We start from the raw sequence: 72,089 nt of genomic DNA, 5'->3' as shown, positions 1-72,089 counted from the left end.
ATGATAAATTCTCCTCCTCAAGTGTTCGATCTTGAGTTGGATTCTAATTTTTTAATTGTTCCTTGAGGTCTTGATTTTCCTCAAGAAGTGATTTATTTTTATTTTCCAATTTAACTAATTTTTTATTTAAACAGGAGATAATACTAAAGAATTTACGATTTAAGTTTAGGTATACCTCTTCGGAACCTTCGGAAACGAGTACGGACTCGTGGCTCGATTCGGGTTCGGACCCGTCTTCCGATTCCTCTGATTCGTCTTCCGTTTCAGCTTCGCGAGCCATCAGCGCGAGGTGACTTCGGTGCTTTTGCTCTTCTCCCTCCGATTCGTCCGAGGAGGAGTCGTCCCACGTTGCTTTGAGGGCTTTCTTCTTTGTTGACTTTGGTTTGTCAAGTTTCAATCTTGGGCATTCGTTCTTGTAGTGCCCCTTTTTGTTACATCCGAAACATGTAACATTTCTTGAATCGGCTGGCGAACTGATCTTCTGAAGATCCTTTTTGCTGAAGCTTTTCTTTCTCCTGGTGAACATTTTCCTTACCAGGTTCACCAGGTGTTCTTCGTCTTCAGAGTCTTGATCGGAATCTTCTTCGGATTCGGGCTTGTTCTTCTTTTCTTTAGAGGAGCCTGCAAATAAAGCTACACCTTTCTCGACCCCGGCGTTAGTTTGCTCATGAAGTTCTAATTCACAAAAGAGTTCATCCAATTTCAATTTAGATAAATTTTTTGAAATTTTGTAGGCATCTACGATTGATGCCCACAAGTTGTTTCGCGGAAAAGCATTTAACGCGTACCTGATTAAGTCTCGGTTCTCCATTTGGTGGCCTATTGCATGAAGCCCGTTGAGGATGTCCTTGATCCTCGCGTGTAGTTGATTCGCTGTTTCTCCTTCCTGCATTTTTATATTAAAAATTTTATTTAGAAGCAGGTCTCGTTTTGTTACCTTAGCGTCGCTCGTTCCCTCGTGCAGTTCGATCAGCTTGTCCCATAGCTCTTTAGCGTTTTTGTGTGGACCGACTCTGTTCAGTTCCTCTCTTGTCAATCCACATTGCAGAGTGTTGATCGCTTTATTTTCTGTTGATGCTTTTTTCTTGAGATCTGCTGTCCAGTCTTCAGGATCCACTAGATTCCCGGCGTTGTCTACTGGAATTTTGTAAGGTTTCGTAATACTCATCCACTGGTCGAAGTCTGTTTTGAGGTAGACCTCCATGCGCTTCTTCCAGTAAGGGAAGTCGTCCCCGTTGAAGAGTGGAGGTCGCACTGTACTGAATCCTTCTTGTTGGGACATTCTGTGCACAGGTAAATAACCAAACAATATCCCAAGACTTGGTCTTGGATTAGTAGTGCGGAAGAAAAAGATAGAAAATAGATTCGTGTTGCACTAATTTAAATTGATTAGTGAAATATTAAGTTAACGAAACACCAGTTTAAAATTAATTATTTAAAAAAAATTCACCCCCTGTCTGATTGGTGGTTGCACCAAATCAGAGCGGTACCTACTCTGATACCACTTGTAGGACCGTTAGATTCGATAGAGGGGGGGGGGGTGAATATCGATTCGAAAAAGACGAGTATAAACGAGCGGAAAAAGATAAAGTAGACACAAATATTTTTACTTCGTTCGGAGCCTGTGACGACTCCTACTCGAAGGCCCGTGGTCCTTGACCACTTTCGTTGGGCAATCACTAGCAAGTCGAAATATGATTACAGAAAAAGTACAGGAGATGCTAGTAATAATAAAGCAATACCGACAAAGAGAAAATTAAACAAAAAACCGGAAGAGCACTTTTGTCGGAGCGTTGTTGACGTCGCACTTGAACGTCGAGCAGCAAGATCAGCAGAAGAGTTCTCAGTCAAAGTTCTGTTCTGAAGCACCTGTCTGGGGCTTTTTTTATATGCTGTTCCGGGCGCCTGGATCCCTTCCGGGCGCCTGGAGTGTGACGTAACTGCTCAAATCAAGATGCTCCACGTAGCGATGAGTTGTCTGGATAAAATTCGCCTTCCGGGCGCCCGGACCTCCGGGCGCCCGGATCCCCTCCGGGCGCCCGGACCACCTTGTTCTAGAAAGACTCCTTTTTCCTGCAAAACAAGGTTAGTCCGAGGCAAATATACATCCTGTAAAACAAATGGTTAGTACAGTTAAAGTTCAACAGATAGATAAAGAGAGTATGACTTAGATTCCGTCTTTCCGAGACCGGAATCTAGTCACGATCTCGACTTAGACATCCGAAATGGATCTAAGCCGGATCGACGCCTAATGTCCCCTTCCCGGGAGCGCGTCCTCACAGTCACTCCTCTCCAGTGACTTACCTCACTTACCTGCCAGACGTCCGGTCAGCCCGTCGACCCGTCTGGACTTCTCGCCAAGCGTCCGGTCAGCCCGTCGACCCGCTTGGACTTCTCGCCAGCTATCCGGTCAGCCCGTCGACCTAGCTGGACTTCTTGCCAAGCGTCCGGTCAGCCCGTCGACCCGCTTGGGCTTCTCGCCAGCTATCCGGTCAGCCCGTCGACCTAGCTGGACTTTTCCTGCACACTTGATAAAAGTGTCAGACAACAACACAACTAACTTAACCTATTTGTCATTCATCAAAACCTGGGTTAGACCGTTAGTGCTACCCGCACCAACACTTTATAACGCTGAACCACTGATCGTAATCCGTCTTTAGGTATATTTGCATTCTTTTCTTCCAGTACGAGAAGTCATCCCAGTTGAATAGGGGAGGACGTACTGTGCTAAAGCCTTCTAGTTGAGACATTCTGCACACAAGTAAACAACGAAAAAGAATATCCCAAGACTTGGTCTTGGATTAGCAGTGCGGGAAAAATAATAAGAATATCTAAATCAGTGTTACACCAATATGGATTTAATTGCAACGGAGGAAAAAAAAACTTCCCAGATTAGTAATAATAATATCAGATTAGAATTAAGCGTAAAAAAAATTTTCACCCCCTGTCTGATTGGTGGTTGCACCAAATCAGAGCGGTACCTACTCTGATACCACTTGTTGGATCGTGAAACGTCAATAGAGGGGGGGGGGGTGAATATCGATTCGAAAAATAACGAGTATAAACGCAGCGGAATAAACCTTGGACACAATGAATTTTACTTCGTTCGGAGCCTGTGACGACTCCTACTCGAAGGCCCGTACTCCGTGAGTACTTTCGTTGGGCAATTACTAGCAGTTCGAAAATGATTACAATTTAAGGTATAGTAATGCTAGCAAAAAAAAAGAAAATACCGACAAAAATTAAAGAACAGGAAAGGAGTATATCGTCGGATCTTCGTTAGCGTCGCAGGAGCGCAGAGTAGTAGAGCAAGCAGTCTGAGAGTTCTGAGTTGATTGTTGTTTTCAGCTCTGCCTCCGCCCCATCTTTTATATGAAGCTCGGGGCGCCCTGGATCCCTTCCGGGCGCCCTGGTGAGACGTGGCAATTCCAACCAGCGAGCTCCAAGTGGCGACGCGCGATCAGGATAGTTTTTGCCGAACCTCCGGGCGCCCGGATCCCCTCCGGGCGCCCGGATCCCCTCCGGGCACTCGGACCACCTTTTTCCAGCGAACAGCTTTCCTGCAAAATAAGGTTAGTCCGAGACAAATAGATCCTGCAAAATAAAGTGTTAGCACAGTTTATGAGTTCAGTATAAGAAGTATGATTTAGATTCAGTCTTTCCGAGACCGAAATCTAGTCACGATCTCGACTTAGCTATCCGAAATGGATCTAAGCCGGATCGACGCCTAATGTTCCCTTCCCGGGAACGCGTCCTCGCAGTCACTCCCCTCCAGTGACTTACCTCACTTACCTGCCAGACGTCCGGTCAGCCCGTCGACCCATCTGGACTTCGTGCCAGCTATCTGGTCAGCCCGTCGACCTAGCTGGACTTCGTGCCTAAGCGTCCGTTAGCCCGTCGACCCACTTGGACTTCGTGCCAGCTATCCGGTCAGCCCTTCGACCTAACTGGGCTTCGTGCCAGACATCCGGTCAGCCCGTCGACCTGTCTGGACTTCTCCTGCACACTCGATCAGAGTGTTAGATAACAACAAGCTAACTTAACCTGATTTGTCATTCATCAAAACCTGGGTTAAATCGTTAGTGCAAACCGCACCAACAGTCTTGAGGCTGTAGGACCACCAATGAAATTTGAGTCAAATGGGCTAGGACATTGAATATCAAAATGTCTAATTCCGAGACAAATTTTACATTTTATCCGAGACCAATCAAGTCTTTTAGGGCATATATTTCCCGTATGACCAACGATGTGACAAATCTGACATTGGTCTAAACTTTGATTTTTGGCCTCTTTGATGTCGTTGAGTATTTGACATCTAAAGTAAAAATAACTTGTCCGGCGATAGCTGTTGGACGACGTCACAAGAAAGAGATTCTACCTTATGATTGACAACCGTGGAGAAAAACCATAGAGATAGAATCGTTAAGGAAACCTTTTTTTATGGAAGAGAAACACAAAGATTATGGAAGAGGAAAGAGAAATAAAGGGGTTGGCGGCAGAAGAAAACAGAGAAGAACAAGAAAATTAAAATACGTAGGAAAGAAGAAGAGGCTTGAGGGGAAAAAAAAATTAAAAATGGTTCATCGTTTATTGGATCTCCATCTCAAGAAGTTGAGGGAAGATAAAAAGAGATGACTCTGATACTATGTAAAAAAGAAGAATAGGGAGAGAGCAAGAAATAATATGAGAGCAATAAAATCTATTATTGATTGATATTTGCCCTAAGGACAATACAATATATAATGATCAAAAAGTACTTAGTCAATTGATCAATTAATAAATAACAGAATTATTCTAAGAATAATTCTGAGAATTATTCTAATAATTATAACAGAATTATTAGAATAATCCAAATACTAATTTGATTTGGTGATTTGATCCGGTCAATTTTGGTAATTCTCTTTTATCTCTTTTAGTTTTCCCATTCCATCTTCTCTCATTGTGGATATCCCATTCCCATAGTAGAATCAATCGGTTTTAAGTCCCATTTTAATTCCTAAAACCTAATCCACAAGGTCGTGCGAAGTTCATACCTCTCAGATTCATGTTGTCCATAGCGGAGCTTAGTCCTCATTCCAGTCTTTGACAGCGGAGCTTAGTCCTCTCAGATTCCAGTCTTCTACAGCAGAGCTCAGTTCTCTCATATTCTAATCTTGCGGAGCTCAGTCCTCTCAGATTCCAGTCTTCAATAGCGGAGCTCATTCCAGTTCTCCGATCTAGTCTCAGGTAAGATATTTGCCAGATTTGGGTAGCTGCGAAGTTTTCCGTGGTCGCAACGCCCTTTTGCTGGAGGGCCGCCCTCGCCCGATCGGAGGTCGGTTGAGGCCGCCTCACCCAGATATTTGCTAGATCTGGGTGGCCACGAAGTTTCCTCGGCCTAGCCCAACTGCGAGGAGACCGTGGTCGCCTGCGGCCGCGTGCCTCGCGCTATCGCAAGGTAGCCCGCGGTCGCGCGCATCGCGCGCGTCGCGTCACAAGAAACTGCAACACGTATCACAAATGATACACAAATACAGACAGTGCCTTGTCGTAGTGGGAGAGTTGTTAGGCAACCTGAAAAATTCATGTTGTGGGAGAGTCTTTGGACTTGACCCCTGGTGAACATGAACCTTATCCCCAGACATATGACGAAGCGCTCCAAGATAAAGATGCAGCATCTTGACAAAGAGCAATGAATACAGAAATAGAATCTATGTATTCTAATAAATTCTGGGAGCTTATAGAACCACCAAATGGTGTAAAAGCCATTAGGTGAAAATAGGTCTACAATAGGAAAAGAGGGACAGACGGGAAGGTGGAAACTTTCAAAGCAAGACTTGTTGAAAAAGAGAAACCTTTTACCAGTAGACATGCTTAAGTCTATCCGGATTCTTTTATCGATTGTTGCTCATATGGACTATGAGATTTGGCAAGTGGATGTCAAGACAGCTTTCCTTAATGGAAGTCTTGAAGAAAGCATCCATATAAAGCAACCAGAGGGGTTCATTGCAAAGGACAAAGAACATCTAGTATATAAGCTCAATCAGTCTATTTATGGACTGAAGCAAAGCTTCAAGGTCTTGAAACATCCGGTTTAATGAAGTAATCCGAACCTATGGATTTATTTAGTGTCCGGATGAGTCTTGTGTATACAAGAAGTGTAACAGAAACGTGGTGGTATTTCTTGTACTATATGTAGATGGCATTTTGCTAATTGACAATAATGTCAAAGTATTATTGGATATAAGGGTATGGTTGTTCAAATAATTTGATATGAAGGACTTAGGAGAATGTGTACACATTCTTGGGATCAAAGTCATAAGGGATCGCAAGAAAAGGATGTTGTGCCTATCTCAAGTTTTATATATAGATACAATCTTTGCTTGTTTTAGTATGTAAAACTCAAAGAAAGGTTTTTTACCTTTTCGGCATGGAGTAGCTTTATATAAAGAGATGTACCTAAGACATCAAATGAGATAGAGAACATGAAGGCAGTTCCTTATACTTTGGCTGTGGGAAGCTTAATGTATGCAATGCTTTGTATGAGACTGGATATCTGTTTTACCGTGGGCATGGTTAGCAGATATCAAAGTAACCCTAGACAAGGACATTGGACTGCTATAAAGTATATATTGAAGTACCTAAGAAGGACTAGAGATTATATGCTAGTTTACCAAGCAGATGATATGCTCCCTGTGGGTTACACGGATTCTGACTTCCAATCAGATAGGGACAATAGTAAGTCTACATCAGGCTATGTGTTTACTTTAGGAGGTGGAGTCATTGTATGGAGGAGTGTTAAGCAAAAATACGTTTCAGACTCAACCTTGGAAGCTGAGTATGTGGTAGCCTCTGAGGCAGCCAAAGAAGTTGTATGGCTCAGGAATTTCCTAATGGACTTAGATGTGATTCCTGGTTTGCCCAAAATCATCATAATTTATTGTGATAATAGCGGTGCAATTGCAAACTCGAAGGAGCCACGAGCCCATAAGGCGAATAAGAATATAGAGCGCAAGTACCACCTGATACGAGACATCGTCAAGCAAGGAGAAGTTGTTGTCGCCAAGATTACATCAGCAGATAACCTGACAGATCCTTTCACTAAGGTCCTTCCAGCGAAAGCTTTTGATCAGCATGCGGAGGGGATGAGAATCAGATGTATGGCAACAGATATGACAGCTTAGTCTTTTAGTATAAGTGGGAGATTGTTAGAGTATATACTAAAAGCCTAGCTTTTTGTAAACATCTATTTTGAAATAAAAGAATTGTATTGGTCAAATGTCTACATTTATTTGCTAAGTGTAATTGTTCAATTAATTTATATTGTAGATAACATGGTGTGTGGTGTCACACACAGAAGATCATGTTATCGGTTCTTTATAAATTATAAACAGTTACTCACGACTAAAATGGAAAGGAACAAACCGTTGGAATAGTCGTAGTGTAATTAGGTATTAGTTTATCTTGACTAATAAATTACACTAGTATACTCTAAGTGTATTGAGTAGGACCATTTAAGGTAAGTTCTTTTTATACTGACTTAATAAAAGAACAATGCCTTAGTTATTATGGAAGTATGTGCTCTTAATCCTAATATAATAACAAGCACATATATTTAGTATTTATTTCTTTGACTTATCAAAGAGTGATATTTAGCTTGATAAATCAATAGGCCCGATAAGTTGGGAAATGATATTACTTATAATGTGTGTTGTTGATTATAGAAGGAAATTGTGTCCTAGTAATCTAGGCTGATAATGTCCCCAAGAGGAGCTCATAAGGATTGTCATGTTAAACCCTGCAGGTGGACTTAGTCCGACATAATGATAAGGTTGAGTGGTACTACTCTTGGACTAAGATATTAATTAAAGAAAGTCGTCAGTAACTCATTTAATTAGTGGACATTCGACATCTTAAACACAGGGAGAATAACACACTCATAATAAGAAGGAGCCCAAAATGTAATTTGGGATTGGTGCAGTAGTTTAATAATAATTCTTTAGTGGTATGAATTATTATTGATGAAATTAAGTTGGGTGTTCGGGGTGAACACGGGAAGCTTAATTTCATCGGGAATCAAAATCAATTCCTCCTCTCGGTCCCTATCGTAGTCTCTTATTTATAAAGTATTATACCCACCTATACCCACCTTTATACCCATCCTAAGGTGGTCGGCCAAGCAAGCTTGGAACCCAAGCTTGGGCTGGCCAAAGCAATTAGGATGAGCAAGTTGTGTGGCCGGCCTTAGCTTGGAGCCTAAGCTTGGTGTGGCCGGCCACATCAAATTAAAAGGATTTTAATTTTTAAAATTTTACTTTTGTGGATTCCATGATTTTAAAAGAGAGTTTAAAATTTAAATCTTTCCTTTTATAGCTTTCTACAAAAGATTAAGAAAAGATTTGATATCTTTCCTTATTTGTAGATTGAAAGGAAGATTTTAATTTTGAAAAAACTTCCCTTTTTTATTACCATGTTCATGATTTAAAAGAGAGTTTTAAAATTATAAATTTTTCCTTTTATAAGTTTCTACAAAGGATTAAGAAAAGATTTGATATCTTTCCTTATTTGTAGATTGAAAGGAAGATTTTAATTTTGAAGAAAATTTTCCTTTTTGGAAATCATCCACATGTTTAAAAGAAATATTTTAATTTATAAAATTTCCTTTTATAATCAACCATGAAGGAAAAAATTAATAGAGAAATTTTTATTAAAAATTTTTGGAAACAAATTAGGAAGTTTTAATTCTTGTGTTATTAAAACTTTCCTTGTTTGGAGTTATGAGGTGGCCGACCATGATATTTAAGAAAAGGAAATTGGTTTTAATCAATTAAAATTTTCCTTTTCATGGCAAAGAAAATAAGGAAGTTTTTGTTTAAATTTTTCTTATTTGTCAAGACCAAGGAATATAAAAGAGAGGGTAGGGGTGCCTTCATAAGACACAACTCTATTCTATTTTCCTCTCCTCTTTCCCTTGGTGGTGGTCGACCCTTCTCCTTTGCTTCTCCTCTTCTCTTCTTCTTTGGTGGCCGGTGGCATCATCCCTTGGAGCTTTGTGGTGGTGGCCGGATCTTGCTTGGAGAAGAAGGAGAGAAAGGAGTCTTTGTTTCTAGCATCTCTTGGAGCTTGGTGGTGGTGGCCGAAACTCTTCATCTCAAGGAGGAGTGCTTGGCCGAAACTTGCAAGGAGGAAGAAGAAGGGTTTGGGTGGTTCTCATCTCGGTAGATCGTTGCCCACACAACGTCCGAGATAAGAAGAGGAATACGGTAGATGATCAAGAGGTCATTGCATACAAAGAAAGGTATAACTAGTAATTATTTTTCGCATCATACTAGTTTTTCTTTGTATGAATTCCAAACACAAGAGGCATATAATTCTATGTTTCAAATTTGTGATTCGAGTTTGTTTTTTTTTTTTTTTTCAAATTTGTGATTCGATTGTTCTTTTTGGTTAAACCTAGAGTTATATAAGGAAATTAAATATTAGATTTCATTGAAAGGCTTTGTCTAGGAAGTGGTGGTTGCTCCCATATCCAAGAAGACCTAGTGTCCCGCCATGTTTAACCTGGAAGTCGATTTCTGAAATTAATATTTAATTAAATTTAAAACATAGGTGGATTTGGATCAATAATGTTAAGCATCATTTGTGATCCAAGTCTAAACCATTAAGAACAGATAAGTTAAATTTGGAATCAATAATGTTAAGTTCCGTTTGCGATTCCGAATTTAATTCCTAAAGAACACAATAGGTTGTTAGGAAAGGTTCGACACTTGTACAAAATTTTTGTACAGTGGAACCGGTACGATTTTCCTAGGACCAACAAATACCCCCCACTGTGAGTAGATCACTGGCACTGCTCCTCAATAGTTTCCTCACATGTACAAGGTGTTATTCCGCCATGCGGGCGAACGACATTGCCCATGCATGCCCAGCGATCGGCGACGTTTCGCTAACCCCACAAATAACCGACGACGGCATGTCATATTCCCGCTCCACTCCACGCAACTACGATAGGACATCCACCCCGAATCGGTTGATGGTCGGCACCACCTGCCCTCACCAAGAGATGATGCCAGAGCCACGTTTCTAGTCTTCTTCGACGCCATCGCCGCTCTGAGTGTCATCACGGGTCCATGTGGTCCCGTGAGGAATAGCAACCCCAGTTGCTTGTGCCTCGTTGGCCCGAGCCACCGTCAAGCTCCAACAACCGCCCCTGCTTGCTTGCCTAATCACTATTTGTGCTCGCTGCTCCGAGTGCTACTGCCGATCCATAGTGTTGTCGACGCCACCAGCGCCGCCTTCACCACCGCCGACATTCTGTTGTAGAGAGACCACTCTCTAGTAAATTTTGAGTTAAGCAAATAAGTTAATGTTTCAGTTAAGTCGATTAATGTGGATTAATTAATTGGTTGGTTAGATTAGTTCTTATTAATCAATTAATTAAGTTAATAAATGGAATAATCAGGTTACCTTGATTAATATGTTAAATTGATAGATTTAAGTTGGTTATGATTTATTATTTAAGGTTAATTAATTACTCAGATTAATTAATAGATTTTTAATTAATGTCATTTGATTAAGTGGATAAGTTAGATAATTGGTTGTCGTATGATGGCTAATTAAATTAATGGAGTGATTAATTGATAAATTGATGAGCTGATTAATTAATAAATAGATTAATTAATTAAGAAAGATGTTAACCTATAATGGGTCAATTAATGAATTGGATGATTCAGTTAGGATTAATGGAATCATTAATTGATTGAATATGTTTGGTAATTTGATTGACATATGGATAGACCTTAGATTCTTTCATATCCTTTACTCATAGGATTTGAGTTCGAAGCGGGCCCTTTGACTTGAAGATGATCTATAATGAGGTGGGTAGATCTTGCTTATCTTCTTGATAGCTTTGATTGTAGTACATGATTGGTAACTGCCATGTTTTGATGAGGTTGCAATTACTTGTTTACCTTAAGTTTGTCCTATATCTCTCCTGAATTTGATACCTTATTGTTTGTCCTTATATGTTGACCTATATTTAATGAAGATCACTCCCTATTAGAGGGGTAGCATATTCCACTAGGCTTCCCCTTTTGAATCAGCCCCTATGATTACTCGATCTTGGTCCCGTGATTTAATATATCTGAGATGATTCCACAGAATTAGTAGAAATATTAATGCTGGGTGAATAGTAACTTGGGAACGTGATTGTATATTTTCTGCCTATATATTAGTAGAATTATATCATAATATAGGGTACCGAGTATCCTAGTAGACCCTTACTGGTTATATAGGCCCATGCCTATACATTAGTAGAATTATACAATAGTATAGGATTTTGAGTATCCCACTAGACCCTTGGTTGTAATATCATGTCGACCATTGCCTCCCATTCGTGGTTGAGAGAGTCGTCAGCAATCGTTAGATTATCCTGTCGACCATTGTCTCCCATTCGTGGTTGAGAGAGTCGTCAGTGACCGTTAGTGTATCTTGTCTCATATTCGTGGTTGAGAGAGAGAGAGAGAGTCGTTAGTGACCATTGGTATATACCTTGTCTACCCCCGGGACCATTCGTGATAGAGCATTCTCCAGTAGACAGTAACTAGTTATTTACCCTGTCTCCCATGGGGCCAATTATGGTAGAGCATTCTCCGGCGGATAGTGACTAGTCATTTGCCCTGACTACCTACTGGACCATCCGTGGTAGAACGTTCTCCTACAGTCAGTGTTTGTTATATACTTGCCATATGTCAGTCATATATTTATTCGTGCAGATTTGGATGTATTGTATGTACTCCCGATTTATTGGTTATATTCGGTTGAGTAGGTTAGTGAAGTGCTATGTTATTGATTATACTTTTAGTTAGTTGGTGATTATTTTGGGACACCTACGTTGGTTAATAAGTATTTTACCTGACACTGCATCATTTGATCTCCATTCAGTATATTATCCGTGCACTATTTTTTCTATCCGCTGAGTATTTTTTTTATACTCACTACTACTTGTTGCTTTTCTTTGATCCTTTAGGTTAGCAGATAAAAGATGTGTATCTCTCAGAGGTCCTGGCTACCAGTCCCACTCAAGTTTGAATTTTTGAGTTTGGATTTCTATATGAGTTGTTATTTTACTTTCCGCTGCTTATAGTTTGGGTTTCCTCTTGTATCGAATGTTTATGTCGTTGGTTATGTTTTGGTTAATTTAGTATGTTCACATGTGCATGCATACATACACACACTATCATTATTGCTATTTGTGACTCGGTGTTATTCTATTTCATTGGTGTTTTATGTTGGCTTGAATTGGTTCGATATCATATTTCCTATATTGTCACTAGTGGGTACCGTCCGATTTGATGGACAAGTATACCTTCGGGGTGTGACAAGATGTATTGTACGTACTCCCGATTTATTGGTTATACTTGGTTGAGCAGGTTAGTGAAGTGCTAAGTTATGATTTTACTTTTGGTTAGTTGGTGATTATGTTGGGACACCTACGTTGGTAAGTAAATATTTTATCTGAGACTGTATCCTTTGATCTCCTGTCAGTATACTATCTATGCACTATTTTTTTCTATCCACTAAGTATATTTTTTTATACTCACTACCTGTTGTTTTTCTTAGATCCTCCAGGTTAGCAGATAGAGGATGTGTGTCGCTCAGAGGTCCTGGCTGCTAGTCCCGCTCGAGTTCAGATTTTTGGATTTCTATATGAGTTGCTACTTTTCTTTCCACTGCTTATAGTTTGGGTTTCCTCTTTGTATCAAATGTTTTTGTCGTTGGTTATGCTTTTGGTTAATTTAATATGTTCACATGTGCATGCATACATACACTCATTATCATTATTGCTATTTGTGACTTGGTGTTATTATATTTCATTAGTGTTTTATGTTGGCTTGAATTGGTTTGATATCATATTTTCTATATTGACACTAGGGGGTACCATACAGTTTGGTGGACAAGTATACCCTCAGGGCGTGACAAGACGTGCACCATCCATTTTATCTCGTTGAAGAAGTCCAGTGATATATTTGCTTTGATAGAGAAGGCATCCTTCAACATGTGGAAGAAACTCAATGCCAAGGAAAAATGAGTCTTGCTGAGGTCCCGAATCGAGAACTCTTGATTAAGAAGATGGAGGAAAGAAGAAATGTCTTCTTGATCACTGTCAGTTATTAATATATCATCCACGTAAATTAGAAAAAGTATGGTAAATTTTTCATCACATTTATAGAATAGTGAATAGTTAGTTTTTGATCCAGAAAAATCCTGAATGTGAAGCCAATTAGATAGACGATGAACCACGCACGAGGTGCTTGTCGAATACCGTATAAAGATTTCTGAAGTTTACAAACATGTGTTGAAAGTTGTTAGTGGATGAAACCTAGTGGTTGCTCCATAAAAATAGTTTCTTCAAGTTGTCCATGAAGGAAAGTATTGGAAATATCTAATTATTTTATCGACTTATTGGAGCTAATAGTTATAGACAGTAACAATTTGACAGTTGTAATTTTGACAATCAAACTGAAAGTATCATTGAAGTCAATACTTAGTTGTTGACTAAAGTCTTTTACAACAAGGTGAGTTTTGTAGCGTTCAATGGATCCATATGCTTGATACTTAATTCGGTAAACTCATTTAGAGCTCAATATATTCATAGACGGAGTATGAGGAACTAAGGTCCATATTTCATTACGGAGAAGAGCATCAAACTCTATAGCCATCGTAGCAGGTCAATTTAGGTCTTTGACTGTCTGTGTAAAGCTAGTCGGTCCAACAAAACTTGAAGAAGTAATTAGAGCATGTTACAAAGGATAATGGGTGGGAACTAGTAGACATCGAGCATAAATCTCGCTTAAAGGAAGCATACGTCGAGGAGTATCATCATCAGAACTATTTGAACATGAGTGGTTAGATTGATGGGAATCAGGACTAGAGAGCGAAACATTACTAGATGTTGAATCTGTAAGATTTGGTGGGGATGGAGCAGAGCCCAAAATTTCATCTTCTCTTGTACTTTGAGTATGTCTTGTTAGAGCAACCTGTGATAGTTCTGGTATACTATTAGGGGTAATTAGAAAAGTGTCTTGATTATCAGAGAGAATGTTTGAGGGAACAACTGCAAATGGAAAGAGAGACTCATCAAAAGTAACATGTCGAGGAATATATATTTGCCCAGTTGATATATGTAGGCAATGATACCCATGATACAAATTACTATAACCAAGGAAAACACATTGTTGAGACTGATGGTCTAACTTATGTTTAGAGTAAGGTCGCAATCAAGGATAACATGCGCAACCAAAGATATGGAAGAATGAATAATCCAGAGAGCAATTATAAAGTCTTTCTAAGGGGCTTTTGTTTTGAAGTAGTGGAGTGGGCAAATGATTGATAAGGTATACTGAGGTTTGGACAACGTCATTGCAAAATTTAAGCATAATTGAGGCATGATTAAGAAGAGCTAAGCTAGTTTCAATTATATAACAATGTTTCCTCTCAATGGATCCATTTTGTTCAGAAGTGTGGGGACAAGAGACTCGATGAAGGATGCTTGAGGAGGTAAGATGATAATGAAGGGCTTAATACTCTCCTCCCCAATCATAATGAAGAGAGAGTATTTTACGATCAAAATAACGCTCAACATGCTTTTAAAAATGAGAAAAAAATATCGAAGAGATCAAATTTTCTTTTTATAAAAAAAATTCAAGCAAACTTGTTAAAATTGTAAATAAAAATAACATAATAAAGAAAACATTTATTAGAGAGAATAGGAGCAGGACTCCACATATCAGAGTGAATAATTTCTAAAGGAAAACTAGAGGTGCGAGTAGAAGAAACAAAAGGTAATTTATGAGATTTTGTTTTCATGCAAACTTCACATAAGTGGGATGAGGATGCTAAAAAATTGGTAAACCATACTAATTGATGATATTCTAAAGTAGATGTAGAGATGGATGACCAAGACATGTGTGCTAAGAGAATTTGTCTGTGCGTTCTCTAACAAAAACATTAGTATAGGTGTGTTAAAGATGATAGAGATTGTCTATAATGTTTCCTTGAAGTAGAGTAATTCCTGTTGTGAGATCCTTCACAAGGCAATGATGAGAATGAAATTCAAAGAATAGATTATTATTAAGAGCAAATTGACGCACAGAAAGTAATTTTTGATGATAGAAGGAACATGAAGAGTGTTGTGCATACAAAAAGTTTGACCACATGTGTGAAAAGATGTGTTTCCAAGGAGAGTAATTTGCAAACCTGAGTTATTACCAATTTGTACCATGTCGGGTTCATGATAAGGCGAAACCTCTGTGAGAATATCATATTCTGGTATAACATCATGAAATTATATTAGGAGAGATAGAAAGTGAGAATGCTTCAATGAGATAACTAAGTTGTAAATTGCCAAGAAGGTGGTGATCGGTTTGAAAATGTCGATTCTCCTTATGAAATAGTTATTTGTCCTAATGTTGCAGGACCACCAGTAAAATTTGAGTCAAATCTTTTAGAACATTGAATACTAATATGCAACTCTGAAAAAAATTTGACATTGTTTTTAATTATAAGACTAATCAAATCTTCTAAAATAATAAAGACCAGTGTGAACTACGAAGTGATAAATTTGATATTGGTCTGAACTTTACTTGCGGCTACCTTGATGTCATTGAATATCTGATATCGAAAATAAATAACTCGTCCCTGGATAGTAATAGATCTTGTTGGAAGAATTTTCGACGGCTGGCGTTAGTAACTCCTATGTTGCTCTTGGTCGGTAGCAACACAAGATCCGGTAGTGACGAGGCGGAAAAGATGGCAGCGGTAGGGGCACCGGTGGCAGAGACTATGGCAGGAGATGCCGGCGCCAGCAATTGCACAGGCGGCACAGAAAAGGAGAAGCTAAAAAAAATAATTCACTATTCCTCTTCGTGAAGACGGCGGAAGAGAGAAGAATAAAAGGGGCGAGAAAAGAAAAAATGTTTTATAAGAGAATGGGGAAAGAAACGTGGCAGACGGTTATAGAAACTAGAAAGAGAATGTTAAAAAAAATTCACAGCGAGATCAAAGCTAGCATGATAGAAATAATAAAAATAGAAAATAATTATTTTTAAATAATCTTATTGATAAAGTTAAATTAATTATTTATACAAGTTGTTTAATTAATAATGAAAATATTAAATAATAATAATAATAATAATAATAATAATAATAATAATAATAATAATAATAGTCGTAGTAGTGAATATAATTAATCTGGAAATATTATCTTTTACTGTTAATCTTTAATTATGATGACAAATATAATAAATATCTATTGATTGAAAATAATTCAAGATTATTTTCCATAATTATCATTATTGATCAAGCTCGAGTTGGTTGTTATACTTAGTTGAAAAGTGATCGTGATGTCGAGGCCTACATTTGGCATAGAGTCAGTGTCGGACCTGAGATTTTGATGGCATGAGTCGAGTTTAAAAAAAATGGTCCCCTCTTATAATATCTTATTACTATTTTAATTTAAAAATTCATCCACACTTTAAAATATGAAAGCCAAAAGTCTCGCCTCATTTCACTACCAAAATCAATAAACCTATAATCCAAATCTCTAAAAGGATAAATAATATCAATGTCATATGCTACAAATTATGTAACAATATGAAGTAAAGACTATAAATTACTATGTGCATCTTTTGCCTCGAACTGTAGACATTTTGAAGTAAGTTCCACTAGCTTTGTAGCATCCTCATTAGCATATTGCCCATCCAGGGATGAATCCATTATCATCAACATGCTCTTTCCTCTTATCAAATCTAGTGTCTGACAAAAGACAACAAAAATTAGTTTGATCATAATCAAATAGTATTAGACTAGTAAAAATAAATTATCAGACAATTAAATATATCAAGAAAACAACTTGAGATTTATTTATAAACATAAGTATTAAGAAATACAAATAAAATTGAACTAATTGCAATGTGCACAAAGAGCTACTGAGCTACAAAAATAAAATAGACCACTGTCAGTAAAAAAAATAGGTAAGACAATAGTAAACATATAAATATAAATATCAGAATGTAAAATGAAATGCACCAATGAAGATTCAATGGTAAGATAGATTTAAGCTTAAAAGAATAATGCAAAATAATATTTACAATGATCTATTAGAAACGTATCTAATTAGAAGTAAAGAATTTCAAATGCAACAAGCTAACAAATTTAATGGCGTAAACTAATCGAATTGGATGGAGTTAATAGGAATTAAGCATGAGTAGAAGCATAGCAGAAGAGAACAAGAATAATTGGCCTTGCTTAATTGCTCTTGTCTCCCTCTCACTGTCTCACCTTTTCCCTTTGATTTTGTAACTGCACAAAACATTAAACACACAACGCTTCAAAAGCAAGAGAACTAATGCCGCAAGCAAGAGCAACGAGCCAGCAAAGTTGATCAGAAAAAAAACTGGACAAATCGAACAGAATTACATAAACTTACCAAAATAGAAGATGAATCGAAGAGGCTGCTATCATTGGTCGTGTAGGAGACGAGCACCCTTGAAGAGTAGGAGCTTAGTACTAATGACGAGGGAGGACCGAAAGTGGAAAATGATCCCTACTGCCCCACGCACGAGGTGACAGCGCGGAAGAAGTGGAAGGGGAGAAGGAGGTTGGCGGAGGAGAAGACTAAAGGGGGGAAGGGAAGGGTGGGCTCGAGGATGACGAAAAAGTTGAAGCCGATGAAGGGCACGATAGAGCCCTCGAGGACAGTGTCCGATTCGACAAAAAGTATCTCGGCGAGTCGACGTTGGGTTACTCACGACAAAATTAGGGTGGAACCATAATTTTGAGCCCCTCTTAAAAATGGGCCTGAGGCGAGCGCCTCCTGGGCCTTACCTCAAGTCCGAGCCTGCACAGTGTATACAAATTCGTCCCACTTTAGACGGTACTTAGAGGTTGTCGTGCAGGGCCGACTAAGGCATAAAAACATATGAGTTTGGATATTAAATATTTAAAATTATGGCTAAAATAAATTTTAGTCTAGATTTATTTTCACCACTAATTTTAATTTTTTACTAGCTAAACTAGACTTGGCCAAAAATTTTAAATTTTTTATAGATTAAATCTAGATTTTTTTTTTTTTTTACTTGAATTAGATTTAACTGATACTTTTAATTTTTTACTATTAAAATTAGATTTGTTTGGTAATTTTTTTTATTAAAATTTAATTAGTAATTTTAAATTTTTTACTATAAAAATTTAATTTATTAATCAAAATTAAATTTTGTTAATAAATTAAAAATATTTATTGGTTATACTTAATTAATATATTTTTTTATAAAAATACTTTTAAAAGTCAAAAGCATATTTAATATTGTAGTATTATTTCTTTCTTAAATTTTATTTTTCTTTCACTAATTTTTTAATAATTCACCATAAATTTTATTAATAATTTATCAAAGTTAAAATTGATAAAAAAGATAGTTTAGTTCACGAAGCTCTCCTCAATACGAGATTCTGAGGAAAGGTTTATTATACGTAATGATTATATCCAGTACACAAACCTATTTCCTCTAGGTCACACAATAATTTTACTATTGTGTCTAGACTTTCCTTTCTCGAAGTTAAAAATGATTGATAATTTTTTTAAAAAAATTATAATTAAAATGTATATTAAAAAAATTACAATAATTTTTTTTCTTGATTCTAAATTAGTTAATATAAAACATTTTTTTAAAAAATTTTGCTAATAACAAAAAAGTGAGGTTTGACATAAGATAAAGTTATTGCTATATAAATAATCATTGGTAATATATGAAACTGCTCCTTTAAATTTTACTAATAAAATTAAATGTCGCCCCTGGGATATGGTTGAGTTGGCTAATACGGGGTAGATATTGTTACAATGGACAAAGTGTCGAATCTCGGCAAAACCAAGAAAAATGCTCTCCACGCAATAACCAACTACAACTTGGTCGTAGGGTCGGTCGTGTTGACTGCTAGGATGACAAATTCCATCTTTTATTATAAGTAACAATTTAACTATTTCTAATAATATTTATTTAAAAAATATTAAATTCTTATTTTACCCTAGGGTCTCAAGATTTATTTAAAAAATATTAAATTCTTTTTTTCGCCTAGGGCTTCCAGAATGGTTGAGACGACCCTGTAGTCGTGGGTCATTTGTTTCCTAAGATCCAATAGCAAATCGTGTCACCACCAAACACTGGTGGTCACGATGAACTAAATTCATACCCGATTGCTATCATGAGTGGATCTGTTAAACATATGCATGACAAAGAGGAAAAATCAATCGAGAACGAAGGTGAACAGAGATCACTTTTCTTGCACACACATTGCTCGACCATGGCCTCATCTTTTTTAGGAGCTCTGACCTTTGGCAAGGTTAAATGACCAGTACTGTCATTACTCGTCAAAACATTAGTCATAGTTGATAGTTTCACCCGGAAGGTTGTGGATATGTTATTAACATAAATTAATGGATCCGTTATACACTTAAGTAAGTCGTACCTACATATAAATTAACTTGGTTCAGTACAATTAAGCGTTGAATTTACACCTATGTGAATCCACATGTGTGAAAGTCTCTCTCCTTATAGTTCACAATTACAATACGTGTGATACAATATAACCAACTAACTTGTCTTAAAATTTTTAACATAAAATTAAAATCATATTCACAATGAAATCTAGCTTCTTCTTCTTATTCCTCTAGTTTCTATTGACATTATCTAACATGTGGCATATTTTTGACTGAGTCAACATGGGCTAATTGTTACCTAAGATCGGAGTTAAACTCCAATCAGGTCGGATTGGGTCAAGATGACATCGGAGTTAATACTTCCATATTCGTTCTGTTTTTTCATCGTTATTTTGTCCACTAACTACTTTCTATTAATTAATGCAGACATAAATATTGATATCCGGATGGGAGTGATCGACCAATCAGCATTTATGCCCTATTTATAATTTTAGAATTGAGAAAAAAAATCACACAGAAAGTTTTAACTATTTATTTAGTAAGGAACAATTGTTTTTATTTGTTATCAAATTAAATAACGAATGGAACTATTTATAAATTAATCTATGGAGTTTTTTTTATCCATTCAAATTAAAACCCTTTCTCTTTCTCTTCATCTCTACATATTAGCCAAGAGTGACCCATGCACAATGCCACTACACGGCTGACCCATGCAACCATCATGGTTCGTGAGTGGCATTACACAGGTAATGACGAATCCAGACAAAAAAAAAAAAAAGCTCAAAAAAGGTGCTGAAACTTGTCTTCTTTCTCGCTGTCCCTTAGATTATAACATACTGATGGAATTTTCTGAGAGCAAGAGGATGCTCAAGCATACCCCCGCTCCCCCTAGATCCGCCATTGTACACAGCCACACCTCACGCAAGGTGGCATTGCATAGCTGTGCCTCACACAGGATGGCACCACACAACCATGCCTTACGCAATGTAGAACAAAGTAGTTGCGCCTCGAGCAAGCTAGGCTGCACTGTGCAATCGTGTAGGGTGGCACCACCGACTCGCGACTTCAATACTAAATATAATTTTAATTCATTTAGAATTCTATTTATAAATTCAATTCATTATAATACATTTATCTCGGAGATTATTCTTCTAAAAAGTAGTTTTAAAATAATTAATTTCTCAATAAAAAAACTAACATACAATTAACACTAATATAGATAAATATTCGCATTATTCAAAAAGTAGTTTTAAAATAATTAATTTCTCAATAAAAAAACTAACATACAATTAACACTAATATAGATAAATATTCGCATTATTCAAATAAAGTTAAGCATTAATCAAATCATAATTTATCAAAAAAAAAAAATCATATAAATGATATAATCTTTACACCATTTATCTAGGAGATCATTCTTTCAAAAATACTTTTACTTCAAAAAAAAAAAAACAAAAGTCATCACACGAGCAAAAATATGAATTGTCCCTACTTAGTAAAAACAAATATACAACAAGTCTGACATTCCCACCTCATTTCGAGCTGATCCAGTGCCACCATGGTTCAGAGGATCGCCGATGGAGTGCTGCTCCTCGATCTAGCTTCGCTTCCCGTGCTCTCTGCGGCAGCTCGCGCCTTCTTCATGTCCGGCAACTCCCTCATCGACAACGGCAACAACAACTTCCTCGCCACCACCGCATGCGCCGACCAGCCACCCTACGACATCCACACTGTAGATAGTTCAGTTTTGGTTTGAAATTAATTTCTATTGATATGTTGAATTGAGTTGGGTTCTGATCTAAAGAACAATTGCATAGAACTGTACTATGTTGATAGATTTTTACATATTAATTGTCACATTGATTCGAATATCAAATTAACCAATATTTATTTGTTGTGCACTGTATAAATTTTTTCCTAGTGGATGATGGCCTCCCCGAGTACTTCTCAATTTAATGACCGATGGAAAATTTCCGTAGAATCGACCCAGACACCTCCAAAATTAAGTTGTTGGTCGATAAAAAAATTTCCATAGGGTCGGCTGACCACCTCTAAGTGAATAAAGGGCAGATGGTCCATCCGTGTTTTCCGCATTTATTCATTTGTCGGTGGAAAACTTTCATAGAGTCGGTTGGCAACCTCTAGGTGAATGAAGGATAGAAATATTTAGACACCTGAGCTAAAAAAAAAAATGAAGGAACAAAAGAGAGAAATGGAATGGGACATTGATGTGAAAATCTGTAATTGCACAATTGCCATCAAATAATAAAATATTGATTTCCTAAGAATTTAGGATCTATAAACTGAGTACTAGTCAAAGCAAGAAGAAGATTATCTAGACAAATAAAAATCACGAGAATAGTGAGAAAAAAATGAATTAAGAAAGCAAAGAGAAGCTTAGGTGAACATCAATTTTGAAAAATAATTCTAGGATTTTAATTTTTCCATGACAATTGTTATCATCCTAAATGTGATTATTCACTCTCTTACCTCATATTGATACGAATAAAGATGCTCTATATTGAGATAATCGACATAGAATTTTGGAATTATACAAGTGTGTTTACTCAAACACGATATCTACTTTCAAGGTAGACTTACTAAAGTGATCGCTTTCTGAAGGAGGCTCCTGCCACAATGCCCTACAGTCCTCTAGGTACCATCCCCTACTTGGTGGCATTAAATTGAGATAAACCCATTAAGCTCTGTAATAGTCAATGGTACATAATGACAATAATGGAAATAATTTCTAATTGATTTCAATCAATTGAGATTTATTATATTTGGCACACAACAAGATCGACATGAATCAAATAGTAAAAATAATATTTCTAAGTTTATTATATTACTATGTTATAATTATTATGATTATATGCCTTATTTAATTTTTCCATTATTATTTTGAATAATTTGAATAAATAAGCCTATTGACTTTAGTAATAAGATTGTCAAAAAACTTTATATTATTTCTTTTCTCTACCTATTGATTTCTACATGATATCAGAACCATGATCTTTCCTTTTCCTTATCTTCCCTCAAAATTTAGCTTCTTCCTTCTTTAATTCCTTTTCAGTACCTCAATTTCAGCACCAGATTTCTACAACATTAGTCAGCAATAACATGAACATCTTGGAGCACAACAGCAACTTGGAGCTGTAGGACCGTTGCGGCCGGCTAGGAGGGGGGTTGTTGGATATCCTGCAAAATCAAAAACAAAAACCCTTCCTCGAACTCTTTAAGCTAACACTTGTAAAATAAACAAAGCAGATAAATAAAACATTAAAAAGATGAGGCACAAGATTTACTTGGTTACAACCGATGTGGCTGTTAATCCAAGGAAGGTTAAGCGCACTAGAATACTCCTTCAGGCGGAGAAGCCTCTTACAACGTTGAAGCACATAAACAGAAGCTTAACTCTAAAGCACACAAGCATAGGAATTACAAGTAATGAGTTCGTTGTCAAGCTTCTGGACCAAGGCTATATTTATAGCCTTGGTCGGGGTGCCCTGAGGGTTCCAAGCGCCCTGGGGGGATAAAATTTATCCCCCAACGTTCAGATCGAGATAACTCTCGATCTGGTCAAAATCAATGGTTCGAGCGCCCGGAAGGGTTCCGGGCGCCCCGGGATGGTCTGGGCGCCCCGAACTGCTCCGGGCTGGTCTAAGCGCCCCGGACCCTAAGTCAACTCCGGTTGACTTTTTTCGCTCGGTTCGGGTCTTCAACTCCGGTTCCACTCGCTTGGGTGATCTCTGCCATCCGGAAAAGGGTTCACCCGAACCCAGGTTCCGGTCTTCTCGAGCAGGCTTCCCTCCGGCTTCTCGTCCTTCGGAATCGCCGTGTGTTTCCTTCTCGTCCACCAGCGTACTCATCTGCAGTCTTCGTCCCTCGGTCGCACCCCGTGCCGACCTTCTCGCTAGCTGCGTCTCTTGCTCCTCGAGCAATCTTCCGCTCAGGCTTCTCGTCCCACGAAACCACCACGCGCTTTCTTCTCGTCCGTCGATTACTCTTCCGCAGCGTCTCGCCCCTCGGATGCACCGCGTGCCGTCCTTCTCGCTGGCTGCGTCTTCCGCTCGACTACCTGTGCTCCTAAGCTCCTGCACACTTAGACACAAAGTTAAAACACACAGGATCTAACTTAACTTGTTGATCACACCAAAACAACCTTGGGATTCCAACAATCTCTCCCTTTTTGATGTGATCAACCCAAGTTAAGCTAGGGTCAAAATAGATATGAAAATAAAACAGTTTATATTGCAATAACGTGCAACAAGATAGAAGAAACTAAATTTTTAAAAAATTTCAATTTTCAATTTTCTACCTCCCCCTTTGATCACATAAAAAATTGGGGCTGCAAGAAAAATCTAAGGGTTGACACTTAGAAAATTTATAATAGTCTATTTCAATGATTTTCAGGGAAAAAAAAAATCCAAGTCAAGGAAAAATTTCTAAGTCAAAAACTTTAAGTGAGAGAATAAAAATAAATCCTGACTTAGGCAGCTTTTCAAAAAAAATTCTATGTAAAAATTTAAGCAGAAATTAAAAAAAAAACTTTCTAACTTTGGAAATAATAATTTTATTTTATTTTTTGTTAAAAAAAATTATTCTCAAGTTATTGCCCGTTCTCTAATATCAATATGAAATTTAAATTTCTATTTTAATATATCATAACTTCTTAAATCACACTTTTTCAGATTTAAGGCAACGAATATTAAACATGCAAGAAATTGTATTGACAACATAATTGGTAACAATTCGTTTGACAATTTTTCTAATTTGCAAGATTCATTCGGCAAAATATTTTGTAACTTGCAAGAATCTTTTGACAATATTTCTGATTTGCAAAATTCTTTTGACAAAATAATTTGTAATTCGCAAGAATCTTTCGTCAAAACATTTTGTAATTCAAAAAATTCTTTCGATAATATTCTTAATTTGCAAGAAGTGGTCGGCAGTTGATTTTCTAATCCGAAAAATTCTTTCGATGATTCAATTTTTAATTCACAAAAATCTTCAGGTAATTTTTCGATTAATTGAACCAGTTGTTCAGAGGGTAGAGGTCATACCTTACTTACCTCGTTGGCTATTGGTTCTCCCCCTGTTGAATTACTTTCTTCCGAAGACTCTCCCCCTTCATCGATGCTTGTCTCGGTGAGCTTTTTCCATCTTTAGGTGGGTCTTCTGCTATGATTGTTGTTTCGGCAATTTCTTTAGTCTCGGATTCGGCTTCTTCTGATTCTTCATGAATCTTCAAGAACTGTTCCCAAAGTTCTTTTGCGCTTTTGTATTCGCCAACTCTACCGAGATCTTCATTTGGTATTGTGCTTAGGAGGTTAAATTTAGCTCGCCCGTTTTCTATAAACTCCTCACGTTGCTTGTGGGTCCAGAGACGTTTATCGATTTCTTCTCCGTACGCGTTCTTCGGTTCTTCATAACCAAATTTCATTATTGAAAAAAAATACCAGAATCAGAGTTTAGATATACCTCTATTTGTTGCTTCCATAAAGGAAACTCCCCCTCGAATGCTGGTGGGTTGTCGCTAGCTCCGACCATCGTTTTGTTGGTTCAGACGGCGGTTAGTCCTTCTGAGGCGTACTCGACTCTGATACCACTTGTAGGACCGTTGCGACTGGCTAGGAGGGGGGTTGTTGGATATCCTGCAAAATCAAAAACAAAAACCCTTTCTCGAACTCTTTAAGCTAACACTTGTAAAATAAACAAAGCAGATAAATAAAACATTAAAAAGACGAGGCACAAGATTTACTTGGTTACAACCGATGTGGTTGTTAATCCAAGGAAGGTTAAGCGCGCTAGAATACTCTTTCAGGCGGAGAAACCTCTTACAACATTGAAGCACAGAAACAGAAGCTTAACTCTAAAGCACACAGGCGTAAGAATTACAAGTAATGAGTTCGTTGTCAAGCTTCTGGACCAAAGCTATATTTATAGCCTTGGTCGGAGCGCCCTGAGGGTTCTAGGCGCCCTGGGGGGGATAAAATTTATCCCTCAACGTTCAGATCGAGATAACTCTCGATCTAGTCAAAATCAATGGTTCGAGCTCCTGGAAGGGTTCCGGGCGCTCCGGGCTGGTCCAGGCGCCCCAAACTGCTCCGAGCGCCCCAAACCCTAAGTCAACTCCGGTTGACTTTTTTCACCTCGGTCCGGGTCTTCAACTCTGGTTCCGCTCGCTTGGGTGATCTCTGCTATCCGAAAAAGGGCTCACCTGAACCCAGGTTATGGTCTTCTCAAGCAGGCTTCCCTCCGGCTTCTCGTCCCTCGGAATCGTCGCGTGTTTCCTTCTCGTCCACCAGCGTACTCATCCGCAGTCTTCGTCCCTCGGTCGCACCCCGTGCCGACCTTCTCGCTAGCTGCATCTCTTACTCCTCGAGCAATCTTACGCTTCGGTTTCTCGTCCCTCAGAACCACCGCACGCTTCCTTCTCGTCCGCCGGTGTACTCTTCTGCAGCGCCTCGTCCCTCGGACGCACCGCGTGCAGTTCTTCTCGCTGGCTGCGTCTTCCGCTCAACTACCTGTGCTCCTAAGCTCCTGCACACTTAGACACAAGGTTAAAACACACAGGACCTAACTTAACTTGTTGATCACACCAAAACAACCTTGGGGTTCCAACAGGAGCAAACCAAAGATCAGCATGCTCCATCAACATCTTGCAGTCTCATCGCCAACGCCCTTTCTTGCCAGTTTTGTGCGGCAACCTCGAGAACTTCGACAACTACAGTAACAATTTTTTTTCTTCTATTAGTTCGGTTTTCGATTCTCAGCATTGAAAAAAATGGATTTTGGTTGGCGTATCTGTTCGCTTTCATATTTTACTTTTAAGATTTCTATTCGGTTGAATTAAAAAAAACCGAGAGAGAAAAAAAACTGTGAAAAAAAGTGTGAAAAAAAACCGAGAAGGAAAAAAAAGTGAGAGAAAACAAAAAAAAAACTGAGAAAAAAAAGTGTGAAAAAAAATCGAGAAAAAAATGAGAAAAAAATAGAGAGAGAAAAAAATGTCTTCTCTCGAGTCTATTGAAATCTCTTCACCATCACAAAATACCACTTTTTCAGTTCCTATGGTTCCTTCTTTCTCCGTTAAACTTGATCATGATAATTATAATTATGGAAATTATAATTTCTTCCTTTACTTTGTGTTCATGATTTACTTGGTCATGTTGATAGTAGTTTATCTCCACCTCAAAAAGATTATTCATCCTATACTATTTGGTTTAAAAGGAATCAATTAGTCTTGACTTGGTTAATTTCATCAATTACTGAGTCTATACTTCCTATGCTCGTTGGGCTCAACACTTCGCGCTAGGTTTGGGAAGCTCTTGATCATTCTTTTGCATCTTACTCTCAAGCACGAGTTCTCCAACTTCGTCTACAATTCAGTCTGTACAATGAGGAGATGCCTCCATCAATGACTATATGCAATCAGTTAAGACCATTGCCAATAACCTAGCTGCAATTGGACATCCAGTCTCTGATCCAGAACTATTAATGCATGTTCTTGCAAGTTTAGGTCCTCAATATGATAGCTTTGTTCTCAGTGTGACGACTCGCATGGATTAAGTGTCACTTGAAACGCTTCATGGTATGCTATCCTCTCATGAAATGCGTCTTCAAATACAATCTCAAATGATGTTAGATTCTCTATCTTTATCGGCACACATGATTAGCAAGGCTCCACAACCTGATCAACATAATCAGTCTCCTCCCCAATATGGTCACCAAAATCAGTTTGAAGGTTTCAGAGGTCGGGGTCGAGGTCGAGGTAGAGGACGCTATCAGATTTGCTTCAATTATGGTCATTATGCTTAAAATTGTTATAAAATATATGATTCAAATTTTTGAGGAGGACCTGTATCATCAAGTCGACACTCTCCCTCATCTTGGCAATCTAGTACTCAATCATCTAATTCTGGAGCATTTTCATTCTCCATCCCTCCTAATGTAACGTCATCAATTCCTGAAACCCCAGAATGACATCCGGATTATGGAGCAACTCATCATGTTATATCGAAGTATAATATTCTCACAGAAGCTTCACCTTATCATAGACCTAACATGATACAAATAGGCAATGACTCAGGTTTGCAAATTGCTCACATTGGAAATACATCCTTTCATTCATATGGTCATACTTTTCGCATGCGCAATACTCTTCATGTTTCTTCTATTACTAAAATTTTACTTTCTGTCTGTCAGTTTGCTCTTCATAATAATGTATTCTTTGAATTTCATCCTCATCATTGTCTTGTGAAGGATCCCATAACAGGAAATATTCTACTCCGAGGAAATATTAAAGACGATCTTTATCATTTTCAGCCCACCTATACTAATGCGTTTATTGGAGAACGCATTGATAAATTCTCTTGGCACACACGTCTTGGTCATCCGTCTCTACGTATTGTTCAAAATATCATTAACCAGTATGGTTTACCAATTTCTTTAGCCTCATCTTCTCATTTATGTGAAACTTGCATGAAAGCAAAATCTCATAAATTGCCTTTTGTGTCTTCTTCTCGCACTTCTAGTTTTCTTTTAGAAATTATTCACTCTGATGTGTGGGGTCCTGCTCCTATTCTATCTAATCAAGGTTTTATTTATTATGTTAACAATTTCAACAAGTTTACTTGGATTTTTCCTATGAAAAGAAAGTCTAATCTCTTTGATATTTTTTGTGGCTTTCAAAAATAAGTGAGTGCTATTTTGATCGTAAAATCCTCTCCCTTCATTCTGATTGGGGTGGAGAGTATCAAGCGCTTCATTGTCATTTACTTCCTCTGACATCATCCATCGAGTCTCTTGTCCCCACACTCCTTACAAAATGGATCCACCAAGAGAAAACCTCATCATGTGGTTAATCTCTAATTAATTTCAATCAATTGAGATTTATTATATTTGGCACACAATCAAGATCAACATGAATAAACTAGTAAAAATAATATTTCCAAGTCTATTATATTACTATGTTTATAATTATTATGATTGTATGCCTTATTTAATATTTTCATTATTGTTTTGGGCAATTTGTATAAATAAGTCTATTGGCTTTAGTAATAAGATTATTAAAAAGCTTTATATTATTTCATTCCTTTATCTATTGATTTCCACAATGCACTGCACTCGTGAGGTTTTGAATTATTTTTGTGAATAATCCCTCAAATTAGGGTCTTTATGGATATGAGGCCTGGGTTCACCTTTCGGTTCTTTCCCATGTCCCATGGGATATGAAGATGAACGCTCATGTCATAATCATGGATGGACAATAAGGTCGGAACATGGATCAACACATCATTTGATAAAAAAAAAAGATGAATAAATATAAAACGACTGTCAACTAGTCAATCGAGCTACTCCCTCATCCTATAATTTAGAGTACTACTCCATAGTATGAAGTTACAACGCAAAGATAAGGAGGAAGACATTCTACAACTCAAAATCAAGAAGAAAATGAACAATGAATGCTTAGTCGCGTGTCGATCGTCATGTTCAGATGAACTCCAAGCTTGATGGTGGATAGAATATTCGATGGCTCCTTGGAAACGACTCTCTTAGGGTTCATTGTCATGAAGAAGCCACTCTTGGTCCCTCAATATGAGACTCATAGGTCATTTTATAGACTCCGAAGTATTTCAAATTCATTGTGGCTTTCCAAATTGTTGGGGCGTGGTGGGAGAACATGGTTGTGCTAGTTCACACAACAAAGGCGTGTCAACAGCCGACCAAAAGAGTTTTCGGAAGGAGAGGGCACAACCAACCCGTGTTAGAGGTTGTGGTCTTCGCAGCTGCTCCATTTCACGTCTAACTTCAGCTAAAGAATACACTCATGTTATGGGACACAGCCAGAACATGTTCCTTGTTGTGGACTCTCGTTTCAATGTTTTTTTTTAAAAAAAAGCTCCAATTAAGCTCCAAATTCACATCTTGTCAATCAAAACACATAAAGAGCATATCTTCAAACAGAAAGAAAGAAAACAATGCAAAAGTAATAAATGCATGTAGAATATGTTCATGCTAAATAAAATGCATGTAAAATAATATAAAAAATTATGCATAAAACACACATATCATATATCGGGAAGGAAAAATCACTCGTTCATCTTATATTCTACTGGTTAAGAGCAAATCCCCCACCAAATCCACCACAAACTAACAAAGAAGCATAGGACATGATCAAACAAAAGTGAGAGAAACTGAATAGGGTAAGGGGAGAGAACGTCTTTCCATAATTTTTTTTAGTTGCCATCAGATATTCAACTTATACCGATTAATCATGACCCTTTCATAATATTTATTATATTCAATTAGGAAAATCAATGCACTCATCTATGTCGGTCAATCATCTTATCTTGTATTAGTTAAGTTAGAGGCTAAATCCCTCGTACAAACTAATGAAGAAATCATAGATTATGAATAACAACAGAGGTTCAGCTAACTTTGATCTAATTAAAAAAATAGAAAATAAACAAATTGGGACAAATTATAAAATGATAGCCCATTAATTCTACTTAATTGGACCTGTAGTTCAGCAGAAGGCCCATTTAATTCACATTCAAAAATTTCAAACGCTTCAAGTAATTTTGATTCGTTCAGTGGAGACAGGGCGAGTTTGGCTAGGGTTCGAGGGAACTCATCGGCGGTGGCGCCTAGACAGAATCCTCTGGTCCTGTCTGTCCTGGAAAAAGACTCCATTTGCATAGTATATACTTCCGATCCTTACAATTGGATGTAAGTGAGAAAACTGGATTCGGTCCCGTAGATTAGGAATACATTTGATATCATATTACTAAATTCTTCAATCTCATGAATTGCCTCCTGCAAACCCCAAATATCGAACTAATTCGTTAATCTTGAAAGGAAAAAAAATTTTATGATCTGGCTGAGAAAATTATCCTAATCAATGGCGATAGAAGCAAAAAAAAAAAGTTAAAATTTAAATTTAGTTTTTGACAATGCAGAAAATAGAGGAAACGTATCGAGCAAGGACGTTGCAGAGATCCATGAAGTCGTGGTCGAATTCTTGGTCTCCGAGCCCAACTCCGGCTGATGCTCCGCCTTGAATTCCCTCTCCACAGAGATAGATCCGTTACCTTAGCGGCCCCCCTAGTACCGTGAATTCCCTCTCCACAGCTTCCCTCTTCCGGCGCCCCCACAATGACGCCGTCGGCGGTCCCCTCCCCGTGGCCCACCTCGTCCTCTCGTCCACCTCCAGCTCCGTCCCCAGGACCTTGTCTGCCCCCAAGCACTCCGGGGCGAACTCCGCCACCATCGCCCGCGGGTTTGTCATCACCACTACCCGCCTCCACCCGTAAGCTCGGAACGTGCGCCAGCTGTCAGCGCGCAAATCGTAGAACCGCGGCAGCATCGCGTGCACTGCCGCGCGCACGCACGCCGGCCACCGCCACGTAGATGAGCATCTGGATGTGCCTCGGAGAAGAGCTTGTAGACTAGGAGGATGGCCGAGGAGAGGAGGAGTAAGGTGGCGCTGTGGAGGAAGCCGCCGACCTTGACAGCGAGGAGGAAGAATTGTAACGGAAGGAGCTTCGGGAGACGAGGAGCTTTGGGACAGAGAAATGGGAAATGCGTGACAAAATTTAAAAAATTGAGGGTTATAATTATATGAAGCTTGTTAGAGGTTTAGGGACGGATTGACGGAGACACTAGGGGCGAGCTAATCTATCTTTTTACCATATTGTGAGAGGTTGGATTTAGGTAAGCATAAATCTAATTATATAATTAAGAAGTAATATTTTTTAATTATGTCTAGAGTAAATTTTTAAAAGTAGATTTAGTAGATGTTGATTAGGGTGGATTTCTTAGAGTTGATGTAACTATCTGTTTATATTTTAAAAAAAAATATTGGGATTTTGTTCAAAATTTAATAAAATTTTCTCCAACAATATGAAACGCTAGTAAAAGAAAGCTAAAATAAATTTATTAATAAACTTAGGACAATTTATTCCAAACAAGATATCACTTTTTGAAACCTCCCACTCCTCCATAAGCAAAAACATATACATTCTCATCATATGTATAATGCTTATCAGATACGCAATAATAATCACTAATATCACACGTAGTAAAAGTAAATACAGGATTCAATCTGATCAAGTTATTCGAGCGAGTCACTAACTGAACTTGAATGAAATAAGCAGCTTTATTCCATCCTTCATTACTAGAATGACCACTGCCCATCGGAGGGCTCGGCACACTCAAGGGAGAGTTAACATGTCCACCCATTTGAATAACGGATGCGTGATCCTGCATCTTAGGAAGCAATTCCTTAGGGAAATACCCAAGAGGTAGTTGATTATTATAAGTAACCCACCAATTCCCTGTTTGAGAATCCTATAAATGAAAATACATAAAATTTATTAATAAGTATTAAACTTCAATACAAATAAGATAACACATTTAGAAAAAAAAAGGAAATTACCCTAGCAATTAGTATGGATAGATATTTTTGTTCGCCACCGTAAATGGAAAATTCAGGAATAAAACTTCCAGGCCCATAAATATTAGTGGTGCTGATAAAACCAGGGCAGTCCAAATTTGGACATCCCGTTTTCTCATGCCCATCACTCTGAAAATACATAATTAAATATGTTATTTGAGAATATATACGAAACTAAAGGAATAAAATATAAAAGATTTATACTTACGGTCCAAAAAGTAAAAAAACGAGGATAACTGGAATCATACAAGGCCGTTGAAACCTATGAAATTAGATATAAATTAGTGACTATATAAAACAATATTAGTTAATGATTTATATTAATTTACCTGCCAACCAGCCTCGATCACATTGATTTCATTGTTTGGAACATGTGGATTACCAAGAAGATATATAGTGCTGGATGATGTTTGATTAGCTTTTAGATCTGGAAGCTTATAAGTCGCCATTTTTGCATACGCTCCATAAAATGGGCCATGTGCATTTTCAATTATTGCGAACTATGTAGAATGCAAATATTATTTATGTTTGAACTCCATAAATAATGAATTAGAATTGCAATAGCTATAGTAATAGTGCATAGTCAAACAGTGATAAAAAAAATAACGTACATGATTTTGATCCGCAGTTGGCTCGTTAGCTATTATGGCTTGTGCTCTAAATTGATTTCTCAAAAGTTGAGACTTAGTTAAATCTTGTTTCCGAGCACGGTGGACAAGAACAGTGCCAGAAGGGCAAGTATCATTGAATCCATAAAAAGAAGCTGATTTAGATTTTCCAAGCTTCATTCCTTTTGGAAAACTACTTGGTTTTAACTACAAAGATTATCAAATCAATTAAAGAGCAAAAGGAACTATACCATGCAATAAAAAAATATCATATCAATTTGACTTATTTATTTTTGAATACTAAATACCTGAAGAGTATGATTTTTCAACAAAGGGTGGTCAAATGCTGGTTGCTTATACATATCAACACAGTCAAATAGATCTCCTGTTATTGTCTAACAAAAAAAAATAATAATTTCAATAAAAATACTATTTCTAATTTTTCAAAAGAAATATTAATAACGACCTGAATGGTTTTAAGTGAGTATTTAGCTTTCTCGTTCCATGATCTTGCTTGTGCTCCACCAATCAAAATAAACAATAAAATGTGAAGAAACATGATGTAAAAATTCAAATGATATGAAAGTTTAGTATTGAGATATGTTGTAAATCTTAGTCCATTCTCCCGTTTATAAATACACACACAAAAAAATTATAATTAGTAAGATATAAGAATCATAAAAAAAAAGGTAAATGATTTTCATTTTTTTAAATATGTAATTTTCTATTAATGTTATCTTAAAATTGATATAAAATTAATGTTAAAATAATAAAATTTAAAATTTACAACAAATCTAAGCTTATCTCTTTATTAATGTAATCTTCAATTTTATACAAAATTAATAAGAGCTTTCTCTATTATGTTAAAATAATAAATCTTAAAATTTATATAAAATTAATATAAGTTTATTTCGATTAATGTCAAAATAATAAATTTTAAATTTGTACAAAAGGTAAGCAATTATCTCTCTCTATTGCTATCTTAAAATTTATATAAAATTAATGTAAACTTATCTCTATTAATGTTAAAATAATAAATTTTGAATTTTATATAAAATGTAAGCAATCAAATCTCTATTAATATGATCCTAGAATTTATACAAAATTAAGGTAAGTGTATCTATATTAATGTTGAAATAATAAATTCCATTCCATTTATTTTTTATTTAAACCTAAACAAAAAATATATATAAATTTTCACATTTAAAATATGCAAATAATATTATTTTATTTAATGATTCTTATATTGCTCACTATAAATTGTTTTTGCCTTTATAAATTAAAGAAAGAGTTGAGATTTACAACATATTAAAAAAAAATAAACTTTAATATCAAATCATATTACTTAAAATTTTATTTCTTGTGTTTATTTAGATTAGTGATTAGTGGGAATAAGAAAGTTAAACATTTCCGTAAAATACTAGGATGCATTTGGTTTAAATTATTAATATCAAAGTCATGGAGAATAAAACATAATTTAATATTATTTGGTTCAATATAGGTAATGTAAAAAAAAATATTTATTTTAAGATTTTAATATATAATATAATTTAATATTTTATTGTATTACTCACCGTTACAAAACTAATAATATATATTTATTTTCTTTTGTTAACTTTGTATATATATATTTTTAAGGTTTATTTTTTTTAACTTTCCACTCTCTCTATATATATATTTATTATTACATATTTTTATTTTTTATTTAGTTTTTATAAATTAAAATAGAAATTTTGTTATGAAAAATTTAAGGATATTTTTGTCCCAAAGTGTAAATATCATAAGATATTTTTGACTAAAAAAATTTCGTCAACATCGAAAGCAAACAAAACCTCACATTTTTTAAGTTTTCTAATTCCGGGTTGTATGCCCCTTTTATGACCCAATTACTTAAATTAAATAAGGTTTTCGTTAATAACCTTAGATGGATAACCACAGTTATCAAGAATAATCTCCAATCAAATACACCCTTAAAATTCTTATTAATATTTTTTTAGAAATGTTATTAACATTTTAATTATAAATTATACTTTTATTAAAATTATTAAATTTTTTTGTCATTAAATAATTGGAGACTACTGTGTTGATATATACAAACAACCAACATTTGACCTTGTATTGATAAGTGAGCAATGCTCTCACGCCCAACGACCTTCCAGGTCGGCTGTCCCAGACTCTCGCCCTAGTGCGAGTTATAAGTGAGCAAGGCTCTCACGCCTAACGACCTTCTGGGTCGGTGCCATAATCTTCTCGGTCGGTATTCTTTATATCCACCGGAACAAAATGTAGCAGGCCAAGTTATCGTGTCGGACTAGCAATAGACCATATTTCAAGGGGTTTTACTAAAAGTGAGATTGCTCAGACACAATCGCAAGTCATGAACACCTCTCAAGCGTCTCACTCACAGCGGCCAAATGATCATATGTCATGAGGTGAGTGGAAAAGAAGGTAAGCCGATTGTTTTTATTATTTTTTGCTATGTTTTGTTAGAAATATTGGAGAAACGCAGGGGTTCTATCAACACAATGATATATGAGCAATAGAGTGCAGAGCTACAATAAGGGTGGAATACATAATACAGGTTTTATTTCGGTAAAATCAGAGGTACATTTTTCAGAGGGTTCAATTGCTGCCAGATACGGAGGCAGGACCCTCTTCTCTTAGATGGGTCTGTGCTCGAATCAGTTCTCCTCAGACACTTTCAAGAGTGTGCTGCAATTGGCAGATGGTCTCATCCTTTAGCCGATTCTCTTCTTTCAGTGAAGCCAGTTCGCCCTCATGCTTTATCTTCAAATACAGGATATAATGGATTTGACTCTAGAAATCCGCTTGAGCTTTCATCTTGAGGGCTATTTCAGCCCTAGTTCTATATTTGGCTGCTTGCCAGAGCTCCTCCATTTCACGACGGAGGGAAGTTTGCAGATCCCTGCTCAGGGTCATATCACGCAGAGCTTTTTCCTTAAGAGCTAGCTGGTGGCGTATGGAAGATAGCTCAGCCGGCCCCATGGGTTAGACAAGGATCACAAGGAAGCAGAAGAGATAGAGATACGGGTGTTGATGCAAGGAAACATAAACCTTTTATAAAGAAGAAGAAGGTGAAGGGGTTTCCTCGGAACTCGAGGCGGCGCTTGGAAAACAGTGTAATATTTATAGGAGGAAAGTGCGCTCAGAAGTTGAGGAGTCAACCTAAGCACAGAAGGAAATTGTTCACCTCCTAAGAAGATAGATCGACAAAGGGCGCGGGAACCAGGTCGGGTAACACAAGGATTGGGGTCTAGTCAGTTGGATTAGAACTATTGGTTAGTCCTAGGAAAACGTACCGGTTCCACTGTACAAAATTTTTTGTATAAGTGTCGAACCTTTCCTTAAATAACCTATTGTGTTCTTTAGAAGTTAAATTAAGAATCACAGACGGAACTTAACATCATTGATTCCAAATTTAACTTATCTGTTCTTAATGGTTTAGATTTGAATCGCAAGCGGAACTTAACACTATTGATTCAAATCCACCTATGTTATTAATTTCATTAAATATTAATTTTCAAAATTGGCTTCCACGACTGCATGGCGAGGCACATGACCTTCTTGGATATGGGAGCAACCACCAGCACCTAGACAAAGCCTTTTAAGGAAAGCTAATATTTAATTTCCTTAAATAATTCTAGATTAACCAAAAAGAACAATCGAATCACAAATTCGAAAAACAAAATAAAAAGAAACACATCTTCGAAACAAATCCGAAAATCTAGAATCTAATGCCTCTTGTGTTTGGAATTCATACAAAGAAAAATAAACTAGCATGATGCGGAAAAAAAATACTAGTAATACCTTTCTTTGTGAAATTTTAATGACCTCTTAATCTTCTACCGTATTCCTTTTCTTATCTCGGACGTTGTGTGGGCAACGATCTTCCGAGATGAGAACCACCAAGCTCCTTCTTCTCCAAGCTAGATTCGGCCACCATTAATTCTCCATGAGAAGTAAAAGTCCGGCCTGTAACGACCCAATTTTTCCCATTAGGAGTTTTAACATTTTTAAAAATATTTAGAAATGTTATAGAAATATTCGAAAGATTTTTAGGAATTTATAGAGTATTTTTATGTAATTTTTGGAGCTCGTTTGGTATTTTTACCAAGAGGAAGAAGTTTAAAAAAAAAAAAAAACCGAATGTGTTTGAAGCTAGGTCTCGAACCCATGGTCTCGGGTCAGACACGACCCAACCGTATGCGGCTAAACCATCTGGGCTATGGCTGTTTTGTTAATAACATATGAGATAAGATGTATATGATGTAGAAAATGGAAAGGGAGAATAATAGCAAGGAAAATAAGTTGAAGAAGCTGGGTTCGATCCGAGCTCCTCGGCCCAAGCAGAACTCGGCCCGACCAACCGAGCTATGCTCGATTTGTTAACTAGATGTGAGAACAAATTTATATAAGGTATAGTTAGGAACATTGAAAATAAATCGAAACGAAAAGTGCGCGGCTGAGGAATCGAAGCTGCGACCTGGGACTTGGTCAAAACCGCAGCCAACCAACTCTTCCGCGAGTATTTCGCGAAAAGTTAGGGTGCGAGGTATATATATATGTTAAAATTGAAACCCTAGTGATAAGAAAAGAGAACTTAAGTTTTCTTTTTCCCCGAACCTTTCTCTCCTTTTCTCCTCTTCCCTTCTGCGACGGCGCGGCGGCGATTCCTTCTCGGGCGGAAACAAAGCCGAGCTTAGGGCTCAACTCCGGCGGTCGGCGAGCACTCCTCTCCATCGGTTCTTCACAGATTCGAGGTCTCCTCGTTGAAGAGAGCTCGTGGGCACGAGGAAGGGTTGGAATTTGAAGTTTCTCCGCGAACCCTAGAGGTTTTCTCCTTCGGTTTGAATTCAAGAATGAGGTAAGTCGCTACTCACCTGCGGTAGGATAGCTCCGAGATTTATTGCTTGTTCCTCTCCTTGTTCCCGAAGCTTTGCACGAGTTTCCTTGCCTCTTCTATTTTCGGATTCAAGCTAGCTTATTGTTTGGATTTCGAAGCATGTTTAGAGAAGTTTTTGCTTTTGGTGCTGGCTGCCATAAAACCTAAAGAAAGAAGGAGAATTTGTATAGGTTAGGCATGCAATTTAGATCCTCCTGTCTTATGATTGCATTTCATATTTAGACGCTCCCTTTGCTTCTGATCAGTTTGTATTCGGCTTCTGGATTTTAATGGCTTTGTTTCCATGCTTCAGATTTAAGAGCAGCAAGTGTATCATTGTCTTCTTACAGCATTAGGATAGTTTGAAGTTTAAAGGGCAGCAAGTGCTTCATTGTTTTCCTTGGTTCGGATTTCCCTCTGTACATCTTTAGGATGGCTTGAATTTAAGAGTAGTAATTGTTCCTTGTTTTCCTTGCTTTGGATTCCCTGTACAGCAGTAGTTTCTATTTAGTTTGTTGTCATTGGTTATGCTGTGGTTTCTTTAAGTTTCAGCAGCTTTCTTTTATTATAGTTTTGAATGCATGTGGGATTGATTAACAACACAGGTTTAAGTTCTGCCCTATCACTTTAATGGGCATGATCAGTTTATGGATATTCCAGCAAATTCAGTTTTTGATTTGATTTGCTTGATGGATTATTGTTTTAGTTCTTCTTGGTATGAGATGGTTCTATGCTTTTAGGTTGCTTGTGACCTTAAACAGATTCAGTTTTGTTTGTTTAAGCATTCAATTCTAGGTTGTTTAAGCATTTACATTTCAGTTTTGTAAGAAGCAATCTTTTATTAGAAGTATTAATAAGAACAAGTATTTTACTTGAACAAGTATAAGAAAGAGAAAGAAAAGAAAGAAAAGGCCGAGGCCTTAAGTAGATCCCAAAGTCGAGACTTTAGGGATTTTTGGCACACAAGGTGCCTATTAAAATGCCAAGGCATTAAAAGAAGAAGTAATTAAGATTATAAGTATTTTACTTTTAAGAAGAGGCTAGTACCCGACTTCCGAGGTTGTCGTTAAACAAATCCAGGTGTCCAATTCCGAGGTCTTGGCCCTGGTAGACCGAGGTCTGCTCTTTTAGGATTGGTGGCTCGCTACCCCAACCTATTAGGGAACGCGCATAAGATGGTACTATGCCTGGGCCCAAGAAGAAGTTGATTACTATTTTGAAGTATTATAAGTATAAGTTTTTGAACAAGTAAAGCAAGTTTTACAAAAGTTTACAAGTAATAAAGAATAAGTTTTAAATAAGTGAAATAAAAGAATAAGTTTTTAAGTAAGTTTAATAAGAATCAGAAAGTGTTTAGAATTCAGTAAGTTAAATTCTTTATGCTAGCATGATAGTATAGACTTGTCTTATATGTTTAGCCTTTCAGTATGTTTCTTTACTGTTAGAAGAGCATGAGTTAGCTTACTGTTATTTGCTATTTATGAGCATGAGTAACTTTACATGCTAGCATTCAGTTTTAGCATGTTTTTATTTATATAAATGCATATCGAGTTTTTGTGAGTTAGATAGCGCTTACTAAGCAAATTTTGCTTATAGACTACACTTCCTCTTACTGCAGATACAGGAAAGGAAAAGATATAGAAAGGAAGGCGACGAGGTGGCGCAGATGGTGTGTGATGCCAGGACTATGGAAGCCTTGGGACTTAGTTTAAGAATTTATTAAAATTGTCATTTATTAAGAATGTATTAGATGAGTCATTTAGTCTTCCGCTGTTAGTTAATTGTGTGTTTTTATTTTGTTTCTGCCATTCATCTTGATTTCATTAAACTGCGTGGTGATGTTATTCCTTTTGGTTGATTAATATGTGTTCCAGCCGCTTGTGGCTGAGTATATATTGCATGTATTGTTAAATATGGTCACCGGTATAGGGGAGACTCTGTCGGAATTTTTCGGTAAGGGTTTCCACGTAATTTTTAATCACACCGGTTAAGTAGAGTTAGTAGTTAAGTAACGGTCATCCTTAGAGAGTAGTAGTAGTAAGAAGGGTGGTCGTTACAGTTGGTATCAGAGCAGTTCCCATTCTCCAGCATCACACATCAGCACCATCCTTGCCGTCTTCAACTAAGAAAGTATTTAAGTTTTCCTTTTATGTTTTTTTTTTATTATTTGCAGTATAGAATAATTGCTCATATGCGCTTTAATAGGATAGAAGTTTTATTTCTCTTCTATACATATGCATAAGTATGTTTAGAAAGGGTAGAGAAGATATCAAGTCTTTTCTTGGCATAACTAGATGTCAAGATGGAGGACAAGACACTGGGGAGTCAGAAACCTCAGTTAAGTAATTAGAACCAGAAGTATGAGGAAGTTACTTAGGAGTATGAGGACAGTATGAGATAAAAATGCCCAGAATCATTCTAAGTTCGAGGACGAACTTTTTATAAGGTATGGGGGATTGTAACGACCCCATTTTTCCCATTAGGAGTTTTAACGTTTTTAAAAATATTTAGAAATGTTATAGAAATATTCGAAAGATTTTTAGGAATTTATAGAGTATTTTTATGTAATTTTTGGAGCTCGTTTGGTATTTTTACCAAGAGGAAGAAGTTAAAAAAAAAAAAAAAACCGAATGTGTTTGAAGCTAGGTCTTTAGTGGAATGAATTATTATTGATAAAATTAAGTTGTGTGTTCGGGGTGAACACGGGATGCTTAATTTTATCAGGAGACCAAAACCAATTCCTCCTCTCGGTCCCTATCGTAGCCTCTTAATTATAGAGTACTATACCCACCTAAACCCACCTTTACACCCATCTAAAGGGGGCCGACCAAGCCTTGCTTGGAGCCCAAGCAAGGGGTCGGCCAAACCATGTTGATTATGGTCGGCTCAAGCATAGGTTCAACCTATGTGTTGCCGACCATTAAAAATAAAAAAGGAATTTTAATTTTAAATTTTTTCTTATGTGCAATACATGATTTAAAAGAGAGTTTAAAATTAAAATATTTCCTTTTATAAGATTCTACAAAAGATTAAGAGAAGAGTTAAACTCTTTCCTTATTTGTAGATTAAAAGGTTGATTTTAATTTTGGTAAAAACTTTCCTTATAAATCATTCACATGTTGAAAAGATAAATTTTAAAATTATAGAAATTTCCTTTTATAGCATTAACCATGAAGGGATTATTAAAGAGAAATTTTATTTTAAAATTTTTCCGGAAGCAAATTAGGAAGCTCTAATTTTTCTAGCGAAAAATTTCCTTGTTTGCTTGTTTGATGTGGCCGACCATATACCCTAAGAAAAGGATTTTAATTTTAATTAATTAAAATTTTATTTTTCAATGGAAAAAGAATTAAGGAAGGATTTATTAAATTTTCCTTATTTGCCAAGGCTAAGGAATATAAAAGAGGGGGATTGGGTGCCTTCATGGGGGCAACCTCTATTCTATTTTCTCCCTCTTTTCTCCTTGGTGTGGTCGAACCTCTCATCTTTCTTGGAGATCAAGTGGTGGCCGGATCTTAGCTTGGAGAAGAAGGAGAGAAAGCTTGCATCCCTTGGAGCTTGGTTGGTGGAAAAAGTTCTTCATCCTTTGGAAGTTTTGTGCTTGGCCGAAACTTGAAGGAAGGAGAAGAAGGTGCTAGGTGGTTCTCGTCTCGGAAGACCGTTGCCCACACAACGTTCAAGATTAGAAGAGGAATACGGTAGAAGATCAAGAGGTCATTATTCACAAAGAAAGGTATAACTAATAATTATTTTCCGTATCATATTAGTTTTGTTTCTTTGTAAAAATACCAAATACAAGAGACATGCGATTCTAGTTTTTTGAATTAGTTTTCGAAATTGTGTTCTTTTGTTTTTTCTTTTCCTTGTGATTTGATTGTTCTTAGCGGTTAACCTAGGGTTACTATGGGAAGGTTAAATATTTAATTTCCTTAAAAGGCTTTATCTAGTCGGTGGTGGCTGCTCCCATATCCAAGAAGGCCAAGTGCCTCGCCATGCAGTATTGGAAGTCGATTTTGGAAATAGATATTTAATTGTCTTCGTGACCTAGGTGATTTGGATCGAACGTGTTAAGTTCCGCAGGAGATCTAAGTCTAAACCTAAAAGAACAAATAAATTAAACTTAGGATCAAACGTGTTAAGTTCCGTAGGCGATCCAAGTTTAATTTAAAAGAACACATGGTAGTTAGGAAAAGGTTCAGACCTTTGTACAAATTTTTTGTACAGTGGAACCGTTATATTTTCTGAGTAGCAACCAACAACCTAAATGGTCCTGCTCAATACACATAGAGTGTACTAGTATAATCTATTAGTCAAGATAAACTAATACCTAATTACACTACGACTATTCCAATGGTTCGTTCCTTTCCATCTTAGTCGTGAGCTACTGTTTATAATTTATAAAGAACCGATAACATAATCTTCTGTGTGTGCCACCACACACTATGTTATCTATAATATAAATTAATTGAACATCTACATTTGGTATATATAAACGTAGACACTTGACCAATGTGATTCTTATAAATGTTTATACAAATGCTAGGCTTTTAGTATACACTCCAACAAGAACCTCCTTCGACTAGACTTGAGGGGGAGGCTTGTGATACGGTGCATGTTTTGTGGGGTCGGTATGATAATGTGGTTATGAGTCAATACCACAAGAGGGTTAGAAGTCAAGCAAACCTGGAGGTCAGGAAGGTCAGAAGTCAAGCATCCGTGGCTGGTCAGCAGTCAAGCTGACGTGGAGAGCAAGGAGGTCAAAAGTCAAGTTTACGTGGCAAGGGTCAAAGTCTCAGCTGACGCGACGGTCAAAGGAAGGGATTATAAGCCGGACAAGGACCAGCCCTGACAGCGGTCAAGGACTAGACCCACGGGCCAGGTATAGTTGAGGACTGAGCCCCCAAGCCATGGATAATAGTAGACATAAGCAGGTCGAGAGACAGACCTTATTAGGATGTATACTAAAAGCCTAGCTTTTGGTATAAACATTTATCTAGAAATAAGAAACACATTAGTCAAATGACTACATTTATGATAAATGTAGATTGTTCAATTAATTTATATTGTAGATAATATAGTGTGTGGTGTCACACACAGAGGATCATGTTATCAGTACCTTATAAATTATAAACAGTAGCTCACGATCAAGATGGAAAGGAACAAACCATTGGAAGATCGTAGTATAATTAGGTATTAGTTTGTCTTAACTATATAATTACACTAGTACACTTAGAGTGTATTGAGTAGGACCATTAGAGGTCGTTTCTTTTATACTGACTTTTTAAAAGAACAAAGACCTCAGTTATTATGGAAGTGTGTGCTCTTAATCCTAATATAATAACAAGCACATATATTTGATATTTATTTCTTTAATTTATCAATGGGTGAGATTTAGTTCGATAAATCAATAAGCCTGATAAGTTGGGAAATGATATCACTTATAGTGTGTGTTGTTGATTATAGAAGGAAACTGTGTCCTAGTAATCTAGGTTGATAATGCCCCCAAGAGGAGCTCATAAGGTTTTTCATGTTAAACCCTGCAGGTGGACTTAGTCCGGCATGACGATAAGGTTGAGTGGTACTACTCTTGGACTGAGATATTAATTAAATGAGTTGTCAGTAACTCACTTAATTAGTGGGCATTCGACATCTTAAACACAGGGAGACTAACCCACTCATAATAAGAAGGAGCCCAAAAATGTAATTTGGGATTGGTGCGGTAGTTCAATAATAGCTCTCTAGTGGAATGAATTATTATTGATAAAATTAAGTTGTGTGTTCGGGGCGAACACGGGATGCTTAATTTTATCGGGAGACTAAAACCAATTCCTCCTCTCGGTCCCTATCATAGCCTCTTAATTATAAGAGTACTATACCCACCTATACCCACCTTCATACCCATGATATAGGGGCCGGCCAAGCTAGCTTGGGAATCAAGCTAGGGCCGGCCAAGCCTTAGTCCATGGGTGGTCGGCCCTAGCTTGAACCCAAGTCTAGTGGCCGGCCCTTAATAAAATAAAAAAGAATTTTAATTTTAATTTTTCTTATGTGGAAGATATAATTTAAAAGAGAGAGATTAAAAATTAAAATATCTCTTTTATATGTTTCTACAAAAGATTAAGAGAAAAGATTAAATCTCTTTCCTTATTTGTAGATTAAAAGGATATTTTATTTTTTCTCTTCTTTGTAAATTATCTACATGTTGGAAAAATAAAATTTTCTTTTTACCAACCATGAAGAGATGAAAATTATTGGAGAATTTTTTTTGTAGCTTTAATATGGCCGACCATTATAATTGATGAGAAGAAAATTATTTTTAATTAAATAAATTTTCCTTTTCAATGGAAAAAGAATTAAGGAAGTTTTTATTAAATTTTCCTTATTTGCCAAAACCAAGGATTATAAAAGAGGGGGTAGAGGAGGCTTCATGGCTAACGACTCTATTCTATTTTCTCCCTCTTTTCTTCCTTAGTTTTTTGTGGCCGACCCTATTTCTCTCCCCTCCTCTTGTTGGCCGAAACTTCTCATCTTGGTGAAGCTCTTGTTGTGGCCGGATCAAGGAAGGAGAAGAAGGAGAGAAAGCTTATATCCCTTGGAGCTTGGTTGGTGTTAAAAATTCTTCATCCTTGGATTTTGGTGCTTGGCCGAAACTTGAAGGAGGAAGGAAGAAGGTGCCTTGGTGGTTCTCATCTCAGAAGATCGTTGCCCACACAACGTCCGAGATTAGAAGAGGAATATGGTAGAAGATCAAGAGGTCTTTCTAAAAGGTATAACTAGTATGATGCGGAATAACTAGTATTTTTCTTTCCGCATCATACTAGTTATTTTTGGAAATAATACCAAATACAAGAGGCATGCGATTCTAGTATTTCGAATTTGTTTTTGATGTTGTGTTCTTTTGTTTTTATTTTCCTTGTGATTTGATTGTTCCTTTTGGTTGACCTAAAGTTATTTAAGGAAATTAAATATTAGCTTTCCTGAAAAGGCTTTGTCTAGGCGGTGGTGGTTGTTCCCATACCCAAGAAGGTCATGTGCCTCGCCATGCAGTCCTGAAAGCCAATTTTGGAAATTAATATTTAATGAAATTAATAACCTAAGTGATTTGGATCAAACGTGTTAAGTTCCGCAGGAGATCCAAGTCTAAACCTAAAAGAACAAATAAATTAAACTTTGGATCAAACGTGTTAAGTTCCGCAGGCGATCCAAGTTTAATTTAAAAGAACACATGGTAGCTAGGAAAAGGTTCAGACCTTTGTACAAAATTTTTGTACAGTGGAACCATTAGGCTTTCTGAGTAGCAACCAACACCTGACATGCAGGTCGGGACGCCCAAGCCATGGATAATAACCATGGATAATAGTAGACATAAGCAGGTCGGGAGACATACCTGGTGTGCAGGTCGGGACGCCTAAGCCATGGATAATAGTAGACATAAGCAGGTCGGGAAACCGACCTGGCGTGCAAGTCGGGATGCCCAATCCATGGATAATAGTAGACATAAGCAGGTTGGGAAACAGACCTGGCGTGTAGGTCGGGACGCACAAGCCATGGATAATAGTAGACATAAGCAGGTCGGGAGACAGACCTGGCGTGCAGATCGGGACACACAAGCCATGGATAATATTAGACATAAGCAGGTCGGGAAATAGACCTGGCGTACAGGTCGAGACGTACAAGCCATGGATAATAGTAGACATAAGCAGGTCGGGAAACAGACCTGGCGTGCAGGTCGGGACGTTCAAGCCAAGGATAACAGGTATACAGGCATGTCGAGAAACAGACCTGGCGTGCAGGTCGGGACGTACAAGCCAAGGATAACAGATATACAAGCAGGTCTGGACACAGACCTAGCGTGTAGGTCGGGAAGTACAACCATGGATAACAGCGGATAGAAGCGTCTGGACACAGACCTAGCGTGCAGGTCAGGAAGGGCTAAGTCAGGGATAACAGAGGATAGAAGCGGGTCGGGGTACAGATCTCAAACTACAGACTCGTCGTCCAGACACTACAAGACAAACAAGCCAAGGAATCGTAACCGCTTGTTAGAGAATGTCAGAGAATAATCAGTGTCAGGGAATATGCTAACGGTCGGGGCTCAATACACCCTTTGGTTTTGCCGCCAGCCTGTTAAGAGGAGACACGTGTCAACCACCACCAGACAAAGCCTGACAGACGATATTCCCTGACACCCATCAAACCCAGAAACTTCTGCTGCAGTATAAAAAAGGATGTCTTGTCCCTTATGCAGGTACGCTCACTCTTCATTTCTCACTAGTCTTTACTTTTCATTCTTTCTCTGTGATTTCAGGGTGAGAAATGGACGAAAAGTAAAGACTAGTAAGAAATGACGAGTGAGCGTACCTGCATAAGGGACAAGGCATCCCTTTTTATACTGTAGCGGAAGTTTCTGGGTCTGATGGGTGTTAAGGAATGTCGTCTGTCAGGCTTTGTCTGGCGGTGGTTGACACGTGTCTCTTCTTAATAGGCTGGCGGCAAAACCAAAGGGTGTATCGAGCCTCGACTGTTAGCATATTCCCTGTGTCACGCCCCCAGGTAGTCCCTGTCCGAAGAAATTTCGGCAGCATCTCCCCTGTACGGCGGACAATATGAAGCTCAGTATACATATATCTATACCTCGGCCACACTCGGCCGGAACAATACACACAAATAGTAAACAATCCACGCAGTTATATTTAACACTTCTACACAAATAAAATATGAACAATCCACGCAGTTATATAACGAAAAGATGATATAAAAATCAACGAAGATATACGTACACATCCTACTCCACTACAACGAAGAAATGAAATCCACGAAGTAATGAAATATTCACAGCGGAAAACAAAGTAGCAAACCCGAATGTTCGACATAAAGTCCACAATACACACCCACATCACAAGTATACGTATAAAAGCGAATACAGAAAACGATATCTAGAAATCCTCGCGGCAAAGGGGCCTAGCGACTGGAATATCTCCTGACGGTCTCAACCTGAAAAATAGTAACAACGGGGTGAGTTCAAAGAACTCAGCAGGTAAACCAATAGACATGTACAGCAATATATATCCACCAGTAATAACCTAAGGTACAGTCTCCTAAACCATAGAATCAATAGTACAGTTCTCTAACCATACAACCTACGATATAGTACACTAAACCATAGAGCATACAGTACAGTTTTCTAACAGTACAACCTACGGTACAGTCTCCTAACAGTATAACAGATATGCATAGCTGAAATAAACTGTAATAACCAGCAATAGGCATAAAGTACAGTCTATAGCAAGAATAATAAGAAAATGCATAACTGAAATAAACTGTACTCACCTGCGAGGCTTGAGCAACTGACTGTCTACATACAAAGATAAAAATAGTCAGAGCAAAAGCATGTATCCTGTATGCATGTCAATCATATGCAATCACCAAAATGCATCAATCATAACGAATGCAATCCGTGCATATGATGCAATATGACATGGTCACCCCTGTCAACCAGTCAGCCATCTCACACACAATGGTGAGACCGAGTGGGTAGGGCTGTGACACCGTGCACTCTGCCATCACTGCCCCTGAAGAGTGACCGAGTGGACGGGATGCTGTCGGAGTACACCTATCCTCCTACCTCAAACATAGTGAGGGAGTGCAATGCTCTCAACTCCCGGTACGCGATGACGGGGAGGGATCCCGGCTGCAACCCTGCTGTATCGTGCTACCCATGAGCACCCCAGCGGTGCACCACCGAGCAACCTGCCATACACACCCTAGTGCTGTGCCACTACCCATGCAGTGAAACACGTTGTGTGCAGGCCTATGTAGCCGGCCGACGAGCTCAACAATAATGGAGTCATCAATCGCCCAGCATGCAATCATGCGATATGGTGCATGCGGCTACAATATGACATACCTGAACAAAGCCTCCTCCATATACGTAGGTGCCAATAAAACTAACGCATATGTATAACAATGATAAAAAAACAACATAAATCCAAAGACATCACATGTAACAATGATGTAAATATCATGAATCCAAGAGCATGTATCACACATGTAAAGCAACTAATCCAGTAGAGTAGAGCACTATAGATATGCATCTCTATGAACATATATACACATGGCAAGAGATAAAATATCCAATCCTGAAGTAAAGCAACTAGCAGATGAAGCATGTGATAGGTATCAACTAGCTAAGACCAGGGAAAAAATAATCTACTATCTACCACTAGTAAATATATATAAGCTACACATATCATAAGACATTATCAAAAGATAAGTCAAAGGGTACCCGCCTCAAATAGAAGGTACAACCAAGCGATCCAAGGTCGAGACGCCCGTCTCGAATCAGAGTCCTGTGTCAATCAAACAACATATATGTTTTATTTAGCTAAATTCAAATGAAATAGCTAAATAAAATTCTAAAACTAAATTAGGGCAAAACCCTAATCACGTCACCATTATCCTTACTAAACTAATCTAACAACTGATTAGGGTTTATCCATTTGATTAGATACAATCAACACCTACTACAACCTCTAATCAAACCTACACATAAACTCAATTCCCTGCATTTACATCAAGTATCAACATCCCTTCACATACCTGGATTCACAGCACAGCACCTATTGACTGTTAGATCAAAGGTTGCTGTTAGGGATCACCTCACGATCCCACTTCCAACACCACAGCAGCAGAACCTCACTGCTTTGCTCAAGTTGCTGTTGAAACAAGATGTTGCTGGATCAAAGAGCAATCCACAGCACTCAAATTGAAATCCACAGAGCAGGTCTTCACTGGATTCAATCCTTCCTACTGGTATGATGCAATAAGCATCTCAAGCAATCAAGAATCAACACCACAGAATAGGACAGAACCTTACCTCAATGGATTCAATCGGATCACCAAGGAGAACGCAATGATCGGCCACAAGGACAATCCACAGAAATCTGATGCTTTCTCCTAGCCCAGAACTGGAAGACAATCACGCATCCAACAAGGAAGATCAACCCCGTGACCTAAATCAGCCACCAAGAAGAATCAATGTCGGACGAACTCTAACCTAATGAACCTTTGAAACTACCACAGATCCGGCGATGTCTTACCTCCAATCGGTTGTCTCCAGAAGGTATCATCCAATCTGATCCAATTTGAGGAGACACGGATCATTCTGTGATCAACTCAAGAAGGAGGAACCGAAGGTCAATCGGCTAGAGACAACCAAAATCAAGCCCTAATCTAGTGGAATCCGGTGATGTAGAAAGACAGGGAGAAGATGATCGGCCATCCATAACCAAAAGAACCTAACGGTGACGAAGCACACTGAGAGGAAGATCTCTACCTGTGATGAGCTTGCAGGCGACCAGGATTTGTGGCATCGACAGCGACACCGAGAGCAGAACGAGATCGATGCTCTCACCACGGCTGGAGAAGGTCACCCACGTCCAGATCTGTACCGGCGACTACTCCCCTGGGTCGAGATCGACGATCGCCGGAAGTCCGTCCGACGACTGCTCCACTGGGTCGAGGTCGACGATCGCCATAAGTCCATCGGCTTGCTCATCCGCGAGAGAGGGAGAGAACAGAGAAAGGGAACGGGGAAGAAGAGAAGCTCGGGTTCGGCGATTTAGGTTTGGGAAGGAATAATAAAGGAAAAGAATTTATATTAAACACTTTTCCTCACTTAAATGGGTATCCCTAATAGGCTTTATCCGTACCCACCGATCAATCCCCCCAAAATCCTCCGTACGAGCTCCGAAAAATTCCCAGAAAATTTCTGAAAATTTCAAAAAAATTCTCTAAGGCTATTTTCCAAATAACCCTATTAATTAAATTTTCCGAGATCTCACACCCTGACACTGATTATTCTCTGACATTCTCTGACAAGCGGTTACAATTCCTTGGCTTGTTTGTCTTGTAGTGTCTGGATGATGAGTCTGTAGTTCGAGATCTGTACCCCGACCCGCTTCTATCCTCTGTTATCCCTGACTTAGCCTTTCCTGACCTGCACGCTAGGTCTGTGTCCAGACCTGCTTTTATCCGCTGTTATCCATGGTTGTACTTCCCGACCTACACGCTAGGTCTGTGTCCAGACCTGCTTCTATATCGGTTATCCTTGGCTTTACGTCCCGACCTGCATGCCATGTCTGTTTCTCGACCTGCCTGTATACCTGTTATCCTTGGCTTGTACGTCCCGACCTGCACGCCAGGTCTGTTTCCCGACCTACACGCCAAGTCTGTTTACCGACCTTCTTATGTCTACTATTATCCATGGCTTGTGCGTCCCGACCTGCACGCCAGGTCTGTCTCCCGACCTGCTTATGTCTACTATTATCCATGATTTGTGCGTCCCGACCTGTACGCCAGGTCTGTTTCTCGAGCTGCTTATGTCTACTATTATCCATGGCTTGGGCGTCCTGACCTGCACGCCAGGTCTGTCTCCCGACCTGCTTATGTCTACTATTATCCATGACTTGTGCGTCCCGACCTGCACGCCAAGTCTGTTTCCCGACCTGCTTATGTCTACTATTATCCATGGCTTGGGTGTCCCAACCTGCACGCCAGGTCTGTCTCCTGACTTGCACGCCAGGTCTGTCTCCCGACCTGCACACCAGCTCTGTCTCTCGACCTGCTTATGTCTACTATTATTCATGGCTATTATCCATGGCTTGGGCGTCCCGACCTGCACGCCAGGTCTGTCTCCCGACCTGCTTATGTCTATTATTATCCATGGCTTGGGAGCTCAGTCCTCAACTATACCTGGCCCGTGGGCCTAGTCCTTGACCGCTGTCAGGACTGGTCCTTGTCCGGCTTATAATCCCTTCCTTTGACCGCCGCGTCAGCTGAGACTTTGACCGTGGCCACGTAAACTTGACTTTTGACCTCTTTGCTCTCCACGTCAGCTTGACTGCTGACCAGCCACGGAGGCTTGACTTCTGACCATCCTGACCTCCAGGTTAGCTTGACTTCTGACCCTCTTGTGGTATTGACTCATAACCACATCATCATACCGACCCCACAAAACATGCACCGTATCACAAGTCTCCCCCTCAAGTCTAGTCGAAGGAGGTTCTAATCCGACTGACTAGACTCCAATCCTTGTGTTACCCGACCTGGTTCCCGCATCCTTTGCAGATCTGTCTTCTTAGGAGGTGAACAATTTCCTTCTGTGCTTAGGTTGACTCCTCAACTTCTGAGCACAGTTTCCTCCTATAAATATTACACTGTTTTCCAAGCGCCACCTCGAGTTCCGAGGAAACCCTTCACCTTCTTCTTCTTTATAAAAGGTTTATGTTTCCTTACATCAACACCCGTATCTCTATCTCTTCTGCTTCCTTGTGATCCTTGTCTAACCCATGGAGCCGACTGAGCTATCTTCCATACGCCACCAGCTAGCTCTTAAGGAAAAAGCTCTACGTGATATGAACCTGAACTAGGGATCTGCAAACTTTCCTCCGTCGCGAAATGGAGGAGCTCTGGCAAGTAGCCAAATACAGAACTAGGGCTGAAATAACCCTCAAGATTAAAGCTCAAGCGGATTTCCTGAGTCAAATCCATTATATCCTATATTTGAAGATAAAGCATGAGTACAAACTGGTTTCGCTGAAAGAAGAGAATCGGCTAAAGGATGAGACCATCTGCCAATTGCAACACACTCTTGAAAGTGTCCGAGGAGAACTGATTCGAGCACAGACCCATCTGAGAGAAGAGGGTCCTGCCTCCGTATCTGGCAGCAATTGAACCCTCTGAAAAATGTACCTCTGATTTTACCGAAATAAAACCTGTATTATGTATTCCACCCTTATTGTAGCTCTGCACTCTATTGCCCATATATCATTGTGTTGATAGAACCCCTGCGTTTCTCCAATATTTCTAACAAAACATAGCAAAAATAATAAAAACAATCAGCTTACCTCCTTTTCCACTCACCTCATGACATATGATCATTTGGCCGCTGTGAGTGAGATGCTTGAGAGGTGTCCAGGACTTGCGAATGTGTCTGAGCAATCTCACTTTTAGTAAAACCCCTTGAAATATGGTCTATTGCCAATCCGACACGATAACTTGGCCTGCTACATTTTGTTCCGGTGGATATAAAGAATATCGACCAAGAAGATTATCGCACCGACCCAGAAGGTCGTTGGGCGTGAGAGCCTTGCTCACTTATAACTCACACTGGGGCGAGAGTCTGGGACATCCGACCTGGAAGGTCGTTGGGCGTGAGAGCCTTGCTCACTTATAACTCGTACTAGGGCGAGAGTCTGGGACAGTCGACCTGGAAGGTATTTGGGCGTGAGAGCCTTTCTCACTTATAACTCGTACTGGGGCGAGAGTCTGGGACAGTCGACCTGGAAGGTATTTGGGCGTGAGAGCCTTTCTCACTTATAACTCGCACTGGGGCGAGAGTCTGGGACAGCCGACCTGGAAGGTCGTTGGGCGTGAGAGCCTTGCTCACTTATAGTCTGGGACAGCCGACCTGGAAGGTCGTTGGGCGTGAGAGCCTTGCTCACTTATAACTCGCACTGGGGCGAGAGTCTGGGACAACCGACCTGGAAGGTCGTTGGGCGTGAGAGCCTTGCTCACTTATAACTCGCACTGGGGTGAGAGTCTGGGATAGCCGACCTGGAAGGTCGTTGGGCGTGAGAGCCTTGCTCACTTATAACTCGCACTGGGGCAAGAGTTGTTGGTTAGTCCTAGGAAAACGTACCGGTTCCACTGTAAAAAAAAATTTTGTACAAGTATCGAACCTTTTCTTAAATAACCTATTGTGTTCTTTAGAAGTTAAATTAGGAATCGCAGACGGAAGTTAAATTAGGAATCGCAGACGGAACTTAACATCTTATTCCAAATTTAACTTATCTATTCTTAATGGTTTAGATTTGAATCGCAAGCGGAACTTAACACTATTGATTCAAATCTACCTTAGTTATTAATTCCATAAATATTAATTTCCAAAATTGGCTTCCAGGACTGCATGGCGAGGCACATGACCTTCTTGGATATGGGAGCAACCACTACCGCCTAGGCAAAGCCTTTTAAGGAAAGTTAATATTTATTTCCTTAAATAACTCTAGGTTAACCAAAAGGAACAATCGAATCACAAATTCGAAAAAGAAGAAAACACAAACTCGAAAAATAAATTCGATAAACTAGATCTAATTGCCTCTTGTATTTAGAATTCTTACAAAGAAAATAACTAGTATGATGCGGAAGAAAATTACTAGTTATACCTTTTCTTTGTAAGCTAATGACCTCGAGATCTTCTGCCGTATTCCTCGCCTCGCCTTGGACGTCATGTGGGCGACGATCCTCCAAGATGAACATCACCTAAAAGCCTCCTCCTCTTCTTCTAAAATCCGGCCACCACCACCACCAAGGAAAAGAGAGCAAAGGGAAAGGGAGAAGGGAGAGGGCCGACCACCAAGAGATCTCCAAGCAAGAGAATAAGAGTTGTTTCTCATGAAGCCCCCTCACCCCGTCTTTTATATTACTTGCCCAAGGCAAATAAGGAATCAATCATCAAATCAATGGTTGTGATCAATCCTATTTGGTTTAGGATTGGGTTTGGTCGACCCCTTGCTTGGGCACCAAGCAAGGTGGCCGGCCACCATATTTAGGAAAGAAAAATAATTTATTTTTTTTTATAAAATTTTACAAGAAGAAAAAACTCTTATAATATTTTACATGCTCTCTTTCCTAGAGTTAAAAAAGGAAAGTTCTAAAAATTAAAACCATGTTTTAAAATTTAAAACTTCTCTAACAAAATTTTCTTTTTTAACATGATGATAGAAAATTTTAATTTTAAAACTTATCTCCCTTTTTTTCTTAAACCATGAGGTTGGTTAAAAAAGGAAAGTTTTAAAACTTTTAAAACTCTCTATTAAAACATGTGACCTAATTCAAATAAGGATAGTTTTAAAAATTAAAATCTCTCTTTTAAAACTTATAGTTTTCTACAAAGAGAAGATTTTAAAAATTCAAAACACCCCTCCTATTTGAAATAATTATGGCTGGCCCCTACATGCTTGGTCACCAAGCAATAGGGCCAACCCTATTAAGAGGAGATGTGGCCGGCCATTGCTTGGTCACCAAGCAATGGGCTGGCCCCCTTCTTGGACACCAAGACGGGCCTTTCTTTGGATGGACTTGAGGCTTTAATGAGGATACGACAGGGACCTAGAGGAGAAATTGGTTTTGACCTTCTGATGAGCTTGAGTATCCCGTGCTCGCCCCGAACACACAACTCAAGTTCATCGATAATAACTCATTCCACTAGAGAGTTATTATCACACTACCGCACCAATCCCAAATTACATTATGGGCTCCTTCTTATCATGAGTGTGTTAGTCTCCCTGTGTTTAAGATTACGAATGTCCACTAATTAAGTAAGTTACTGACAACTCACTTAATTAATATCTAGCTCCAAAAGTAGTACCACTCAACTTCATTGTCATGTCGGACTAAGTCCACCTGCAGGGTTTAACATGACAATCCTTATGAGCTCCTGTTAGGGACATTCTCAACATAGATAACTAGGACACAGATTCCTTCTATAATCAACAACACACTATAAATAATATCATTTCCCAACTTAACGGGCATATTAATTTACCGAGCTAAACCTCACCCTTTGATAAGTCAAAGAAATAAATATTAAATATATGTGCTTATTATTATATTAGGATTAAGAGCACACACTTCCATAATAACTAATGTCTAGTTCTTTTACTAAGTCAGTACAAAAAGAACTTACCTAAATGGTCCTGCTCAATACACATAAAGTGTATTAGTGTAATCTATTAGTCAAGATAAATTAATACCTAATTACACTACGACTATTCCAATGGTGCGTTCCTTTCCATCTTAGTCGTGAGCTACTGTTTATAATTTATAAAGAACCGACAACATAATCTTCTGTGTGTGACACCACACACTATGTTATCTATAATATAAATTAATTGAACATCTACATTTGGTATATATAAATGTAGACACTTGACCAATGTGATTCTTATAAATGTTTATACAAAAGCTAGGCTTTTAGTATACACTCCAACAATCTCCCACTTATACTAAAAGACTATGCTGCCATAAATGCTGTCATACATCTGATTCCCAAACCTTTAACATATCCATCAAAAGCTCTTGTCTTAAGGGCCTTACTTAAAAGATCTACTAGGTTATCATCTGATGCAATCTAGGCAACAACAACTTTTCCTCGTTATATGAAATCTCGTATTGGGTAGTACTAGCGCTCTATTGTGTTTACTTGCCTTATGGACTTATGATTTCTTCGAGTTTGCTACTGCACCATCTTTATCATAAAATTGTAATAATCTTTTGGACAAACTAGAAATCATATTTAAGTCTATCTTGAGGTTACTGAGTCATTCAGCTTCTATGGTTGCATATGAAGTTGCCACATACTCAACTTCCATAGTGGAGTCTGAAAAACAATTATGCTTAACACTCTTCCATAGTTATGGCTTTACCTCCTAAAGTAAACACAAAACTCCGAGGTTGACTTACTATTATCCCTATCTGATTGAAAATCTGGATTCATGTAACCCACAGGGAGCAAATCATCTGACTGGTAAACTTAGCATATAATCTTTAGTCCTTCTAAGGTACTTCAACATATGCTTTCACAGCAATCCAATGTCCCTGTCCTGGGTTACTTTGATATCTGCTAACCATTCCCACGGCAAACCAGATATCCGGCCTTGTGCATAGCATGCATTAGGCTTCCTACTCATTGAACTTAATGCTAAACTTTGGTCTAACTAGTTAGGATTCATTTAAGGGTAGCTTCGGTCAGTTCCACTTGGCCAAATGCACCAGGTCGAATTCATATCTTCCTAGACATGCGATGCCCAAGCTTCCCTAACGTACTATCATTCAAAAAACTTCACCATTACCATGGGTCAAGTTAAGCCTAGCCCGTATTAACCTAACCTTAATTACCCTGCCGGGTAGTCTAATCTTGTTTACCCATTTCGGGTAGATTAAGTTTGGTTACCTTGTCGGGTAATTTAGTTGGGGGTGCCAGCTATTCTGGATCCTCCTCTTTTGAAGTTTGAATTTTTTAAATTTAATTTCGAATTTTAAATTTGAATTTTTGAATTTTAATTTAATTTTAAATTTTAAATTTGTATTTTGAATTTTGAATTTTTAAATTTTAATTTAATTTCGAATTTTAAATTTGTATTTTGAATTTTGAATTTTGAATTTAATTTAATTTTTAATTTTAATAGTTTTCGTATTTACTCCCCTTTGATCGTAGCCTCGATATGGTCTATCGAGGTAGTGTATTTGATCCTTCGGGACCCAGTATTGACCAAGTCCAACTTCATTAACCAAGTTAGACTTGGGGACCCATGCTTGGATTACCTTTCTATTTGGTTTGTTAATTAACAATAAATATGATTTGTATTTCTTTTTAGTTTTATATCCTAGCCCAGTTCTATTGTATACGGCCCTTTGTGTCCCAAGAATTAGGTCAAGATTCTTGGAACCTAAAGAAAACCGTTCTAAAGTATTTTTTAAATCCTTGACCTGATTTTTGAGACTTGAATTTTCTTCCTCAAGTTTTTGAACTTGAGTTGAAACTTCAGTCTGACTTTGGTCAAGTAAGGATTTAGTGTTAGCCACTTCTTTAAGGACAGTTACTTCCTTTAGAAGTGACTTAATTTTAAGGTTTGACTTAGCTAATTTACGTAATAAATAATTGACTAAATTGTTTAAACGGGAGATACTTACATCGGGGTCTGGCCCTTCGGAAATGGATACGGATCCGTGGCTTTGCTCGGACTCCGCCTCCGACTCGCTCTCGCTCTCGGATTCAACGATCTGGTCCCGGACCATCAATGCGAGTAAACTCGTCTGTTCGAGTTTGTCGTCGTCGTCCTCCGAAGAAGATTCGTCCCACGTCGCCTTAAGGATCTTCTTTCTTCTTTGCTTTTTGGCCTCCTTCAGGTTAGGGCAGTTGGCTTTGATGTGCCCCTTCTGGTTGCACCAGTAGCAGGTAACTTCAAACTTCACCTTCGAGTTATGTGGACCTTCCTTTGTTTTCACTGCCTTCTTTAGATCTCTTTTGTTGAAGCCCTTCTTCTTGTAGAGCTTCTTCACGAGGTTTACCAGCTCGGTTGTAATTTCATCGTCTTCATCGTCAGAGTCTGGTTCATCTTCTGACTCCGGTTCAGTTCTTCGTCGAGATCTTGGTTCCCGTGTTCGACTGGTACCTACAACCAACGCAATACCCTTCTCGGTTGGCTGTGCATTAGTCTGCTCATGAAGTTCAAATTCACTAAACAATTCATCTAATTTTAAAGAAGACAAGTCCTTAGAAACTTTGTAGGCATCTACCATTGATGCCCACAATGTGTTCCTCGGAAACGAGTTTAGAGCATACCTTATGACGTCCCGATTCTCTATCTTCTGCCCGATTCCGTGAAGGGAGTTGAGGATTTCTTGGATTCTTGCATGTAGGGAACTCGCCATCTCGCCTTCCTGCATCTTCAGATTATATAACTTATTAAGTAAAATGTCTCTTTTACTTACCTTGGTGTCGACGGTGCCTTCGTGGAGTTCAATCAGCTTCTCCTAAAGCTCCTTTGCGGAAGAGAACAGGCCGACTCTGTTGAGCTCCTCCTTGGTAAGACCACACTGGAGGGTGCAGGTAGCTTTGGCGTCGGCTTCCACCTTTTTAATTAGAGATGGTTCCCACTTCTCGCAGGGTGTAGGTTTGCCGTCGTCATCGGTTGGGAGTTGTAGTCCCGTCTTGATGATCATCCAGGTTTCGAACTGGATCTTCAGATAAGTCTCCATTCTTCCCTTCCAGTAACCGAAATCCTCTCCGTAGAATAGCGGGGGACGCACAGTACTGAAACCCTCTTGTTGGGCCATTTGTAATATGCAACACAAAAATAACAGAAATGTACCAAGACAAGGTCTTGGATTAGTAGTGCGGGAATAAAGAATAATAATGAAAATGAACTCGAGTGGTGTTGCACCAGCTTCGAGCAAAAACCGATTCGATAAAAGAATTAGAATATAGCGATAAGGTTAAATTCTAATTTGACTCCGAAAAAACAAAAAATACCACGAAAAATTTGTTTTGAAAGGTGGTTGCACCAATTCAAAACGACCCCGCTCTGATACCAATTGTTGGATCGAAAGCGCTAGGGGGGGTGAATAGCGCTCGTGGCTATTTTAGCGATTTTAAAACACAGATTAGAAACGCAGCGGAAAGTAAATGCAAACAAAAAAGACACAAGTGTTTTACTTCGTTCGGAGCCTATCTCGACTCCTACTCGAAGGCCCGTGGTCCTTGACCGCTTTCGGTGGGCAACAACTATATAGTGCAAAACTTTACAAGTGAAATAAGTACAAGTAAGTACAGTGAAGAAACTATACCAACGAAAAAAGAGAATAGAAAACTTTGGAGTAATTCGTTGGAGTAGCAGAGCGTTGTTGAGGCGTTTTTGCAGCAGCACAAGGAAGAGCGCAGTTTTCTTGTTCGAATTCAATATACTGAGCTGCACCTCGAGGCCTCCTTTTAAAGATCTACAAGATCTGATCCAGATCCCCAAGTCTCGGGATCAGCTTTGACCCGAAGCGGATCGGTCGACCGATCCTCACGTTCGGTCGACCGATCCTCACGTTCGGTCGACCGATCAGATGATCACCACCCCATCTGATCCGTCGATCTGTCGCTCCGCTTCGATCTGGTCAAACTTTATCCCTGCGTTCGGTCGACCGATCCCGAGGTTCGGTCGACCGATCAGTCTCCTCTGACCCGCACACCTCGGCTTTGTTAGAGTATATATACTGAAAGCCTAAGCTTTTGTAAACATTTATTTTGAATGGAGAATCACATTTGGTCAAATATTCTGCATTTGTTGTAGTTGTTCAATTAATTTATATTGTAGATAACATAGTATGTGATGTCACATACAGAAGATGATGTTATCAGTACCTTATAAATTATAAACAGTAGCTCACGACAAAAAATGGAAAGGAACAAACCATTGAAAGGTCTTAGTGTAATTAGGAATTAGTTTATCTTAACTAAATAGTTACACTAGTACACTTAGAGTGTATTGAGTAGGACCATTTGAGGTCGTTTCTTTTATACTGATTTTATAAAGAAACAAATACCTCAGTTATTATGGAAGTGTGTGCTCTTAATCCTAATATAATAACAAACACATATATTTGATATTTATTTCTTTAATTTATCAATGGGTGAGATTTAGTTCAATAAATCAATAAGCTCGATAAGTTGGGAAATGATATCACTTATAGTGTGTGTTGTTAATTATAGAAGGAAACTGTGTCCTAGTAATCTAGGTTGATAATGTCCCCAAGATGAGCTCATAAGGATTGTCATGTTAAACCCTGCAGGTGGACTCAGTCCGACATGACGATAAGGTTGAGTCGTACTATTCTTGGACTAAGATATTAATTAAATGAGTTGTCAGTGACTTACTTAATTAGTGGACATTTGACATCTTAAACACAAGGAGACTAATACACTCATAATAAGAAGGAGCCCAAAAATATAATTTGGGATTGGTGCGGTAGTTCAATAATAGTTCTCTAGTGGAATGAATTATTATTGATAAAATTAAAGTTGTGTGTTCGGGGCGAACACGGGATGCTTAATTTTATCAGGAGACCAAAACCAATTCCTCCTCTCGGTCCCTATCATAGCCTCTTATTTATAGAGTACTATACCCACCTATACCCACCTTCGTACCCATGATATAGGGGTTGGCCAAGCTAGCTTATGGTTCAAGCTAGGGTCGGCCAAGCCTTGATTCATGGGTGGCCAACCCTAGCTTGAACCCAAGCTTAGGTGGCCGACCCCCATTAAATTAAAAAGAATTTTAATTTTAATTTTTCTTATGTGGAAGATTTAATTTATTGGAGAGAATTAAAATTAAAATATCTTTTTAAAAGGATCTTTAAAAGATTAAAGAAAGAGATTAGATCTCTTTCCTTATTTGTAGATTGGAAAGATATTTTATTTTTTCTCTTGGTAAATTATTCACATGTTGAAAAATAAAATTATAGAAATTTCTTTTTATCAACCATGAAGGGATTTTTGAAGAGAAATTTTATTTTTAAAATTTCTGAAAATAAATTAGGAAGTTTTAATTTTTGTTTTAATTAAAACTCTCCTTGTTTTGGGGAAATAAAAAGTGGTCGGCCATTATAATAATGAGAAGAAAAATTATTTTAATTAAATAAATTTTTCCTTTTCATGGCAAAAGAATTAAGGAAGTTTTTATTAAATTTTCCTTATTTGCCAAGACCAAGGATTATAAAAGAGGGGGTAGAGGAGGCTTCATGGCTAACGACTCTATTCCTTTCTTCCTCTCTTTTCTTCATTGGTGTGGCCGGCCCTTCCCCTTCTCCTCTCTTCCTCTTTGTGGTGGCCGAAACTCTACCTTGCTTGGAGCTCTTGTGGTGGCCGGATACTACTTGGAGAAGAAGAAGAAGAAGGAGAGAAAGCTTACATCCCTTGAAGCTTGGTTGGTGTTTTTCTTCATCCTTGGTGAAGTTCTTGTTTTGGCCGAACCTAGCAAGGAGGAGAAGAAGGTGCTTTGGTGGTTTCTCATCTCGGAAAATCGTTGCCCACACAACGTTCGAGGTTAGAAGAGGAATACGGTAGAAGATCAAGAGGTCTTTCTAAAAGGTATAACTAGTAATTTTTCTTTCCGCATCATACTAGTTATTTTTGGAAATAATACCAAATACAAGAGGCTTACGATTCTAGTATTTCGAATTTATTTTCGATGTAGTGTTCTTATGTTTTCTTCTTTTCCTTGTGATTTGATTGTTTCTTTCGATTAACCTAAAGTTATTTTAGGAAATTAAATATTAGCTTTCCTTAAAAGGTTTTGTCTAGTCGGTGGTGGTTGCTCCCATATCCAAGAAGACCATGTGCCTCGCCACGTCAGTACTGGGAACCAATTATAGAAATTAATATTTAATGGAATTAATAACTTAGGTGATTTGGATCGAACGTGTTAAGTTCCGCAGGAGATCCAAGTCTAAACCTAAAAGAACAAATAGATTAAGTTTTGGATCAAACGTGTTAAGTTCCGCAGGCAATCCAAAATTTAATTTAAAAGAACACATGGTAGCTAGGAAAAGGTTCAGACCTTTGTACAAAATTTTGGTACAGTGGAACCTCTAGGTTTTCCAAGTAGCAATCAACAATTGGTATCAAAGCTAGGGTTTTGCCTCTGTGTATTTGGTATTAGATTAATTATGCACATGTCATACATAATTTAGGCATGATAATAGTAGGATGTGCTAACTTTGTGGATGCAGGATCCAACTATTATGGCTTATAGTTTTATGTGTGTGATTGGACCCTTGGATATGTCAAGGGCATTTATATGTGTGTGCATGATTGTATTATAAAATACAGCAGGAGCTGTATTTAGTTTTATTAGAATTTTATTTTTGATCTAGATACATGTACATTCCATTTATGGAATATAGGATCAAAATTGTAAAATTCTATTTATGTCGCAGATCAAATCTTGCAAAGCGTGGAACCTTCTGAGGATCAGAGGCGCAGCGGAACAAGGAGCAAGATGGATGCGACAGCTAGACCCGGTGGCGGTGGCCAAATATGGCAGCAGCTTGGGATGACAACACACGGAGGACAACTATAGATAAAAGTCATAATAGTTGAAAATTAGATTTTCTATTTATTGCTTTTATATTGTGCTGTGTGTGCATACATGCTTAGTAGGCTAGCATAGTTAAAATTTCTCATTTATAAATAACTAAGTGGGAGAGAGATTTTTAAGTAAATCCCATAGTCTCCATTACTAGTTTGTAAGTGATGCAAACAAGCTTGCGCGTTGGCTCTGACTGCCTTCCTCCATATCGGATGAGCTTGTTTGTGGATCACTAGAACATACTTACATTTTGTATGACTATAGGAAGTTAATTAAGAGCGTGTGATCTTCCCCATCGGAAGGGGCACAATCTTATTAATGGACTTAGTGTCAAGTAATGGTATACACTTAGACACGCCTAATAGTATCCTCCACATCGGAGTCACTGCTATTATTTGTGTGACCAAATGATACCAACTATTAATTTTATTTGTCAAAAAGTTAGGTTGACAAGATAATAAAATTAATGGGTTAACCCTCCTTTTACAAATGTTGAATTTGTATGCGTCCACACTATCGTGGCATACAAAATTCACGGTGTTTTGAGGTGTTGGTTAATTTAAAATAGTATTGTTTGAGGAATCAATATTATTCTAAATTTAGAGTTCTGACCAAAAGTTATTTGTGATTCTTAGGATGACTTTCAATCCACTATCCATCATACTACAACATAATAGACTTACTGGTCCTAACTACATAAATTGGAAAAGGAACCTGGACATTGTTCTTACTGCTGAAAGCTATAAGTTTGTACTGACTGAACCCTGTCCTGATGCACCCACTGGTGAATCTACCCAAGAGGAGATTGAATATCATAAGAAATGGGAAAAGGCAGATGAGATGGCGCGGTGTTACATTTTGACTTCAATGTCAAATGTATTGCAACATCAGTATCAAGATTTATCAACAGCTTATGATATTATGAACAATCTCAAGGAACTCTTTGGTCATCAGGATCGGGCTTCTAGACAAGAAGCCATGAGAAAGATAATGACAGCCACCATGCAAGAGGGTACTCCTGTAAGGGATCATATCCTAAAGATGATGGCTTATCTGAACGAAATACAGATCCTTGGAGGAGAAATTGATGGGGAAACCCAGATCGATATGATCCTCCAAACACTACCTAGAAGTTTTGAGCAATTCCGCCTGAATTACAATATGAACAAAAGGGTATATTCATTGGCGGAACTACTGACAGAACTTCAGGCAGCAGAAGGTTTGTTTCGTCACAATTCTCATATTCACTACTACTACTCTCTAAGAGTGTAACGACCACCCTTCTAACTACTACTACTCTCTAAGAGTGATCGTCACTTAACTACTAACTCTACTTAACCGGTATGATTAAAAATCACAAGAAAACCCTACCGAAAAATTTCGATAGAGTCTCCCCTGTACCGGTTGTTAGGATGTATACTAAGAGTCTAGCTTTTGGTATAAACATTTATCTAGAAATAAGAATCACATTAATCAAAAGACTGCATTTATGATAAATGTAGATTGTTCAATTAATTTATATTGTAGATAATATGGTGTGTGGTGTCACACACAGAGGATCATGTTATCAGTACTTATAAATTATAAACAGTAGCTCACGACCAAAAATGGAAAGGAACAAACCATTAAAAGGTCGTAGTGTAATTAGGAATTAATTTATCTTAACTATATAATTACACTAGTACACTTAGAGTGTATTGAGTAGGATCATTTGAGGTCGTTTCTTTTATACTGATTTTATAAAGAAACAAATACCTCAGTTATTATGGAAGTGTGTGCTCTTAATCCTAATATAATAACAAGCACATATATTTGATATTTATTTCTTTAATTTATCAATGGGTGAGATTTAGTTCGATAAATCAATAAGCTCGATAAGTTGGGAAATGATATCACTTATAGTGTGTGTTGTTGATTATAGAAGGAAACTGTGTCCTAGTAATCTAGGTTGATAATGTCCCCAAGATGAGCTCATAAGGATTGTCATGTTAAACCCTGCAGGTGGACTCAGTCCGACATGACGATAAGGTTGAGTGGTACTATTCTTGGACTAAGATATTAATTAAATGAGTTGTCAGTGACTCACTTAATTAGTGGACATTTGACATCTTAAACACAGGGAGACTAACACACTCATAATAAGAAGGAGCCCAAAAATGTAATTTGGGATTGGTGCGGTAGTTCAATAATAGTTCTCTAGTGGAATGAATTATTATTGATAAAATTAAGTTGTGTGTTCGGGGCGAACACGGGATGCTTAATTTTATCGGGAGACCAAAACCAATTCCTCCTCTCGGTCCCTATCGTAGCCTCTTATTTATAGAGTACTATACCCACCTATACCCACCTTCGTACCCATGACATAGGGGTCGGCCAAAGCTAGCTTGTGGTTCAAGCTAGGGCCGGCCAAGCCTTGGTTCATGGGTGGCCGTCCCTAGCTTGAACCCAAGCTTAGGTGGCCGGCCCCCATTAAAATAAAAAGAATTTTAATTTTAAAATTTTCTTATGTGAAAGATTTAATTTATTGAAGAGAAATAAAATTAAAATATCTCTTTAAAAAGAATCTACAAAATTAAAGAAAGAGATTTGATCTCTTTCCTTATTTGTAAATTGGAAAGATATTTTATTTTTTCTCTTTGAAAATTATTCACATGTTGAAAAATAAAATTATAGAAATTCCTTTTTATCAACCATGAAGGGATTTTTGAAGAGAAATTTTATTTTTAAAAATTTCTGAAAACAAATTAGGAAGTTTTAATTTTTGTTTTAATTAAAACTCTCCTTGTTTTGGGGAATAATTGTGGCCGGCCAAACTAATTAAGAAAAAGAATTTATTTTTAATTAAATAAATTTTCTTTTTCATGGCAAAAGAATTAAAGGAAATTTTTTTATTTGCCAAGACCAAGGATTATAAAAGAGGAGGTAGAGGAGGCTTCATGGCTAACGACTCTATTCTATTTTTCCTCTCTTTCTCCTTGGGTGTGGCCGACCCTTCCTTTTCCTCTCCTCTCCTTTGTGTGGCCGAAACCTTCTCATGGTGGAGATAACTTTGGTGGCCGGATCTAAGAAGGAGAAGAATGAGAGAAAAGAAGTCTCTTTTCTAGCATCCCTTAGAGCATTGGTGGTGGTTAAATCTCTTCATCCTTGGAGGTGCTCTTGTTGTGGCCGAACCTTGCAAGGAGGAGAAGAAGGTGCCTTGGTGGTTTCTCATCTCGGAAGATCGTTACCCACACAACGTCCGAGGTTAGAAGAGGAATACGGTAGAAGATCAAGAGGTCTTTCTAAAAGGTATAACTAGTATTTTTTCTTTTCCGCATCATACTAGTTATTTTTGGAAATAAATACCAAATACAAGAGGCATACAATTTTAGTATTTTGAATTTGTTTTCGAGTGTTCTTTGTTTTTCTTTTCCTTGTGATTTGATTATTCTTTTCGGTTAACCTAAAATTATTTTAGGAAATTAAATATTAGCTTTCCTTAAAAGGTTTTGTCTAGTCGGTGGTGGTTGCTCTCATATCCAAGAAGGTCATGTGCCTCGCCACGTCAGTACTGGGAACCAATTATGGAAATTAATATTTAATGTAATTAATAACTTAGGTGATTTGGATCGAACGTGTTAAGTTTCGTAGGAGATCCAAGTCTAAACCTAAAAGAACAAATAGATTATGTTTTGGATCAAACGTGTTAAGTTCCGCAGGCGATCCAAAATTTAATTTAAAAGAACACATGGTAGCTAGGAAAATGTTCAGATCTTTGTACAAAATTTGTGTACAGTGGAACCTCTAGGTTTTCCGAGTAGCAACCAACACCGGTGACCATAAACACTAATACATGCATAGTATACTTCAGCCACAGGCGGCTGGAACATATATCAAACACCACGCAGTTTATATAATCCAATCCAAAAGATAACAATACTAGAAATCATCACATTTGATCACATTTCATCTACTATGTCCTAATCACATCAAAATATCATATATCATCTCAATTACTTCTAACATAACATAAGACAAAAGAAAACTAAAAGAAAACTTCTTTCCTAGTCCCCAGACTTCCATAGTCCTGGCATCACACATCCTTCAAACACCTCCTCGTCGCCTTCCTTTCTATATCTTTTCCTTTCCTGTATCTGCAGTAAGAGAAAATGCAATCTATAAGCAAAATTTGCTTAGTACGCGCTATCTAACTCACAAAATCTCGATATGCATGAGAATATACTAAAAACTAGAACTGAATGCTCAAAAGGAAAACTCATCATGCTCATCTACTAGTAAAAGAAACATACTGAAGACTAAACACGTAAAGCTAATCTATACAATCATACTAGCATAGAAGAAAGCTAAACTTGCTGATTTAAACCAATATGAAACTTATTTCATTTGTTCTAAACTTATTCTTTTTACTTCACTTGTTTAAAACTTATTCTTTAATTACTTTTGTGAAACTTATTTCACTTGTTCAAAAACTTATACTTATAATACTTCAAAATAATAATCAACTTCTTCTTGGGCCCAGACTTAGTACCATCTTATGCGCGTTCCCTAATAGGTTGGGGTAGCGAGCCACCAATCCTAAAAGAGCATACCTCGGTCTACCAGGGCCAAGACCTCGGAATTGGACGCCTGGATTTGTTTAACGACAACCTCGGAAGTCGGGTACTAGCCTTTTCTTAAAAGTAAAATACTTATAATCTTAATTACTTCTTCTTTAAATGCCTTGGCATTTTAATAAGCACCTTGTGTGCCAAAATCCCTAAAGTCTTGACTTTGGGATCTACTTAAGGCCTTGGCCTTCTTTCTTTTCTTTATCTTTCTTATACTTGTTAATACTTTTAAAAGAATGCTTCTTTAAAAAGAAACTGAAACGTTTAAGCAAATTCTAACTTTAAAATGCTTAAACCTAAAATCTACTTACTATGCTAATAAAATTCTGCATATTAAGCTTAATAAAAATCTGTTCGAAGATTAGAGTTCTGCATGCAATACTTATCAAAATCTACAAGCAATACTTATAAAAATCTGCTTATTAAAATCTGCATACTATACTTGTAAAAATCTGCATACTAGCTTACAAAATCTGCACTATAAGCTTATAAAATTCTGCACACTAATGCTTAATTAAAATCTGCATACATACTAACTAGGACAAAGCTGCATGCTCATAATACATGTATAGAAACTATGTAAAGCTTAAGCTCATGATCTATGGACTGTTCTTGTAATAACACGCCTCTAATTGCACTTGATTTACTTGGTTAAATTATATCCATAAAGTATCTTATCAATCTTAACTTACTTAACAAACGATATCAACTTTGGAAATCCACTAACTTGTCCATAGAGAAAGGAAATTCTGAAATCATCAAAATGTGCAGGAGCCTTAGATGAATTCACACTTCACCCTATAGATCTACTACCAAAACTATAACAAAAAAAAACTACAAGACCAATTACAAGCCAATCATGCACATTAAGGCTGCACTGCTCATCAATTACAAGCTGATCATGCCTAGAAGAAATAAATCTGCTATAGCATGTTCTGAAAGCAAGGAAGAGGACTAAATCCCAACAATACTTCAACTTAGCCTTTCTTAGAGCACAACTACTTAAACAATTATGACTTTCCAACATGAACAATACAACTCGAATCCTCAGATCGCAGTTTAATAAAACTCATCAACCTCATAACATTCCAACTAATAATCCTCTTCTATCGCTTAACCTCACTATCCGAATCTCATACTCAAGTAACTGGAATGTAATTGCAATGCTAATTACAAAGGCTTCATCTATACCATTTAATTATTTTTTTTCTTTTTTTTTCTTTGTGGTTCACGCCAACTAAATCTGTTCGTGCTTGCTAGACATGATAACAAACTAAAATCTGTTCATGCTAATAAGCATGTAAATCTAGCAGTTTATTTAAGGTTAATAATTCAACACAAAACTACATGCTTAATCTAACCACTTTCCTCCTTTGAAATCCAAAGAAAGAATCAACAAACAGGAATTAAAATCCCTAGAAGCAAGCTTCAAAAATCAACACAGCAGCAAGCTTCGGAAATCATGAACACAAAAAAAATCCGAAAACTGAAAACACAAGAAAATTCATGCAAAGCTTCGGAAACAAGAAAAGAACAAGGAATAAAACCTCAGAGCTATCCTACTGCAGGTGAGTAGCAACATACCCTTTGTGTTCTTGGACTTACAGTCGAGAAGAAGGCTTCTAGGTCTTGGAGCTTTGATCGGAAGACTCGAAATCGCGGCTCCTCCTTGTGCTCCCGACTTCCCCTCGTCGAGAGGAGCTCAGCGGTGTAATGAGCTCTCGAAAATCTCCCTCCGCCGGCCGCCGGAGAGAAGCTCTAACCTTCCTTGCCTTCCGCCCGAACACGGCCGTCGCGCGCAGAAAAAGACGTGAGGAGAGGAGAAGTTAGGTCTCGGATCGGGAGAAATTAATCCCCTTTTAATACCTAGGTTATTTCAGTTATCAACTAGTTAAATAATTTTGTTTCCTATTCTAAACCTAACCGATTGCTAGCCCAGTTGGTTAGTCAGGTTTTGCTCGGGTCAGGGGTCCTGGGTTCAAATCTTGGCTTCAACTTATTCTTTTTTTCTTTTTCTTTTTAAACTTCTTCCTCTTGGTAAAAATATCAAACGAACTCCAAAAATTACGTAAAAATACTCTAAAAATTCCTAAAAATCTCTAGAATTTTTCTATAGCATTTTTAAATATTTTTGAATTATTTTTGGAGCTCAAAAGGAGGAAATTTGGGTCGTTACAAAGAGCATCTAGTGTGCAAGCTCAATCGGTCCATTTATGGACTGAAGCAAGCTTCAAGGTCTTGGAACATCCGATTTAATGAAGTAATCCAGTCATATGGATTTATTCAGTGTCCGGATGAGTCTTGTGTATACAAGAAGTGTAACGGAAACGTGGTGGTATTTCTTGTACTATACGTAGATGATATTTTGTTAATTGGCAACAATGTCAAGGTATTATCGGACGTAAGATTATGGTTGTCCAAACAATTTGATATGAAAGACTTAGGAGATTGTGCACACATTCTTGGGATCAAAGTTATAAGGGATCGCAAGAAAAGAATGTTGTGTCTGTCCCAAGCTTCATATATAGATACAATCCTTGCTCGTTTTAGCATGCAGGATTCCAAGAAAGGTTTCTTACCTTTTAGGCATGGAGTAGCTCTATCCAAAGAGATGTCTCCGAAGACATCAAAGGAGATAGAGGACATGAAATCAGTTCCTTATGCTTCGGCTGTAGGAAGTCTAATGTATGCAATGCTATGTACGAGACCTGATATCTGTTTTGTCGTGGGCATGGTTAGCAGATATCAGAGTAACCCTGGACAAGGACATTGGTCTGCGGTAAAGCATATATTAAAGTACCTGAGAAGGACTAGAGATTATATGCTAATTTACCAAGCAGACGATTTACTCCCTGTAGGTTACACGGATTCAGATTTCCAATCAGATAGGGACAACAGTAAGTCTACATCAGGCTATGTGTTTACTTTAGGAGGTGGAGCCATTGCATGGAGGAGTGTTAAGCAGAAATGTGTTTCGGACTCAACCATGGAAGCTGAGTATGTAGCAGCCTCTGAGGCAACTAAAGAAGCAGTATGGCTCAGGAACTTTCTAATGGACTTAAATGTGATTCTTGGTTTGCCCAAAATCATCACAATTTATTGTGATAATAGCGGTGCAGTTGCAAACTCGAAGGAACCACGAGCTCGTAAGGCAAGTAAACATATAGAGCGCAAGTACCACCTGATACGAGATATCGTGAAGCGAGGAGAAGTTGTCATCGCCAAGATTGCATCAGCAGATAACCTGGCAGATCCTTTCACTAAGGCCCTTCCGGCGAAAGCTTTCGATCGGCATGTGGAGGGAATGGGAATCAGATGTATGGCAGAAGATATGGCAGCTTAGTCATTAGTATAAGTGGGAGATTGTTAGAGTATATACTGAAAGCCTAAGCTTTTGTAAACATTTATTTTGAATGAAGAATCACATTTGGTCAAATAGTCTGTATTTTTTGTAGTTGTTCAATTAATTTATATTGTAGATAACATAGTATGTGGTGTCACATACAGAAGATGATGTTATCAGTACCTTATAAATTATAAACAGTAGCTCACGACCAAAAATGGAAAGGAACAAACCATTGAAAGGTCGTAGTGTAATTAGGAATTAGTTTATCTTAACTAAATAGTTACACTAGTACACTTAGAGTGTATTGAGTAGGACCATTTGAGGTCGTTTCTTTTATACTGATTTTATAAAGAAACAATTACCTCAGTTATTATGGAAGTGTGTGCTCTTAATCCTAATATAATAACAAACACATATATTTGATATTTATTTCATTAATTTATCAATGGGTGAGATTTAGTTCGATAAATCAATAAGCTCGATAAGTTGGGAAATGATATCACATATAGTGTGTGTTGTTGATTATAGAAGGAAACTGTGTCCTAGTAATCTAGGTTGATAATATCCCCAAGATGAGCTCATAAGGATTGTCATGTTAAACCCTGCAGGTGGACTCAGTCCGACATGACGATAAAGTTGAGTGGTACTATTCTTGGACTAAGATATTAATTAAATGAGTTGTCAGTGACTTACTTAATTAGTGGACATTTGACATCTTAAAGACAGGGAGACTAATACACTCATAATAAGAAGGAGCCCAAAAATGTAATTTGGGATTGGTGCTGTAATTCAATAATAGTTCTCTAGTGGAATGAATTATTATTGATAAAATTAAATTTGTGTGTTCGGGGCGAACACGGAATGCTTAATTTTATCGGGAGACCAAAACTAATTCCTCCTCTCGGTCCCTATCGTAGCCTCTTATTTATAGAGTACTATACCCACCTATACTCACCTTCATACCCATGATATAGGGGTCGGCCAAGCCTTGATTCATTGGTGGCCGGCCCTAGCTTGAACCCAAGCTTAGGTGGTCGGCCCCCATTAAATTAAAAAGAATTTTAATTTTAATTTTTCTTATGTGGAAGATTTAATTTATTAGAGAGAATTAAAATTAAAATATCTTTTTAAAAGGATCTTTAAAAGATTAAAGAAAGAGATTAGATCTCTTTCCTTATTTGTAGATTGGAAAGATATTTTATTTTTTCTCTTTGTAAATTATTCACATGTTGAAAAATAAAATTATAGAAATTTCTTTTTATCAACCATGAAGGGATTTTTGAAGAGAAATTTTATTTTTAAAATTTCCGAAAACAAATTAGGAAGTTTTAATTTTTGTTTTAATTAAAACTCTCCTTGTTTTGGGGAAATAAAAAGTGGCTGGCCATTATAATAATGAGAAGAAAAATTATTTTAATTAAATAAATTTTTCCTTTTCATGGCAAAAGAATTAAGGAAGTTTTTATTAAATTTTCCTTATTTGCCAAGACCAAGGATTATAAAAGAGGGGGTAGAGGAGGCTTCATGACTAACGACTCTATTCTTTTCTTCCTCTCTTTTCTTCCTTGGTGTGGTCGGCCCTTCCCCTTCTCCTCTCTTCCTCTTTGTGGTGGCCGAAACTCTACCTTGCTTGGAGCTCTTGTGGTGGCCGGATACTACTTGGAGAAGAAGAAGAAGAAGGACAGAAAGCTTATATCCCTTGAAGCTTGGTTGGTGTTTTTCTTCATCCTTGGTGAAGCTCTTGTTTTGGCCGAACCTAGCAAGGAGGAGAAGAAGGTGCTTTGGTGGTTTCTCATCTCGGAAGATCGTTGCCCACACAACGTCCGAGGTTAGAAGAGGAATACGGTAGAAGATCAAGAGGTCTTTCTAAAAGGTATAACTAGTAATTTTTCTTTCCGCATCATACTAGTTATTTTTGGAAATAATACCAAATACAAGAGGCTTACGATTCTAGTATTTCGAATTTTTTTTTGATGTAGTGTTCTTATGTTTTCTTCTTTTCCTTGTGATTTGATTGTTTCTTTCGGTTAACCTAAAGGAATTTTAGGAAATTAAATATTAGCTTTCCTTAAAAGGTTTTGTCTAGTCGGTGGTGGTTGCTCCCATATCCAAGAAGGCCATGTGCCTCGCCACGTCACTACTGGGAACCAATTATGGAAATTAATATTTAATAGAATTAATAACTTAGGTGATTTGGATCGAACGTGTTAAGTTCCGCAGGAGATCCAAGTCTAAACCTAAAAGAACAAATATATTAAGTTTTGGATCAAACGTGTTAAGTTCCGCAGGCGATCCAAAATTTAATTTAAAAGAACACATGGTAGCTAGGAAAAGGTTCAGACCTTTGTACAAAATTTTTGTACAGTGGAACCTCTAGGTTTTCCGAGTAGCAACCAACAGGGTGATAGAAAAAGGTATTGTCGAACTAAATCTCACTCATTGATAAATTAAAGAAATAAATATCAAATATATGTGTTTGTTATTATATTAGGATTAAGAGCACACACTTCCATAATAACTGAGGTATTTGTTTCCTTATAAAATCAGTATAAAAGAAACGACCTCAAATGGTCCTACTCAATACACTCTAAGTGTACTAGTGTAATTATATAGTTAAGATAAACTAATTCCTAATTACACTACGACCTTTCAATGGTTTGTTCCTTTCCATATTTGGTCGTGAGCTACTATTTATAATTTATAAGGTACTGATAACATCATCTTCTGTATGTGACTCCACATACTATGTTATCTACAATATAAATTAATTGAACAACTACAAAAAATGCAGACTATTTGACCAAATGTGATTCTTTATTTAAAATAAATGTTTACAAAAGCTTAGGCTTTCAGTATTTACTCTAACAGTATGTGCTCTTAATCCTAATATAATAACAAGCACATATATTTAATATTTATTTCTTTGACTTATCAAAGGGTGAGGTTTAGCTCGGTAAATCAATATGCCCAATAAGTTGGGAAATGATATTACTTATAGTGT

General features: G+C 37.8%; 1 protein-coding gene across 1 annotated transcript; it reads right to left on the bottom strand.

Moving 5' to 3' along the window:
• Nucleotides 1–31,447: 31,447 nt before the first annotated feature.
• Nucleotides 31,448–35,542, bottom strand: LOC121980166. Its single transcript, XM_042532129.1, has 8 exons — nucleotides 35,366–35,542; nucleotides 35,234–35,323; nucleotides 32,845–32,931; nucleotides 32,540–32,743; nucleotides 32,258–32,428; nucleotides 32,137–32,190; nucleotides 31,911–32,057; nucleotides 31,448–31,822 (listed from the first exon to the last, which is right to left on the bottom strand). The coding sequence occupies exons 1-8, from the start codon at nucleotides 35,540–35,542 to the stop codon at nucleotides 31,448–31,450; spliced, it is 1,305 nt and encodes a 434-aa protein (XP_042388063.1).
• Nucleotides 35,543–72,089: the final 36,547 nt, after the last annotated feature.

The sequence above is a fragment of the Zingiber officinale genome, chromosome 5A (assembly GCF_018446385.1).
Source record: "Zingiber officinale cultivar Zhangliang chromosome 5A, Zo_v1.1, whole genome shotgun sequence".
Classification (NCBI taxonomy): Eukaryota; Viridiplantae; Streptophyta; class Magnoliopsida; order Zingiberales; family Zingiberaceae; genus Zingiber; species Zingiber officinale.
Note: the sequence above shows the minus strand (reverse complement) of the source record. Positions and strands in the feature narration are given on the sequence as shown.

Bases quoted from the DNA above. Each gene is read 5' to 3' on its own strand.
- LOC121980166 (XM_042532129.1), bottom strand. From the start codon at position 35,542: ATGGGGCCGGCTGAGCTATCTTCCATACGCCACCAGCTAGCTCTTAAG. The intron at 32,932-35,233 runs GTCTGAGGAGAA...TTTTTTTGTTAG, and splicing joins TGCAGCACACTCTTGAAAGT to ACAATAACAGGAGATCTATT. The intron at 31,823-31,910 runs GTAATTTCCTTT...TTTCATTTATAG, and splicing joins TATCCATACTAATTGCTAGG to GATTCTCAAACAGGGAATTG.